Source organism: Ailuropoda melanoleuca, chromosome 6 (assembly GCF_002007445.2).
Source record: "Ailuropoda melanoleuca isolate Jingjing chromosome 6, ASM200744v2, whole genome shotgun sequence".
In the NCBI taxonomy this organism is placed as follows: domain Eukaryota; kingdom Metazoa; phylum Chordata; class Mammalia; order Carnivora; family Ursidae; genus Ailuropoda; species Ailuropoda melanoleuca.
The window spans coordinates 123,461,886-123,522,464 of record NC_048223.1 but is presented as its reverse complement, the minus strand read 5'-3'; the positions used below and the strand labels follow the sequence as shown (position 1 = coordinate 123,522,464).

The 60,579-nt window shown below is 47.2% G+C and overlaps 2 long non-coding RNA genes across 2 annotated transcripts in view; both read right to left on the bottom strand.

Moving 5' to 3' along the window:
• Positions 1–19,451: 19,451 nt before the first annotated feature.
• On the bottom strand, positions 19,452–44,952 carry LOC117802774. The gene is made up of 3 exons (XR_004626312.1): positions 44,904–44,952; positions 42,935–44,199; positions 19,452–20,352 (listed from the first exon to the last, which is right to left on the bottom strand). It is a non-coding gene; the product is annotated as an uncharacterized LOC117802774 (long non-coding RNA).
• Positions 44,953–53,232: 8,280 nt separating this feature from the next.
• LOC117802773 overlaps positions 53,233–60,579 on the bottom strand; it is a 173,030-nt gene continuing 165,683 nt past the window's right edge. The window contains exons 3-4 of the long non-coding RNA XR_004626311.1: positions 56,007–56,328; positions 53,233–54,745 (exon numbers count right to left, since the gene is read on the bottom strand). This is a non-coding gene — a long non-coding RNA (uncharacterized LOC117802773). The remainder of the gene's footprint in view (positions 54,746–56,006; positions 56,329–60,579) is intronic.

Below are 60,579 nucleotides of genomic sequence, written 5' to 3'. Positions count from 1 at the left end.
TGTCTCTCTGTCACATAAATAAATAAAATCTTTAAAAAAAAAAAAAAGAAAGACAAATATATTTGGTCTCTGCCCCTGGTTCCTGACACAGAGCTTCAAAATCGCTCTGTGGAGGCACACCTCAGCTCCACGGGAGCAGAAGCCCCTGTGTTCTCGATCTTTCTAGACCCCACCCTGTGCACCTCTTCATCTGACTGTTCCTAGGTATGGTTATTACAGCCTCTATAAGAAACCGGTCAGTAACTGTTTCCTGAGTTCTGTGAGCCATTCCAGCAAATCACTGAGACTGAGGACAGGGTGGTAGAAACCTCTAACATCTAGCCAAGTTGGACAACAGTTGTGGCAACCCCGGGGGGTCCACTGCTTGCAATTGGTATCTGAAGTGGGGGACAGTCTTATGGGGCTGAGCCTTAACCTGTGGGATCTGCACTAACTCTGGGCAGTTAGAAGCAGAATCTGGTTCACTCATAACACACCCAGTTGGCGAAAAATTGTTTGCAAAGCCATCCACAGAGTTAAATCTGCAGAGAGGCACGTGGTCCAGAGTTGAAGAGTATTGGGGAAACCCCAGGAGGGAACTTAGGAGATGATGAAAATGTAGTCCAGGGAACAAGAAATGAAACAGCCTGCCCAGTCATCATAGTCACAAAGTGTGTGGCCTCTGTCCCGGTGAACGAAGATAGCATCACTACACATATTGCTGAGATGTTCTGCAGACCTGGACCAGGAAAAGGAAAGACCACCTGACCACAATCTTGATGAAACCAGACAGCCCGGCGCCAGAAACAAGTCAGTCCTGAAGTTTAACCAGTCGGAAGAACCCACAACCCCAAACCCTCTACCTCTGAATTTTGCCCTTAAAAACTCTCACTCACAAGCCATCAGCGAATTCGGGACTTTGAGCATTAGCTCCCTGCTCTCCTGGGTGGCGCCACACCAGTAAAGAGCCTGTCCTTCTTCACCACCAAAGCCCAGGGTCAGCTTTTTCTTAGCTCAGTGTGTACACCAGGTGGACGAACTCGTGTTTGGTTGTTACACTTGGTTTGGAAAAACCTGCCATTTGTGAGTCAGAGTATTGAGGGTCAAGAATGGTAGAAAGCAGTCTACTTCGGTATTTAATGCAGGGAAATGGTTCTATTAGGGATGGGACAGCTGAGAATCCAGAGGGCAAGGAGGCCACCCAGACTAGCAGCAGCAGAAAGCCTACCTGTCCTCAGCCAGATGGAAAATGGGGAAAGGAGGTGATACTCAATACTAGAGCCCCGGTAGGGGCTGTGTGCTCAGATGTGGGGACACCAGGGTGAGGGGCCCTGAAATAGCCCACACGAGAGACGAGGCCACTGCTGAAGACTTGGCAGCAACACGAAGGTGCAAGAAACACCCACTCCTCCTTTTCTCCACCCCACCCCCCGGCCCCTGCCTTCTGCCGGTGTTTCGCCGAGGCGACTGGTACGGGAGGCCGAGAAGCGCAGTCCCCTGCATACTGAGCACAGGGAAGGGTCTGGGAGGAGACAGGCCCATGACCAGCTTAGAAAACTCAGCCATCCGCGCTCCTTCGAGTGACTACGGTCAGCCACTCTCAGGGCCTGACTGGTTCCCTTCAAGGTTCAAGTTCCCTAGCCAGGGCTGTGAGGGCCCTGGCTCAGTTCAGGTGACAGTCTGGATGCCCTGAGGCACAAGGTTGAGACCCCCACCCTGTACAGGGTCACTTGATGGCCTGGGAGGTGGTCTTTATTTTCAGCTTTACTTTGCAAACAAAGACACCATAAATCCTGGCTTTCTAGTTCACTCACTGAGGGACCTCAGGCTTACAAGGTGACCTCGGTGTTGGCATCTGGGTAAAGGGAGTGGCTATACTCACCTCATAGCGTTGTTGGGAAGATGCAGTGAGATACACACACACACACACACCTGACAAACCTGGTATTCAAAATCACCTACTCCCAGCAGGGCAGCTGCTTCCATTTGCATGTCATAACCCGGTTAATTCACGGAAGGTTTTGCCTAGGTCAATGAGAGCTTCCCCATCTCATCAAATAAGCCTGTTCTAATGTAAGAGGTCACCTGGACTGATCAGCATGACATGCAAAGACAGAATCCAAACCTTCCAGTCCATGCACGCTCAACACAGAGTAGAGGTGGAAGGGAAACAAGCTCTTGGGGAGAGAAGGTATCGTACTCGTCTTGTGAATAAGCACAGATCTACACATGGGATAGAAACAAGGATGGAGTGTATCTCTGGCACTAACATGTCATGGTGAGGAGGTGGGGATTGGGGGAAAATATTAAAAGGCTCTCTAGGTGGGCAATAAATGATGTGTTCTTGGGTCCCTCTGGACTTTCCAAAAAATTCTGGGGGAAAGGTGTCTTAGCCTCTGACCCGAGAGTAGCAGAGGGTACAGCCGACTTGGCACGGGCTTCCGCATTAGATCAAAGCAACTGAAAGTCCCAGCTGCAGGATTGCCAGTGCACACACCCTTGGGAGCGATGTCTTCTCCAAGAAGATCGGGAGATCAAGGCGGTAAAGCCTGCCAGCCACCGTAACTGGCCTGTCTCTGCCGCCCCATATCTGAGGCTCGGATCACCCCTATTTGGCTCAAGGCCAAGTCTTGGGAGATTTTTCTCATTCTTGAGCTTGACTTCATGCCCCCTCCCCTCTCCTGACTTTGGACCCCCCTCTCCCATCGTGTGCCTGACGACTTTTCCCTGGGTCTGATCTTCTTCTAATGAGTAAGGGGCACGTTGCCTCAACCAGCCTGGCCCCGTGCTGGGTCTGGTTTGTCTGTTCCCTTATGCATTTTGAGGACAAATAAGAGGGTCTATCTGTCCCTGAGTCCTGTTACTCAGGGGTAACAGCAAGGCCATCACCAATGCTCTGTGTGCCTCAGCCCCCAGCAGCGATCACCCTTGTCATGCTAACGGTGGTTTTGCCACGAGTTCCAAAGCGGGGCGCCTTCTCTCCCATGAGGCCTCAGAGCGCGGTGTCTGTGCTTGGCTGTGCTTCGGCCCTAACTCCACATCCTCTCCTTCTCTGCCTTGCAGCTGACCTTCCAGCACAATTATGAATCGCAAGGGGCCGGTGAGCTCCCGTCATTCTCTGCAAACACTCAGGATTTGCCTCCTTCACAGATGTCCGCCTCTCCTTTGTTTCAGTTCACCTGTGGCTTCGCCCATAAACCCGCCTCTGAACCTCTTTGGGTCTGGTGTTTGCATTCATTTGCTCATTTAATCCCTCAGCAAACATTTAGTGATCACCGATTGTATTTGTTTCCTGGGGCCGCCCTAACAAAATGACCACAAAACGAGTAACTTAGCAGCAGAAATATATTCTCACAGTTATGGAGGCTGGAAGTCCAAAATCAAGGGTGGCAGAGCCAGGCTCCCCCTGAAGGCCCCGGAGAAGGATTCTTCCTTGCTTCCCCCGTAGCTGCTGGTGGTTATTGGGAAGCCCTACAGTTCTTGATCTGCCGGTGCCCCACACCGATATTCGCCTCCTTCTTCACGTGGCTGTTACCCTGTGGGCTCCTCTGTCTCTTCACAAGGCCTATGTCCACATGTCCCTCGTTTTATTTTATTTTTTAAATTTAACTTTAATTAGCAACATATAGAACATCACGAGTTTCAGAGGTAGAGTTCAATTATTACCGGGTGCCTATAATACCCAGTGCTCATCATATCACGTGCCCTCCTTCATGCCCATCACCCGATTACCCCATCCCCCCACCCACCTCCCTTCCAGCAACCCTCAGTTTCTTTCCTAGAGTCAAGAGTCTCTCATGGGTTTTCTCTTTCTGATCACTTCCCATTCAGTTTTCCCTCCCTTCTACCATTCTCTGCCCTGTTTCTTATATTCCACATATGAGTAAAACCATATAATTGTCTTTCTCTGTTTGACTTATTTTGCTCAGCATAATACCATCCAATTCTATCCACGTCGATGTAAATGGTGGGTATTCATCCTTTCTGATGGCTGAGTACTATTCCATTGTATATATGAACCATATCTTCTTTATCCATTCATCTGTCGATGGACAGCTGGGCTCTTTCCACAGTTTAGCTATTGTGGACATTGTTGCTATGAACATTGGGGTGCAGGTGCCCCTTCAGATCATTACATTTGTATCTTTGGGGTAAATACCTAGTAGTGCAATTGCTGGGTCATAGGGTAGCTCTATTTTTAACTTCTTGAGGAATCGCCATACTGTTTTCCAAGAGAAAGAACAGCAAATAAAGCCTAAACCCAGCAGGAGGAGAGAAATAATAGAGATTAGAGCAGAAATCAATGAAATAGAAACCAAAAGAACAGTAGAACAGATCAACGAAACTAGGAGCTGGTTCTTGGAAATAATTAATAAGATCAATAACCCCCTGGCCAGGCTTATCAAAAAGAAAAGAAAAAAGACCCAAATTAATAAAATCATGAATGAAAGAGGAGAGATTATGACCAACACCAAGGAAATTCCAACAATTTTAAGAACATATTATGAGCAACTATATGTCAACAAATTAGGCAATCTGGGAGAAATGGATCCATTCCTAGAGACATATAAACTACTAAAATAGAAAACCCGAACAGACCCATAACCAGCAAGGAAATTGAAGCAGTCATCAAAAATCTCCCAACAAAGAACAGTCCAGGGCCGGATGGCTTCCCAGGGGAATTCTGCCAAACATTTAGAGAAGAACTAATACCCATCCTTCTGAAACTGTATCAAAAAATAGAAATGGAAGGGAAACTTCCAAACTCATTCTATCAGGCCAGCATTACCTTGATCCCAAAACCAAATGCCCCTCATTTTAGAAGAGCATAAGTCATTGGATTGAGGCCCACCTTAATTCACTATGACCTCATCTTCATTTGATGGTATCTACCGAGACCGTATTTCCAAATAGGGCCCATTCCATTACACAGGGGCGGGGGTTGGATATCAAGATAGTTTTATGAAAACACAACTCAATCCACAAAATCTAGTATTGCCAAGTCTTGTGTTAGGCCCCAGCACGGGCCTGATGAGTGTACACGTTCAAGGTACATTCAATCCATGAGGTTCTTCAAACCAACTCTTTGTTTCTGTCCACTTAGAATCCCCAGGCTTAGCTGCCCGGGTCTCGGGCTTTCTCTTTCCTCTAAAGCAAAACTTCCCAGGATTCTTTTTATTTTATATTTTTTGAATGACCACAATATCTGTGTCTAATCCCTAGGAAATAGGAAATTTCGTGCAGCGGGCGATCTGTGCAAACATTTGCCAGGATGAGGCCGAGCTGCTGGCTCAGGGTTTAATAAGAAAGACACAGGAAAGGAATTGAATTAAAGGCAAGAAGAATAGTCGTGTGTCTCAGGTTCTCTTAGGAGAAAAAAAAAAAAAGACCAATCATTTTCAGGGGAATCCTTACTTCCAACTCAACAGCTCTACTCGATTTCCCTCCAGAAACCGCCGGAGTCAACAGATGCCCAGAGAAGTGAGTTACAGTAAGGGCTGGCAACCTTTCTGGAAAGGGCTTTCTGGGCCATCGGGTCTTTGTCACAACCCTTAATGACGCCAGTCTGCCATGGTGGTGGGAAAACATCGCAGACTGTACGTAAAGGCAGGACATGGCTATGTTCCAATGAAGGTTTATTTATGAAAACAGGTGAGGGGCTAGATTTAAGAACGGGAAAGCGCTCTGAGTGGAGCCAGGAGCAGGAGGGTGAGCTGCGTGAGTGCAGCTGGCTGCAGCTGGCACACATCCTGCCATGGGAGGCTCCACTCCTCCGACTGCCCCTTCTGCAAATTCTGGAAGAAACTCCGCTTTCATACTGACCTGCGCTCCATCTCCCACTTGCCCTCCTTATGGGTCCTGGGCCAGAGAGCACAACCCCAACTTTCTCGCACCCGGGAACCCTTTGAATATTTATTATACCCTCCTAAGTCTTCTCTCCTCCAAGCAAAACACTCTGAAGTTCTTATGATTATTCCTTAGTCAGCACGGTTTTCATTTCTTTTCCCCTTTCAGGTCACCCTTTGCTTTGTGGATGTTGGCACAAACTGTGTTTGGGCTGTTACGTCACAAACTCACCTGCAGGACCAGGAGACTGGCTTCTGGGAGACGTAGGCTCCTCACTGGGGGACAGGAGAAGAACGCTGCTCTCAGGGGCTTCCTGCCAACCGGAAATGGAAGCTATTTATCCCAAGGGGGCCTGCCATTCTGATGGGCCTGGGTAAACGATTAGTATCTCATCTTGGGACGCCGGAGGGAATGGTCAGGGCAACTGAGGAGGGATGCAACTCCTAGGGCATGCTTAATCCCTGGCATGGTGTGGGAAGCGGGAGGGGTCCAGCCTGGCTGGTAGAAATGGCCTTCACAGTCATGATACAGACCCAGGGGAGTTGAAGCCAGGCAAGTGGGGGATCCCTGCTGAGTCCACCTGCCTGTGTCTATCAGGGCATGTTTGGAATGTGTCACTGAGCCATGCAGACGTGCAAGAAGCCAGCAAAGGCTGGAACAGAAAGTCGGGGCATCAGGGACTCCGTCAGCCAAGGAGACACTCTCCTGGCCATCCTTCCTTCAAAGGAATAAGGCAAACTCTCAACCTTGCCCTCCTCCTTGGGAAGTCTTCAACTGTCTTGTGTCTCCTCAACTCCGCTAATTCTTATTTTAATGAGTTCCATTTGCAAAGTGTGCTTGATTAGAAGGGTCTAGAAGGGTCCGGGCTAGGTTGGGACTGGAGAAGGCCTTGGGTATCTCTCTGTTCCTCTCTCTGTCTTTCTGTGTCTCTGCCTCTCTCTCTCTCTGTGCGTGTCTTCCCATCCCCCTTTTCCACACAGATCTGACAGGTGTGAAACCATTTATTTTATTTTTAAAGAAATCAAAATTCCTCGCCCCCCCTTTCCCCCTCTGTTAAAACAGAGGCTTAGCAAGCCACCTGTCCAGATTCTAGAGGAAGCACAGGGACTGAATTCCGCTTTGCATGGTTTTAACAGTTGGTGCCTTGTAATGCTAACACTCTCAGAACAGGGCTGGCTCTGGCTGATACAAACTGCCCTATTTATCCAAAAGAAATGAAGGAGTGATCACTCCCCCGCTTTGTCCCACCCTCCACCGAAGGAAAGAAAGCATTAACCACCCCAAGGTTAAGTCTAGTAAACACCAAACTCCATTTGCCTGGTGCTCCAGCTTTGAGTTTATCCTCTTCGTGTCCCTCTCTTGGTAGATGAAGTCGATGAAAGGATTCGAATTTCATGTATTTCTTTGGTCATTTAAAAATATGAGTTGAGTATCTACTGTGCGCCTACCCCCATGCCAAGAGCTAGAGATAAAAATATGAAAATATGAGCTTTGGCTCATACAATGTGATGGTTGAATTTAGGTGATAGATGCATAAACACAAATTGTAATATGACAAGGTATTAATTAAGGTCGGTGTTTGTGATATCGGCACCATAGGGGAACAAGCCCTTAGTATCGGCAGGGATGGGGAAACGGGCATGCATGGCTCCATGAAGGAAGCAGTGTTTGTGCGGAGTTTCCTGAGCAGAAATGCTTGTCAATATTTAAAACGAGCATCAAATCTGAACATCCCTGACCTGAGGATCTTTCACGATTCAACAGTGTTCTCAGGGGATGCCTTTCATGGAAAATGAAAACCATCCTGGCTCCTGGCTGGTCTCCTGATTAACACTCTGTGGACATGTTGTGGGGTCTGATGATTAATCGAGATTATCCTCGTGCATTCATGATACTTACTGAGAACCCACAACGCCAGGTGCTGTGGTAGGAAATGGAGATACCCTGATAGCAGTTTGGCTTCTCTAGAAGCAGATGCTGAGTCTGAGTGTGGGATCCAAGATGTTTATTTGGGACCAACACATCTGAAAGGAAGAGGGGAGGGAGAATTTGACTTAAGAGGCAGACAGAATGAAGCTTCTGTCTACCTCGGGACTGTTAACATCCGGGGTCAGATAATTCTTTGCTGGGGGGGGGCAGTCCTGTGCATTTAACAGCATCGCTGGCCTTCACTCACTCGATGCCGGTAGCACCTCCCTAAGTTATGACGACCAAAAATGGCTCCAGAAATTGCCGAATGTCCCAGCAGGGAGACTACACACATCCTTGGTTCAGAGCCATGGGATGTTGGTCTCTGGAGCAAGAATCGTCCATAAGATTTGCTCCAGGGTGGGCTGAAATATCCAGGGCTACACAGCCTGTCCCTCTCCATCACTGGCAAGGAGTGACCTGGAAAGGAGCTGACAAAGGTCTCAGCCACACTCCCCATGGCCAAGCAGCATACCCCACTTTCTGAAAAGGGAACATGTGTGGTCCCTCTCCTGTCCACCACAGTCCATGCTTCCATTCCCCAGCTCCTCTCAGCTCCTTCAGGGTCCTAGCCCACCTGTCGTCTCAAGAGACTATTTGGGGGGCGCCTGGGTGGCTCAGCAGTTAAAGCGTCTGCCTTCGGCTCAGGGCGTGATCCCGGCATTATGGGATCGAGCCCCACGTCAGGCTCCTCCGCTATGAGCCTGCTTCTTCCTCTCCCACTCCCCCTGCTTGTGTTCCCTCTCTCGCTGGCTGTCTCTATCTCTGTCGAATAAATAAAATCTTTAAAAAAAAAAAAAAGAGACTATTTGGAAGAAGGAGGTTAGTGGGATGGGCCACAGCCCCTGCCATGGCAGTTGGCCTGAGGGTCACGGTTGATACTCATTCCCCTCCCCCGCTCTCTATTCTGAGTATCCCTCATCCTCAAAGACCACCCCACCCCAGCTGGTCACGGGCGACCAAATGTGCTGCCCATAGCTCTGCTCATTGCGAAGGATGTCTCTTGTTAAGGTCCTTCCAGGCCACCGCTCGGTGGGGCCGTGGTCCATGTGTGTCTTGTACCCACATAACAACTGACTCATCCATTCCAAGCTCAGACTTTTTCCATCCCTACTGCTGACCATACAGCATCCCTCACACAGGCATGGGCGTGAGGGGCACGATGGGGAAGGCTCCCTGGTGTGACAGCGACAGTGCCATGACAGTCTACACCACCTGCTCGTCCTCTCTTGGGATGCATTACTACCATCTCCTGAGACACTGCTGCTCATTTCAACCAGCCTAATGACTCAGGGGTTGTGACTGAACCCAGCTCAAGACGGGCAGTTCCAGCCAGATGGTCACACGGTGTCTCCTGGTCATCATTCTGTCTCTACCAAGGACCAGTGACACGCAGGAGTTCTTAAAAGACACGGGATTCTCTACTGTAGACAACATGGCCTTTGGCTAAAATCCGATGTCCTGCTGGGGATCTGCCCCTGGAACGTGCCACGGGCTGCATGTGGCCTCTCTTCCCATCATGATACCCAGCAGCACTGGCTCTGGGAGTCATTTGGCTCATGAGCACAGCTCCTTGCACTGAAGCCCGGACCTGCCACAGACGCCCTTTGTGCTCTGTCTCCACTCAGGTCCCTCAGTCTGCACATCAAAGTAGCATCTACAGGCGGCCGGTTCCCCAACAAGAACCTGGAGTGCCCCCCCCCCCCGCAGATCCTGTACTTCCTTATTCGGGGAGGGAGGTGCAAGATAAAGTCATTTTTACTTGTAGATGGTGCCCAGGCATGCCCCTGCCACTATTTGACCTGCAGACATTATATGATTTGGGTATTTATCCTATTCATAGCTACACGATTATACAAAAGGATGTATGAGAATCTGAGTGCTGTCCTTGGTGCCCAGGTGTCAAGAGCACCCCGGGGGCTCATGAGAAGGTTCTGAGGTCACCAGGGCACTAAGCACTCACGAGATCGCCAAAACAGCCCACAGAGGGGCCACATCTCCCACGTGGCTGCTTCTGCTGGCTCCCCTACCTGCCCTGAGGATGTGCTCTCCTCGTGTCAGAGGATGTGGGTTGCTATGGTGACAATGAATGAACTTGAAGGGTCTGTGAAATTGGGGTAACTGGGAAGAAAGAATTTTAACCAATATACATTGTTTTCCATATTATTCCTTTCAATGTACCTGGAAAGTCACAACCCATCACCAACAAAGGCCCCAGGGCAGGCCATGAAGGCAGAAGATGGACACAGGACTCCGGGGCACACATCAGCCTTGTCTTCATTTGGTAATTCTGGTGAACCCTGGGGTTCTGGGCTGGGATTCTAGTAAAGCAAAGTCCCTTAAGAGTACACAGTCTTTTGAGAGGTACAAAGTAAGTTAGCAGCTGCTAACCCTGTTCTCCCCACAGGTCACCTGCTGTGAGGCTGGCTGGGGCGGCATCACCACCCTTCCCACCATCTCACACAGGAAGGAACAGAGGCTCAGAGAGGGACAGTGACATGCCCGAGACTATACGGTCGGTCAGTATGGTGCTGGGGCCATTCCCCGTGTCCCCAGGCTAGGCGATGCATGTCTGACCACCAGGCCATGTGGCAGGTAGCTTAGGCCCAGAGCAGGGACCAGAAGCCGGTCCACCTTGGCATTGTCCTTCTCCCTGCAACGCGGAAGCAGCGAGGACATGGCCCGATGTCTTCCTTAGCACGATCCTGAGGCAATCAGCTGCAAAAGAGGAGGGAGGAGCAGGCTGGCACAAGCCCCCTCCGGCTTCAGAGAGCGTGATTCTCCGTCATCCCAAGGAAAAGCAGTGGGGAAGGCAGACACGGTGTTATTAAAGGCCAGGCCGGAGAGCAGGGCTCAGGAGGGAGACTGCTCGAGGGCAGGAAGCTCGCGACAGCACTGAGATGCCCCCTGCCTGGGAACTGTGAGATGGGGACAGTCCAGCACTGGACCTGTAAGCCCTGTCCTAGACGCCAGCCTGGCAAGTCTGAAGGACAGAAGAGACGGAAGGTCCAGAGAGACGAGTGGCTGGGCCGCAGTCACACGCCTTGTGGGAACACGCACTAAGTGGAAGGACAGAGGGATCTCCAGGTTCCCAGGCTGCGCATCCTCCACCGCAACCCAGCACATCTCAAGGGGCCCTCAGCCCTTGGCCGCTCAGTTGTCCTCACGCTCCTGTCCTTCCTCCCAGTGCCATGCTTCCCTTTGCTGGCAGTGTGGCACTTACGGGCATTGTGCCGGCCTCCACTGGCCCCATCGCCACTGGCCCCCTCGGCTGGCTCTGGGCCCCGCACCCCTAACTCCGGTAGGTTCGGAACACCTGCTCTGCTCCGAGCCACGCAGGCTGGTACACGGGCTCATCTCTCGCTCCTCTCCTGCTCCCCTCACCTGTCCTGGCAGCTTGTAACTGTGACACTCTGTGTGACTGTAGCTTTCCTTCCCTGGCCCCTGTCGCCTTGGACCCTTGGCCTGCCTCACCCGGCCGGCCTCCTTCCCCACGCACACCCTCCTCTCAGCTCATAGGCTCCATTCTGTCCAGCGCGCACTCGCTCATTTAACCAGGATTGGCGGAGGGCCGACTCTGCGGCGGGCAATGGACAAAGCCTGTCTTCATGAAGCTGGCATCCCAAAGGTGTGGGCACAGACAACCAACAAGCAAACAAATCCAGTGTGTCAAAATGCTAAACGTTACGTGGGGGGAAACGGGCACACATGTGCACACTTCCTTGCACACGTCCTTGCACACACATGGGCATCTATGCACAGAAGAGGGGTGAGGAATGCCCGGAGTGAAAGGTTGACATTTTAAACATTTTGGTCATGACAAACCTTAGGAAAGGGGCATTTGAACAGACACTGAAGGAGGCCAGGCAGGGACCCATGCAGCACCTGGGGAGCGCATTCGAGGCCAAAGAGAGAGAAAGTGCAAAGGCCCTGTGGTAGGAATTGCTTGCTGTGACCAAGGCACACAGGAGGCCTTTTGGGATTAGTGTGAGAGGGACCCACATGGAGACTGCTGGGAAAGGAGGCCTGGAGGGACTGCGGGGAGGGGATTGAGACCCAGTTCCGGAGGCTGGTGCAGGGCAGGGGAAGGAATTTGGCTCTTCCCCCGAGTGAGGCAGCAATCATCAGAGGGATTGGAGGTCAGATCTGGCACGATCTGAGTCAGGCTCTGAAAGGATACCCTGGCTGCTGTTTGCTGACCTGTGGGAGGACAGAGATACCGGGCAGTAGCCCGGCAGCCCCCGGACATGGGAGGGAGGAGCCAGGCCACCACGGCGCAGGTGGTGAGACTCAGTCAGATTCAGACAGGCTAAGAAGGTGATGCTGGAACAATCTGCCACACTCTGGGTGTAAGTGGAGGAGAAGCAGCAAGGGTTTGGCCTAAAGCCTTCAGAGAACAGAGGCACCACTCCCGAAGATGGAGGGTACGCTAGAAGCAGGTTTCGTAGGGGGAAATACGGAATGGCTTTGACACCATCCAAACAGCACATAGTCACAAAGCATTCGCTGTTTCAGAGCATTTTTATCCCTCGGTCTTTCATGGGATTTTGTCCTTACCACAATCCTGTACAGCATGGGAGAGTACACACGTTTCTAAATATATCAGGGCACTTTTCGGAAAGGGGGCAGATACGTTTCAGAGGGCAGTTGCCAAGGCGATTGCTTTTATCTTGTCGCTCTCCTTATTGCAAAATTATAGAAGTTTATTTCTCTCTCCCAGAACAGTGCTGAACTAAATGTTCCCAGTCAATCTACTGTTCTCAAGAGCTGGTGCCTGTCTCTGTGTCGGAAATGGTGTCCCCACTTTTACCTGGAGGGAGAAAGGGATGGGCAGAGAGTGCCCCTTTCCTGGTCGGGGCACGAGGAGGCAGGGCACACAGCACCTCTGGGCCAGCGGTCAACACACAGCCTCTCCTCGCTGTGATGTTGGCAGCCACTGGCCCCAATCCTAGCTACACTTGGAACGGGTTACTTCTAGAAGATGGGATGGGCATGGGGAATCAGTTAGCAGCCTAAACCACTCTCCCCCACTCCCACTGAATTTAGAACATGACCTCGGCAAGGTGGCAAATCCCCCCATTACGGATCTGCCTGCCAATGTCTTGAAGGTAATACTTTACTGATTTTTTTTTTCTCCCCAGCAAAGGGTTGGTAAAGGGAAAATTACCTTGTATAATGTCCTGGAGAACCTTCTGAAAGTCTTCCTTACCCATCATCTCTTGCTCCAAAATTTCAGCCTCAGCACAGTTTATAAAGATCATTTTAGGCTCTGTTGATCTTTCCAGTTCCATCTAATCCAATTGCCAATTAGAAAGCCCAGTAAAAGACAATCACTGCAAACAGCATAGCAGGTGGAGAAGAGGGGAAATGGAGGAGTATTTGTAATGTAATGTTGTGGGGTGTGTGTGTGTGTGTGTGTGTGTGTGTGTGTGTGTGTGAGAACATCTTGCTGGCCTTCTAACCTCTTGATAAAATTTCCTCAAATCACCCAGGGCCCATGCAGTATGGGCAAATCTTCCCCCTCCCAGCCCCAACAGGCAGACTTACTTCTGTGAGCTTCTTTGTCAACTAGGAAAGGAAGAGCATCCTTCAAGTGACTTCTGCCATTCAACCTCCCTCCCTGCTTCCTCTCTTATCTAGCCCCTCCCCTGACCATCTCCGGAAAAATACCCGTGTCTGTCCCTTTTATTCTGCAGTGGAGTTCTATCCCCAAAAAGGAGAAAGCAAAGCTGAGGGTTTGAGGGCTAAGAATCCGCCGGACAGGAGAACAGAAGGCATTCCGGCCTCTCAGAGCAGAGGATGACGGGTCTCTGAGGTGCGCCCCACCTGAGCTTCCGTGATGCTTTAAATTCGATGCCCAATTGTTTGGGCCCATTGAACACTTTGTCCTTCTCCTTCCCTCTTTTTTTTTTTTTTTTTAAAGTGCACGCTGAGCAACACTTCTCCCCCCGCCGTACCAGCTGCAGGCATGAGCGCCACGCACCAGGAGCGTGTGAGTTGGGATGGAGTGGCGTTGGAGTCAGGGTTGGTGCAAAGGGGTATTGGGCAGGGACGGGGCCCCCGACCCACAGCGGTGGCGGAGGTGGCAGCATGGTGGCACAACTGGCAGAGGGTCTGAGCCTGCTTTCTGCCTCTGCCACCTCCACCCACCTGCCCCTCCCCTGCTCCTCTGTAAGCCTGCGCCCTCCTCCTCTGCGTCTGCCATTGGCTTATAGCCTCTGCTCTCGTCCCCTCACACAGATGGCCCCTTCTCCTTGCCAGGGCTAGTCAAGTGGGACTGGCTACTTATTTCACGGGGCCAGGGTAAAACGAGGACGCAGGGCCCCTGTTCAGATCGTGTGAAGTATCCCGAGACGGTTTCCTGAGGATAGTGAGTGCAGTGCTAGGTGCCCACGGTTAACAAAGCTCCCTGGGGCAGGAGGTCTTCATCGCTGTGCCCCAGCACCAAGTGCACAGCCTGGCCCAGGACAGGGGATTCGTAAATATGTATTGAACTGAACGGATCCTACAAATCTTCATCTGGGTCACTTCTCTCTTACCCGGTTTCTACCTGGATTCCTCTTCGTAACAGCAATGAAGGGAGGTGTGCGGCCCCTGGTGCAGAATCACTGTTCCGGAAATGCTAGCTGCCATGGGATAAAATAAAACTAGCAGTAGCTACCTCTTCCCTAGGGCCCGCAACATGCCAGGCATTTGTTGAGTGCTTTCCGTAGATACTAACTCACGTGGCAGGTCCACCATCATGTCCATGGTACAAAATTGAATTTGTGTATACGGCCAGTGAGTGACGGCACCAAGATTTAAATGCAAGCAGCTGGGGCCCGGGGTCTGTGCTCTCAACCAGTAAGCTACTGCCTTTCTGGCAACATGGTGGGAGCCAGGGCCTCCAGACCCGGCTTGCTGCCTGCAGAGCTCCAAGCCTCATGTCTTTATTTACTCATGATACATTTTAATTATTTAAAAAATTTTCTCAAATTAATTTTTCAAATTGTAGAAATAGGCACATAACATAAAATTTTATCATCTTAACCATTTTAGGGGTGTTAAGTATATTCACAAAGTTGTGTGGCCGATCTCCGGAAAGCATTTCATTTTGCAAAACCGAAACTCTGTACCCATTAAATACCTCTTAGTTTTTCCCTTCCCCCACCCAAGGGCAACCACTATTCTACTTTGTACCTCTGTGAATTTGACTACTCAAGGTGCCTCATGTACGTGGAATCTTACAGAATTTGTCTTGTTGTGATGGGCTGATTTCATTTAGTAAAATGTCCTCAAGGCTTATCCATGTTGTAGCAGGTGTCAGAATTACCTTCGTTTCTCAAGCTGAATGATATTCCGTTGTACAGATAACGCCACATTTCGTTTGTCCATTCACCTGTCGAATACTTGGGTTATGCCTGCCTCTTGGCTACTGTGCATAATGCTACTGTGAGCATGGATGTATGTACACGTGTTGGTTCAGTTTCCCAGACGTGGAAATGCTGGATCATATGGTGATTCTGATCGAGTTTCACATGTTGAAAATTCTTGCATGCCAGGAATAAATCATACTTGGTCTTCTAATGGCAACAGTATCTAATTTTTCTGACTGTGTATGGTGTGCTGCTTTTAACATTACTGGCAATTTATGAATGTTATTTCTACTACTAGCAGTAACGTTATTATTATTTATACCTTACGGGACATGCATGATACCTAATAGCAATTGATATTGTACTATTGCAAAGAAGGTTTGATCCTCTTGGTTACAAAGAAGAGAATTCAGTATTATCTTTATTTGATAGAGGAGGAACCTGTGAGACGAGAAAGGTGAAGTCACTTTCCCCAGGGTCAGCAGTGAGGGCTGCCATATAGATATGGATCATTGACCAAGCCCCTTCTGTGAGACCCTGACAAAGCCAAGCAGAAGCTGTTGAGTATATGGCATGTGAGGGGACAGACTTCAGCAAGTAAAATTATAGCTCTGTGATTGTCAAAACTGCCTAGCGACAGAACGGACCCCACTAGGCAGTGTGCCCTCCACTCTAGAAGGTTCATCTGCAAGGCTGAGATGCTCTCTGCCAAAGGAAAGGCTGTGAGGGAAGTGGTTCAAACATCAGACAGGTATTGGAAATAAACACACATTATTGAAAAGCCCCTTTAGCTTCTAAGATTTTATTATTCGTGGTTCTTTTCCACACTAAACGCTAAAAATAAGCAACATTTGGGAATGACCACGATGTTCTGAAGTTGTACCTGTGTTCCTAAAAAGTGTTACTTAAGAGAAAATTCTAGAATCTAAAGACAATTCGTCCACTCTGGATATTCTCTTTTTTTTTTTTTTAAAGATTTTATTTATTTATTCGACAGGGATAGAGACAGCCAGCGAGAGAAGGAACACAAGCAGGGGGAGTGGGAGAAGGAAGAAGCAGGCTCATAGCGGAGGAGCCTGATGTGGGGCTCGATCCCATAACGCCGGGATCACGCCCTGAGCCGAAGGCAGACGCTTAACTGCTGTGCCACCCAGGTGCCCCCACTCTGGATATTCTTAAGGACAGCGGCTTTGTCTTACACATTTATCTCTTAGGAGCATAGGATGTGGCCCATGAATAAATATTTGCTGGTTGAAAGGACAATGGAATGAATGCATGAAATATGAAATGGATTCCCCTTCTTCCAAAGTAATTTCAAAGGGGCATTTGTAGCTGGTTAGGGAAGGAGAGGGCCATAGAGATCCTTGAATCCAGGTCCTCCCTTTGATACAAGGGACTCAGTGGCCAGCACAGTGAAGAAGCTTGCCCGAGGTCACCTGGGAATGTCGTGTTCCTCACCTTCCTGACTATGGCTTATTACCAGTTAACACCAAAGTCGCCCCCATATTCCAAGATCTCCTGTACGCAACAACAACCAAACAGAGTTTCTGTAGGATTACCGAATATCGTTACGGAGAGCTTGCTCTAGGATACGTAACCACTTCAGTTTCATGGCAAAGATAGAATTCACAAATAGTATCACCTACTTTGGAAGGATCTTTTGGGGCTTCATCTGGCACAGAGGTCCCCCTGAGAGCTCGCCCAAGTCTCGCATGCTGTCATGTGCCAGTTTCTGAAATTATGTGGACACTTCTCTCTGGGTCCTTACAGGACTATGCCTCCCTATGCTATGACAGGCCTGACACTGCGTTTAAGACGCGAGGGGCCTTGTGCTGTCTCCCTCACTAAAGCACAGGACGTTTCAGGCTGAGGCTCTGGTGGTCCCCGTCCCGACCACAAGCCGGGTCCGTGAAACAGGCTCAGGAGATAGGCTGGACTCACACCCCAGACGCCACGGCGCTCCAGGCCTTCGCCCTACAATCAAGGACCCTGAGGACAAGGCAGTCTAAATGAGTTGTTCAGAGTTACTTTGCGGTGTCTTGGCAGGGCTGAACCTCCAGTGATTTCCCACACTTACGTGACAAAGACAGTGACTTCACCAGACAGGCCTCTGCCATTCACAGAGTTTCTGTGTTTCCGCATCAGGTGACCCCACGATGACTTCACGGTGATGATGAATCATGGCGCCCGGGTGCAGTTGAGGGGAAGCCCTGCTCAGACTTTGCTCCCTGGCCCTCTGTTCCCCTGAAACCCCTGCCCCTCCAACAAGAAAGCAGGAGCCCTTCTCCGAGGCATGCACCGAACCGCCTCCTCTGGGCAAAACTGCGTGCCCACGCCCCAATCTCTTTCCTCTTCCCCTTCTCTGCATTCAGTTACCCCGTGCTCTTGTTTAGAAACAAACCTCCAAAGAACATTCCCCCCACCATCCCCGTTAACTTTATTTTGTGTACAGAACTTTTGTGTTTTTGAAGATTGTCTTAAATTCCTCCATGAATTGTCTGTAAGTTTATTAAGAACCTATCCTCTACTTAGGCATAAAAATGAAATCTTATTAATTTTCTTGCAGAAAAGGTCAGAAAATGACCATCTCCTGGGATGGTCCATACCTTGACCGTCTTGCTGCTTCAATCCCTGTCTTACACTCTCTCTTCTGTAGCTGGAGATCCAGAGTGAGACCCTTGCTGTGTCCTGGACCCCGCATGGGGCAAGAAGGGACAAGCAGCCTGTCCTGTCCATATGCATCCACAACGACGGTCACATAGTTTTTGATGAGGAACAAAAACGCTCCCCAAGCTTTTCACATGCATACATATTGTGTACTGATAGGACTGGCCAGACACCCCGAAAAGAGAGACACTGAACTTGCAGCAGAAGGAAGAAAAGGAGACAGAGAAAGAATACATTTTACTTCACTGCTCCCCACACCTTTCCCCAGATGAGTCCCAGAAAGGAATCCCAGGAGGGAAAGCCAGGGCGAGGGAATCGGGGATAAAGGCAGGCACCTCAGATTTAAACCATTAAGCCACATTGGGCCACAAAGGAACAGAAACCATGATCTCTCCCTCCTCTGCTTTCCTCCCTCCGCATGTGCCCCCCGGGATGTTATCTGGGAAATCAACAGACTAGCAAAGGAGGGATTTTGCACGCTGACTTCAGAAATTCCTCTTAGGGGAATGGGACTCCTTTTATTATACAGGGAGATATAAAAATGCATACGAATAGGTAATTTTATTGCTTGATTTGAGCATTACATTTTATTAGCATAGCGGGTGGGTTTTGTCACACCCCGTTACCGGCTCTTAGCAGTGGGGATCAGAGAGCTGGTGCCCATGAGGAGCAGGGCCCTGGGGGAGCCTCTCGGAGCCACGCTGCTTCTCCGAGAGCTCGTCCAGCTCTGCAGGACCTACAGGACACAGTGAGCCTGGAGGGCAGTGTCTGCTTCTCACATACCCATCCTGATCTGTATTTTCTGCTTTTAATTCTGGTTGCAGTGTTCTCCCTTCTGCCCTGAGCTGCCCTTACAGGCTTCTGCCCACTGAGTTCCCTCTCGGCCTGATGGATTTCTGTGTGATCAGCCTAGGCAATGAATTGGCAGGCAGGTGGGGAAACGTTACAAAAGGAATGGTCACTGAGAACTCCATCAGGAGCTGGAGCCAGAGCTCGACAGAGTAATTTATCACCAGAATCAACAGCACTAGGACTTAGTGACAGGTGTCCCTGGATGCTGGCTCCTGTCCTGGGGGTGCCTATAAGTTATCCCAGCCCCTGCAGACAGATATCTACAGTCATAGAAGAAGTGGGGAGTGATTGCACGGTATGAGGGAGTACGAGCCATGAAGCCAGGCTAACCTGGCTTCAGTGTGAGCCCTCCACTTATGAGGTGAGCTTTGAGCGAGCTGCGAAAGGTCCCCAAGCCTCAGTTTCTCCACCTGTAAAATGGGTATCACAGCACTTTGTTTTGTGAGGTATACATGAGTTTGCAGAGATATGTACATAGCTGGTGATAAATAATCTGCTGAATGAGTCACTGAATATAAATCACCTTTTCCAATGACTGGTCCATCATTTATGCTTTTAATAAATGAATAAGTGAATGACTATAAATTTCCTACCATGGCGCATGGCATATAGTCTGCTGTTAAAAATAAAGTTAATTCTTGGGGCCCCTGGATGGCTCAGTCAGTTAAGCCAGCTCTTGATTGAGACTCAGGTCATGATCTCAGATGTTGTGGCCTCGAGCCCTGTGTCAGGCTCCACGCCCAGTGGGGGTCTGTTGGAAAATTCTCTTTCTGCCCCTCCCCCCATGTGCATGCTCTCTCTCAAATAAATAAATAAATTTAAAAAAAAATATAAAATTAGCTCTCTCGTCCACCAAGATTTCATCCCCTCCCACCTGTTGACTTTCATGATTTGTACCTGCTGGCCCAGAGGGGTGAGATGATCTTGTCAAAGTGACAGAGAGACGGTGAGCCAGATCTCCCATCTACTGCCCTCCTTCCCTCTGCCCCATAGGACTCCAGCGAGCTCACCCCCCACACTGCTTCCAGAGTCATGGAGATCAGTTGTCCAGTCTCTCCCACAGAGATCTTCCACACCCACTGGGGTAACACTGAGCCAGGTCCTCCAACCCTGTGTCTGTTCAGCATTTCCTCCCCTCTTCCCAACAGCAATGGTTAATTTTGTGTATCAACTTGGCAAGGCCATGATACCCAAATATTTGGTCAAACAGTATTCGAGATGTTTCTTTAAAGGTAGTTTTTAGAAAACATTAAACCTTAAATGAGTAAACTTTGAGTAAAGCAGACTGTCCTCCACAATGTGGGTGGGCCTTCTTTAATCTGCTGAAGGGCTGGATTAAAAAACAAAACAAAACACGTGAACCCTCTCTCCAGGGAGGGAAGAATTCTATTGGGAGATAACCTCAGCCGGGTGGTTGGTCGAGTTTAAACACCAACAGTCATAAAACATGTTGATTGTATGTACTCTTGATATATGATGAAAATGGCACCTATCTCTTCTTCCCGAGAACTCATAACCCCAGTCTAAGCATGAGCAAAACATCAGAAAATCCCAAGAGTGGGGCAACTCGCAAACATCCTCAAAATGGCCAAGGACATGAAAAATAAGTGAAGTCTGAGGAATGGTCAAGAGGAGCGTAGGGAGCCATGATGACTGAATATCATGTGGCGTCCTAGAGAGAACCCTGGAAGAGAAAAAAGGACATTAGGCCAAACCTAAGAGAACCTGAATAAACTCTGGACTTCACTGACAATAAGATATCGAGATCAATTCTTTGATGGTAAGCCATGAGCCCTACTAGTTGGAGACGTTCGTGCCGCAGCTCCCTTACCTGAGCTTTTGCCTTTAGCTGTTTCGGTTATCCATGGTCAACCCAGGTCTGGAAGCAGAAGGTCTTCCTTGTGACCCCTTATCAGAAGGTCCATGGTAGCTTACCCCTACGTCACACACCCGCGTCGTCCCCCTCGCTCCATCTGTCACACGGGCCTTTCATTATCTCACATCATCATAAGAAAGGTGAGCACAAATCAACAGATATTGGGAGAGAGACCACATCCACGTGACTTTGATTATAGCATATTGTAATTGTTCTATTTTATTATTAATTATTGTTAACCACTTACTGTGCTAATCTATAAACTTTAGGTGTGTGTGTATGGACAGGAAAAATCATAGTCTATGTAGGGTTTGGTCTTATCTGAGGTTTTGTTACAGATTTTCTTTTCCTTTGGTGCCCACGGTTCTTGGTGGCGCCACGTTGAAGAATGAAGAGTTCCAACAGATGAAGAGCGGTGACAGCAAAGCAAAGTTTACTGAGCAATAGTACAAAGTTCCCAAAGAGGGAGGGGATCCTAGAGGACTGCCACCAGAGTTTGTGTGTCTAGGGCTTTTTATGGGCTTGTTGGAAGGGCTGTTTTCATCCGATCAACCCTCCCTGCGCCTGTCCTCCAATCAGATTTTTGTCATCTATCATGTAGGAAAGGGTGGAGGGTTCCTTCCAGGGTGGTGTAAAATCCTTTGTAGAGTGGTTTCCTCTTGGGGCGGGGGCCCCTTGTCCCTGCCTGCCTACCTTCTAACTCTCCTTCATCAGTTTCAGGCATCCACCTGGGTCTTGCATCGTACCCCTCGCGGGTAAGAGGGGACCACCGAGATAGGGGATGCTGGGTGTGGAGTACATGCGCGGGCTCCACAGTATCTCCTCAATGTTTCTGTAAATCTAAAAGTGTTCTAAAAAATAAAGCCGATTTTTTAGAAATGGGGAGGTTATTAAACATCAACAAATCTCAATATCTCGACCTTACTCGGATACTGATTCACAAAAAAACAAAGAGAAAACTGAGACTCAAACCCAGGGCTGAGCCTTTAAGGGAGGTTTTGCTGATTACCTGTGACACTGTGGATGGATTTTTGTTTCTTTTACCGATTTACCCTTTTTTTCCACAGAACAACATTCACAGAACTTAGTTTAAGTGGGCAATTCCCTCCAGCCTTCATCTTTCGGGACTGGGAGAGTTAATTCTCAGGAGTTCATCTCCCTCCATCCCAAGCCCAGATCCTATTAGTGATCTGCATTCTGAAGAAGGAAGTCAACTAACGGGATTGCTCTGATGAGGACAGTCAATACCCAGGTATTGTGTTCTCAGAACCACCTACGCCTCCCCACCACGGGCAGCCCGTGCCTGCTCTCTAGCTCCACCTACTGGACCTTGTCTAAACCACCTTGATAAATGCACGTGCCCTTCAACACCCAATGCTAGGCACTAAGGAGAAAGAATAAGAATCCATTACATCAGAGAATACTGGGATTGCAGAAAACCTCTAAGAGGAATCTCTTCTTTTGTTGAAAGGAAAACCAAGTGTTAGATGCACTGGGCATTACCAGGTGTGGAGCCAAATGACCACGGTTTGAACCCTGGTCCTATCACTTCTTTGTAAGGATGCCCCAGAAAGTCACTGACTCACTGTGGTATTCACTTTCCTCGTGTAAGATGGGGTTGATGAAACTATCCTCCGTGGTGTTGTTCACTTAGTTCTGTTTGCTTTTTAGTTTTACATTTTGAATATGAGGGCACAGAAATTTTGATAGCTATTTCTTGGTTGATACTTTAGGTCCTACTACACACATGTGCACACACATGCTGACATGTATACATCCTTCCCCTGAGAGCCTGGGAGAATGCACGATCAGAGGGAAAGAACCGGGACCATTTCAGTCTGGGCCAGGTGAAGAGACAAAACAAGGGAGGAGAAAAGCAGCTGGAAGCAGCAAGGTGAGCAAAACGAGAACATCTGCTCCAACCAGTATCGTATTCCATGAAATCCATTCCTCTGTTCATCTGCTCACCCATTCAAAAACTAGTTACTTCATGCCTACTATGTGCCAGGTGCTGGAGAAGCAGCAGCAATCCCTGCCCTCATTTCTCATCATGGCCAGCTCTTGGCTCTGACTTTCTGTACTTGCACTAAAAAGAAATTCCCAAAAGAATGTTTTTGGTTTCTCTAGTAAAATACAAAGGAGACCGGTACCCAAACCCACCCACACATAAATCTGGTCAACTGAGAAAGTCAATATCAATGGCAAAAATGGAATCATTTGGTCTACCATTGTTCCAAGTCCGGAGTCATTAAAATTACCCAACTAACTCCGCTCACTCCAAATCCACGTTGGCAGCGACATTCAGACTAGTAATATGGACAGAACTTGGTGGAGTTTGGTTTGGTTTTGTTCCTTCGGAGAGGAGCTGTCATTCCCAATGGATGCACACATTCTGGTCTTCCTCAGAGAAGCTGGCCCCTGTCACATGATAGGTGGATATTCTGATTTCTACATTGTAGGAGGTCAGTCGATATCTCTTGAATAAAAAATGAATGAATAACTACCAGCCTCTAGGGGATTGGCTAAATGTAATTAACAAGAGACAGGTCACCTACCCATGCGCTAGTCAAATGGAGTTTCTGACTTACAGATCGCACCTTGAATTTTGCTAACAATACCAAGACTTCACCCTTTTGTTTGTAAATAAAGCACCAGACAGCCTCATTTTCTATGCCCTAATAAAATGCACACAATTTACTGTACACCTTTTAAAAGTCGTAATGTGATTGTTATCTGTACACTCACATTCCTAGCTAGATTGTGGACATGTTTTGAGAACAGAATCCTTGAGACATTTTCTCAAGGTAAGTCACCAAAGTTCCCGCCCTCCCCTCTGGCTTTTCGCTCTATTTCCATTTACTCACCACTTACCTACTGAAAGCCTGCTGTGTGCCAGGCCCGGTGCTAGGCTGTATGAAGTAAAGATCAATGCTGTCTATTGCAATACTCTCTTCTCAGACTCTCTTTAAGTCACTGCAATTAATTTGGTGGGTTTGATTTCCAAGCATATAAATGTAATTGACAGAGGAAAACACTGGCCTCTTTGTTGCGAACTCTAAAAAACACATCCCTTTATTACTGTCTTGGATTTTCTATCGCATTCGATTCCATTTACCTTCCTTTCTTCCAGAAATCCCTCACTTTTCTCTACCTTCCAAGATGTGATTATCTTCCAGTCTTCTTCACTTTCTTTCCGGAGCTTTGAACCAACACATCCAATTGTATCTCCTTTTGAATAGCCCCCCCCCAAGCATTATAAATTCAATGTGTCCAAAATTAAACACGTCATTAGGGTTCATCAAAGAGGAGTACTGAGAATCACGGAGGGTTTTCTGAGTTGGGTGCTCAGACTGGGGAGAGATGCACATGGCTGTACTTTAAAGAAGGTTTTAAGGGTGAAGGTGGTATCACAACTCCAGAACTAAGTGGCCAATGCAAGGCTCTAGATGTAAAACTGAGACCCCAAACTGGAGGAGATGGCAACACAAGGAGGAGCAGCTGTGTAGGTGACGGAAGGCAGTGTGAGAAAAATATGATGTTGATTGACATATAGTTGCTAATGGAATGATCTTTTTTTATTATTATTATATTATGTTAGTCACCATACAGTACATCTCCGGATTCTGATGCAAAGTTTGATGCTTCATTAGTTGCGTATAACACCCAGTGCACCATGCAATACGTGCCCTCCTGACTACCCATCACCAGTCTATCCCCTTCCCTCACCCCCTCCCCTCTGAAGTCTTCAGTTTGTTTCTCATAGTCCATAGTCTCTCATGTTTCATTCCCCTTCTGATTACCCCCCTTTTCTTTATCCCTTTCTTCCCCTACCGATCATCCTAGTTCTTATGTTCCATAGATGAGAGAAATCATATGATAATTGTCTTTCTCTGCTTATTTCACTTAGCATTATCTCCTCCAGTGCCGTCCATGTTGCAGCAAATGTTGAGAATTCATTCTTTCTGATAGCTGAGTAATATTCGCTAATGGAATGATCTTTAAGCTGGTTTTCTTGGATGCATGAAGTTCATTTAAATGAGTAGTCTGGGGGTGCCTGGATGTTTCAGTCAGCTAAGCATCTGACTCTTGATTTCAGCTCAGGTCGTGATCTCAGGGTTGTGAGCTCGAGCCCCGCGTCGGGCTCTGCACTAAGCATGGACTCTGCTTGAGATTCTCTCTCCCTCTCCCTCTGCCTCCCCTCCCTGGCCCGCTCATGCTCTCCCTCTCTCTCTCTCTCTCTCAAATAAAATAAAAATAAGAAATGAGTCATCTGTCTGTCTTCAAAGCCCATGACTAGAGATCTCAGAGAGGAGAAGATAAAACAGTCAATGGGAATGATATCTATGGGAACCCCTGAGTCATCCTTGGAAAGGACCATGTGAACCCCTGGCAAAGGGAGCTTAGAATTCTTGATGCAGAGAGAAAAGCACATTAGTGATCACATCGATGGTCCTTTTCTCTTTCAAAAAGAGTTTACTTAAGTACAGAGGTCTGTATAGCCATATGCTTCAGACCTCCGAGTGGTGGGGTCAGGAAAGAAATTGTGACAAGAACTGTCCTACATGTCCAGTGTTTTTGCTTTAGGGGAGGAAGGGAGAGAGAGAGAGAGAAAGACACAGAGAGGGAGTGAAAGAGAAAGGGAGAATCATACAACTGTGAAAGGTTAATTAGTATTTAAACACACAATTGTGTTTTCTATTTGGTCTGACTGAGAAAATAAATTATGTTTTTCAAAGCACAGGCTTACAGGCTATAATTGAAAATGGGCATGGGGAGTGCAGCTCAGCCAATGTGGCAGAAAACAAGAGAAATCTAACGGAGACAAGCAGAGGTGTTCCCTCCCCCTGCCTGGGGCTGAATGAGAAAGAGGGGGCGGGGCTAGAAGGGCAGAGAGCTGGCTTCTCACTCTGCCTATTTCACCCTGGTCACCTCGGGCAGCTTACTTTGCTTTTCTGAACTCCTGGGTTCTTGTTTGTAAAATGAAGCTAATAATACCTTCTCTCAGTGTGTTTTTAAGGATAATGAGATACTGTTTGGGAGAAGGGCTGGTTTAGCGTCTGGCACAAAACAGCTGTTCAATAAATGCATGTCTTCGATAAATGCTTATTCAGTCCACTTTAATCTCTCTCTTCTCTGAACATCTATAATATTTCTACAAAAGCAAAGAAAACAGCCCTTAATGAATTGGTGTCTTCCGTGGTGTTCTAACTGTATCATGTTGAGATTGTCAATTCAATCCACTTCCATTTCATTTACTTCAATTAAGGAACATTTGTTAAGAGTGTTCCTAGTGCAATACTAGGGAATACAAAGATAAATACGATCTACTGCATGTCCTCCAAAAGCTAAACCACATTGAACGAAATAAGAAACAGCAACAGCCTCCAATCAGTATTTGGACACCTATCGTTGATTAGCAGAGAGCTCCTACAAGGGGGCGATCATGTCCATTATCACATCTGATTTTTCTGGTAACCTCATGGATTGGTGATTTTTACAGATGAGTAAGTCGAGGCTCAGAGAAGGTAACTGACTTGTCCAAGCTGCTCAGCACAGACAGACAAGAGGATGGAGCTTGGATCCGCATCAGCTCAGGCAAGCCGGCTCTGAGCTTTGATCTCCCCAGAGTCCCCTGCCCCACACCTGCCCGGCCCCGCCCACGGCTTCCCTTCCAGTGTTCAGTTGTGTCTGTGTATTAACGCTCAGCTATTTGCCACCTTCACGTGAAACCCACATGAAGAAGACTTTCTGGATGGAGCGTCTGGGTGGCTCAGTTGTTAAGCGTCTACCTTAGGCTCAGGTCATAATCCCAGCGTTCTGGGATCGAGCCCCTCATCGGGCTCCCTGCTTGGCGGGAAGCCTGCTTCTCTCTCTCCCACTCCCCCTGCTTGTGTTCCCTCTCTCAGTGCCTCTCTCTCTGTCAAATAAATAAATAAAATCTTAAAAAAAAAAGACGACTTTCTGGATGACCAGCAAGACCCTATTTATGGTTTATATGCACCACCTATCCCTGGAAAGAAAATCTGAAGGGGGTCTCAGCATTGGCACAAATAACCAAGGTTATTGTGGGAATGCATTTCAATTTAAATGACTAAATCCATGTGGAAGAAGACTTTTCTGTCTTATTCTTCTCTGTATCATCAGTGCTTAGAAGAGGGCTCCCCCACCCAGAGCAAGTGCACAATTGTTGTTTTATGTATTTACTATGTGGCGATGAATATTTCTATTCTTTGGGCTGTTAATCTTTATTTCCAATAATCATGCTCAACTCATCATTTTTCCAAGTTCTAAATATATTCTTTATGTCAGCCGTTCTCGTGAGGCACAAATTATCTCAGACACTTACTACATATCCTTGTATTTTCCTTCTTATCATTTTCAACTGTCCCATGGGGTCTTGATTTGATGCAGGAATGAAAGTCAGATTGTAGCTAAACACAAAGTAGACATTATTATTAATTTCTTACAATTAACTGTTAAGTAGATTCGGCAATCTGGTTTTCTCCAACACTACCCATCCTCTTGCAGATTTTATTTTCCCATGAGAACCAATGGTTAATAAATTCTTTGTATGTCTGAAAGTCTTTATTTTACTCTCATTCAATGATTGTTCTGTTGAGTACAGATCTCTGGAGTGCTCAGAAGTTGATTGCTATCATTTATTATTATTTGTATTAGTGTCCGTAATTTTTCCTCAGCACCTTCGAGATGACATTCCCTCCTCCCTGGCACCTGTTGTTAGGATGACAAGTGTGTTGTAAGTCTAACTGCCATCATTTTGTGGATACCCTGTCTTTTCTCCGCTGAGTTTTAATACCACCTAGTTTTAACGGTGATGCTTTGAGGTGTCTCTCCTGGAAGTCTAGGCAGCAGGAGGGTGGGGGTTGCTTGAATTCACCTTTCAGTGTTTTGTTTCCATAGGTGCATGCTCCCAGCACTCCTGTCTGGGGGCTGCAGTCATTGAAGTCTGGTCTTAGCTGCCAAAATCCCCTGCCTGCCCCCATACCATGCACCCCTTCCCTCAGCTGCACTGAGGGACCACTGTCCCCAGCTGGGAGACCTTTTCACCAATCCTCACCAGGGCCTGGCTTCAGTGAGGTGAGTGAGGAATCCAGGTGTGCAGTTTGAGGAAGGCCTCCCCCTCAGGTACCACCCCTGCACTTGGACAACCCTGGGAGTGAGGTCCATCTCGAGTTGTATACCCTGGGCACCTACCTTGCCTCATCCTTGTCCAGGACCATTCCTCACAGTTTCAGAGTCTAATCCCTAAGATGGGGGCCTTATTGCATGGTTGGTTTCACGTGTCACCTTGAGGGGTTACAAGGTGCCCAGACATTTGGTCAAACATTATTCTGGCTGTGTCTGTGAGGGTATTTGGGGATGGGATTAACATTTGAATTGGTAGACTGAGTAAACAGATTGCTCTCCCTAACGTGGGTGGGCCTTGTCCAATCAGTTGAAGACCCGAACAGGATAAAAAAGGCTGAGCCTCCTACAGGTAAAAAGGAAAATGCTTTACTGCATTTTGCTGGGACATGGATCTTTTCCTGCCATTGGATTGGAATCTGAAACATGGGCTTCTTCTGAGTCTTAAGCCTACTGGCTCTCGGATGAATTTACACTGGTGGCTCTCTGCGTTCTCAGGCCTTTGGACTCAGACTAGAACTTACACTGTTGGCTTTTCTGGCTCTTTCGCTTGCCACCTTTAGGTCTTGGGACTTTTCATCTTCCATAATCACATGAGCCAGTTCGTTATAGTAAATCTGTCCTTATCTCTCTCTCTCCCTCCCACCTCTTTTCCATTGTATTGGTCCTATTTCTATGGAGAATTCTGACTAATACTCTTTTTGCTTCTCTGTTGGGAAGACTTTAGATGGCCTCCTGCCCTCCTCTCCTGGTACGCGTGCCCTTGAATTATTGCTCCTTTCCCTTGTGTGTGGGCAGGCCTTGTTCTTCTAACTCATAGATATGGCAAAGGCATTGATATGACATTTCTGCGATAACATTACATTATATAACCATGTAACCCTCTTGATTTTATTTATTCACCCAAAATCTATTAGCACAAATGACCTTAGGACAAATGACATAGTAACTACTCAATAAAAAGTTATTTTCTGAGAGAATCGATGTATTTCATGTCTCTATCTTAGCAGTCTATGATAGTGTGTTGTTCAATGCATATTCCTCTTTGCGTGTATGCCTGTGTATGATCAAGGGCTATAATCTAGCCCACAGCTCTATCTACGCCTCTTTCCTATCAACAGACGCAGGCTTCCTTCGTGATTCTGGAAGAAGTATCAGAGGCTCCGACCTACAAAAACATTACACAGTCTAAGCCTGTGGAGTATGGGTCTCTTTCAGGGGTGACGCTCCGCCCTACCTAGTTGATGAAAAGTCTACAGCTCCAGCAACTGTCCCATGGGGTCTTGATTTGATGCAGGAATGAAAGTCAGATTGTAGCTAAACAAAGAGCAGCAGCGTGCGATGCATTCATGCTTGTTAACCCTCTATATGCTGTAGAAGAGAAGGGGAGACCAGGAGTCCACTTGCCCGGGGCCCATTCTGCCTGTGTGACGTGTGATCCATCACTGACCACAGCCACGGCAGCTATGCCAGCCCCCTCGCAGTAAGCAGGAGCTGGGTAACCACTTGTACACGAGCATGTTAGAAAGAATAAGGAATCTGGATGCAGATTGATTGGGCTTTAAATCCTAGTTTTGCCTCTGACAAGCTGTGAACTCATGGGCAATGCATTTAATTCCCCTCTGCTTTGGTTTCTTTATCCATTAACTTGGGATGACAGCAGCTCCCTTCCTGGCTTAGTATGAGGATTAGAACACGTTGTCAAGCTCTGTAAAGGCTGTTTATTTATCTTATGACCGTTGTACAGCTGCTGCAAGCCTTACTGACCGGTGACCATCTGTCTTTGTCCCCTCATTCCAGGCTCTCCTCCCTCCTACTTGGTGCCCCCAGATTCATCATCTTCTTCTTTTCTTTTTAAGATTTATTTATTTTAGAGAGGGAGGTGGGGGGCAGAGGGAAAGAGAAAGAGAAACTTTAAGCAGACTCCAAGCTGAGCGTGAAGCCTGATACAGGGTTTGATCTCACGACCCTGAGATCATGACCTGAGCCAAAACCAAGAGTTGGACGCTTAACCAACTGAGCCACCCAGGCGCCCCAGATTCATTTTCTTAAGGTTCAATTTCAATAATGTGGTTCCTCAGCTCAGAAATATTCCCTGACTCCCTATTGACTACTTGATCATATTCAGAGGCTCTGGCATAACTCACAAACCCATCTGTCTGGGAGCTCTGTCCTTTAGGAGGCTCTTCCTAAGCCCCCAGCTAAGGAGAAGCTGGATGGTACTGACTCAGAGGTCAGGAGTGCTGTTGGCTGAGTGCCCACACGGGGGACTTTCTCTTTGCTTTGGGAGAAATACATGAAATCACTGGTCGAGGTGGGGGAAACAAAAACCCTGCCTTTTTGCCTAAATATGTGATGTCCTCAGTGGGCTCTCCCAGCTTCTGAGCTGCTTAGGAAACCAGCTGAGACCTGGTTTTAACTGTGCTGCAGGCCAACCTCACCCTCTGCCCAAGTCTGTGGATTTAAGGACGCAGAGGCAGAGAAGACTACATTTTGCAACAGGAATTACCAAGTAGCCTTGCCTCCACTTAACCCCCCTGCCCCAAAATTTCCAGAGCCGTACGGAGCGCCTTAAGATGCAGGAGATGGACTATGTCTGGAAGGCTTTGAACTCTGGCATTGGCTAAGGCGATATTGCACCTTGAAGGAGTCAGAGCTGCGTCCCCACGCAGTTGCCCCTGCTTGCCCGACTGGCACCTCTCCCATTCCCTGAGTGCTCCTCTGACGACATCTGTCCATACTTGGCCTCGTCCTACCCGCCTGCTGCACTTGGGCTCCTGCCCTGATGACTGTGTCCACCTCGTGCCATCCTGCAAGACTTCCGGTTTCTCACCTGACCTCCTGAATAGACCTTTGCTCTGGACGTCGGCCAGCCTGGCTCCTCTCCCTATCTGCCTACCAGCCCCAGCACATGGCTGTGAAGGCCTGGAAGACTCACAAAGCTGCCTTGTTCTATGACACCTTCCCAGTCTGAGTTTCCAGCTTCAGACCCAGAAGTCCAGCTGACTATAGGGTATTTCCTCCTCGTCGTCCTCCATGGGACACCCCCAATTCACTCCGTTCTAGCATTTCATTATCCCCATTCACCACACTTTTCCCTTCAACTGTGCTTTCCATGTCACTTGGGATGATTTTTCCAGTAAATTAAATGCCTGAAAGATGTTATAAAAGTTTGTATTTAGAAGCATGATGCCTATTCTTTCACCTACTAGATGCCAAGCGTCCACCACGTGTCAGACTCTGCTGAGGAAAGGTGCGGACCTGCCCCTTGGAGAGGTCAGGGTCTGATGGGGAGGACCATGTGACCAGCTGTACCTGTGGTCACCTAAGACCGAATCTGTGTGTTTTCCTAATTTCCTCTTGCTTCTGCCCCATCTACACCCCACTTGCGACTGTCATGTCCTACAGTACAGACCACCTCTCTAAGCTCTCATATGCATTCCCTGTCTCCAAGCCCTTCCCCGCTGCCCTGACCAGATCCTAGAAGCATAGGGCAAATTCTAAGCTTGTCAGCCTCGCTTGGAAGGTCCTTTCCTCATGTCTTCCCTTCCTGCCTCCTTTGCATGTAAAACCCAACAGTATGGAGCTATTTAGCCTCACAAAACATGCTAGATTCATTTATACTTGTGCCCCTCCTGGAATATCATCCCCTCTGCATGGAATATTCTCCCTGACATGACCACTAGGCAAAGTCCTCTCTTTCTCTTAAGCTTGAGGTTAAACATCCTCTCATCTGTGAAGTTTTCTGGAACTTTCTAGGAATGGTTGCATTGCTCTTTTATTCTTTGCTGGATCTTGCACATCTCTCTATTGCCCGGATATTGTCAGACCCTTGTGCACACTTATGACTCTAAACAGACTCCCAAGTTCCCTGTGGGGTGGGCATCCGTGGCACCCCACTGAAAGACTGACTATACAAACAAAGATATAAACATAGAACTCTGATCTAAAACTCACAGCGACACATTACCTACTGTACAGCCCAGGAAGCCAGCCTGCCATAAGTCAGACTTGTAGGAAATCAAACCACTGTCTTTAGGAACTACCCGGGAAGCTAAACAGTAATCCCTTTGACAACTGGCCCCAAACAACCAGCGCTTGATTAATAACAGCTTCCTTAATTTTTTGTCTTTGATTCCAATTAGAATCAACCGGAAAAATCCAAATATGTATCCCTAACCCATCACAAAGGATGGCCACTTCTAGCAGCCCCCATGTAGCTCCCCCAGGCCAGCAGCCTCCTACCAGGGCTCACCTGAAGCCTCCCTTTCTTTATGCTCCATAGCTTTCCCATTTGTCTGCCTGCCTTTGAGTCTCTGCGAAATGCAGCCTTTGCTTCTTCCTACTTATTCCCACACCTTGAGGATGCTCGATGGAGTGACCCCTGAAATTGTCCCTGTTACATCAAAGAAGTGACATGGAAGTGAGCGTCTGCCTCTCTTTCTGAGGCAAAAGTTGCATGAAGCCAACGCACCAGCTTTGTGCACGTCCTGGGGCACCGGCCAAGCTACCACGGTGCACTTCAGAGCCCCAGCCTCCAACCTGCTGCTGGATGGCTACAGGACCCCAAGAAGTTCAGGATTGTTTTACCCGTCGGTTGGGCCAAAGTCTCCTGCCCACAAGGCAGCTTTTGTTTTTCCAAATGACTTGGGACTGGTTCAGTTTTCACAGTTCAGTGAATATGAACCCTCTGAAATTCATAACATAAATAGGATGAAAGTGTAGCCGTCAGATTCGGCAGCTTCACCGACCTGACCTAAACCTTCTCGTGACTCTGGGATTCCAGTTTCCAGCTTCAGGCGGGGAATGGGAGACATGCTGATGTATTTAATACTCATGAGAACTGCTGGAAGGTGGGGGGAAGGTAGCCCAAAGCAAAAGGTTCTGGGAAGAAAGAGGAGGTGAGAAGGGGAATCTTTCTGTCCTCTGGAACTTAACATGCAGAGAGAGACTGAGCTTTTGTTTGGAGCTATTCTGCATTTCTTCATGGGACAAACCAAAGAAAGAGGGTTTGGTTGCAGGGTTCAGGATTCCCTGGAAGATAAGAGTGAAACACCCTCTCTGATACGTGCTCCCTTCTGTCTACATGGCTGCCACTGCCTCAGGCAGCTGTCATCGGATCTCTCTGGGGTCCAGCAGAGCTCCTCACCTGGCCTGTCTCTCTCACTCTCCTTGGATCAAGTAACTTGTTTCTTTCTTGCATCTGGGTTGTGGACCCAATAAAATGGAGACTTCCTGACCTGATACCCAGGCTTTCTGAACTGTGGCCCCCACTTGACACCCTGTCAGAGCTCCAGCTTCTGCGCGCTGGAAACTTCAGCAAGTCAGTGGTTCTCTCTGCACCTGGGTCCCCCTTTTAAAATGGAGACAAAGGAATGTTTCGAGAATCAATGGAAATAATGGACAGGAGCATTTGTAGATTGCCAAGTCTTAAAAACATTGCTATGGTTATTATTATTATTATAAGAACTCAATGATACATGTTAAAATGAGTTTCTTGGTTGGATAGTTAAACATTGTAAAAATTACTTAAGAGACATGTAGAGCCTCTTTCGTGGATCATAAAATCAAACAACTAGAAAGACCTGCCACGGTGATTAAAACTCCACCATGAACCGCGGCTTTACGGGCCCATCAGCACCTTGGTGTTAAGAACAGTGTCCAGGGGCGCCTGGGTGGCACAGCGGTTGAGCGTCTGCCTTCGGCTCAGGGCGTGATCCCGAGGCCTGGGATCGAGTCCCACATCAGGCTCCTCCGCTATGAGCCTGCTTCTTCCTCTCCCACTCCCCCTGCTTGTGTTCCCTCTCTCACTGGCTGTCTCTATCTCTGTCAAATAAATAAATAAAATCTTAAAAAAAAAAAAAAAAGAACAGTGTCCAAATCAGCTCTACGGATATACGGAGCCTAAAGGAGTTTGAGCATCCTCCAGTGTGATCCTGGTGATTCAAAGGGGAAATAGAGCCCCAGGAAGCTAGACGCCCACGGCTGTTTAGCTAGAGAAAGCCAAAGGGCAACTTGTAATAACAGCGCAGAAACACTGCTTGTATACCTGCAACACTGCATCATTGTGCGTCAACTGTACTCAAAAATTTTTTTAAAGTAAACAATACTCTTGAAAAACACTCAAAATCTTAAAATACAAAGACCATAAACCGTTAGCAATTGAAAAAGACTAAGGAAACATGTCAACTAAATGCAATGCAGGATTCGGGATTGACTCCTAGAGCAGAACAAAGGACCCTCATGGAAACACTGGTGAAATCTGAATCAGGTGTGTCGTTTAGGTAACAGATGTACCCACGTCAATTTCCTATTTTGATGATTATACTATAGCGATGCAGGATGTCAACATGAGGGAAGCTGGGTCCAGGATGCACACGACCTCTGCTTTTTCACGACTTTTCTATAAGTTTAAAACTACTTCAAAATAAAAATGTTTTGACCTGTTTTCTTTTGAAATAATAATAGAACAGGGCTGTACGGCTTACAGTGAAGACACAGGTCACGTCCTCTCCCACTCAGGCTTCAGCACCACTCAGCGATGGACAGGACCATCTGATGAATGAACCTACCTTTCTTCTGCCTCCGTCCTGACACACCCCCACCTCCACACATCCACACAAACCCACCCATGGGCAACTTTGCCCCTGCTCCTTCAGCATTTGATTTTTTCTTTTAGGCACCCTGGTTTTCAAGCATGTTCAGCAGCTGAACCCTCGGCTTCAAAGGAAATCTTTAACAACACCCCAACATGTAAAACAGATAAAAACAATGAATGGGTTCCTACGGCCTTAAATCACCGTTGTTTGATGGGAGAAACAATAACTATAATAGCTTTGTGTTCCTTAGTTTTTAAGAACCTCTACAACCTATCTTTACAGCCTGGGTTGAAAAATCAGTGCTTGAGACGCTATGGCTCCAAAATATTTTGTATGAGGAGGACTTAAGAAAATGCTTTTTAAACTGCCCCATCCCATGACCTAGAGTAAAAATACATTTGACATCATGCTCCATTACATGCACGCACACACACACAAATGCATATAAAGATACATAAAATTGAACCAAATATATCACACAATACTTACCCTAATTACATGCCATGCACTCATTTTGTATTCCATTCTATTCTCTTCTATTCTATTCCATTTTATCCATTCTATACTCTTTTATTTGAAAAAATTGGAAAGTTGCTATTAACTTGACTTTAACACCCACTAATATATTTGTAGTTTTAAAATATTGATGTAGGGACAACAATCAGGAAGGTGGGGGCTAGAGGACTTACCTTAAAGCTGGCCTTGCATTGCATGTGACAGTAAGTTATGAAAATGTCAACTGACCATATCAATGAAGGGGACAGGTGACAATGACAATGGAGCTTTTCACCCCTCTCCCATATACACACACCAGCTCTAAGTCTCCCCTTGGGATAGCCAATGGTGCCGGTGAAGTTTTAGCACCAATTGATTTAATAAACATCAGCTCCCTGGTGTGTCCCCAGAGCAGTGGGACTAGACAGCATGGGATAGCACAGCCTGTCTCAGGCAGAACTGGGCAACGAGGACAGCAGGTGGTTTAGAGAAGTTGAGCAGGCTTTGCCTGTGGGCTCCTGAGGACTGGTCAAGGGCAGAGTGTGGGCACCCAGAGAGCCAGACTTGAGGGCATGTGAGGCTGCACAGTCTTGCTGTCTGTCGCAGCCCTCCGGGGCCCTGTGCCCAGAGAGCAAGTCAGCAAGGAGGAGGAGAGCAAAAGCCAGGAAGGGGCACTGCTGGGAAAGCTTTGTTGCTTTTAGATGCACGTTCCCTGACTTTATGACGGTTGTCTATCGGTGGTTGATAATATCATCTGAGTGTTTGTAGAAGTTATTAGGCCTAAGTGATTTACATATGAGGACTTACTTAATCCCCATAATCACCCTAGGAGACTTGATTTATTATTACCACCCCCACTTGGCAAATGAGGAAATCAAAGACTGGAGAGATTAAGTGAATTGTCCCAGATCTCCATCCAGATTGAGCCTCATGCGTCTGGCTCAAGAGCCTGCCACTGATCTCAGGTCTGCATTGCCTCCTGCAGAGCGGCCAGGCTCTGGGGCATGCTGGCTGACATGGGTCAGGGAAACAACTGGGGAGCCGCGGAGAGGAAGACTCAGCATTCCCGGTGATGGTTCTCTCAGAGCATAAGCGAGAAGCAGGGATTGATAACGAGCAAAGTGGCAGAGACAGAGGGCAGGAATTACCCCAGCAGGCCATCTAAATCCCACTAAAAACCTTGCGGTTGATTCTACAGGATGGAGGTTTCTGGAACACTAGTTCTGAAGGACAGGACCAAATAAGTTTTGGGGAAATTAGAGTTAGGAGAATCGAATAAGTTCCTCCTCCATGGGATTAGTCACTCCTTGGGGAGGAGGAGCAGAGCCTGGAACACCCCCTATGATTGGTTGACCGCTGAGTGCGTTTTGCCCTGAGCATGTCCACTAGGGTTGGGCCATACCTGGTGGCAGAAATAGTGCTGTTATTACGAGGTTTAAAGCAGGGATAAGGACATGGTCACATTTTAGAAAGATCATTCTGGTTTCAGAGTGGAAAGTGAATAGGAGGAAGTGGGAGGCTGCTGGGAGTGTAAGGATGGCTCCAGGAAGACTGGTTAGGGGGCAGAGAGAGAAATCCAGGTCACTTGCAGTGGACATCATGAGGTCAGATAAGTGAGAGCAATAGTTAGGGGGCAAGCTTGATGGGACTTTCTGACTGCTTGGATACAGCAGGTGAAGGAGAAGAATGGGTACAGGTGACTCCCCAATTTTTTTTTTCCTGGGACAGCTTCATGTGGCTTCTGCCACCTGAGTTAGACAGCGATGGGAGAAGTGTTGAGGGTGAGGAATGAAAAGTCTAGGGGATACCTGGGGTGTGAGGTGCTAACGGAAGATTTAGTCAGAGAAGGCCAGCAGGTATGTTGACCTATAAGGAGCTGAAGTTAAGCACCAGAGACAGGCAGGAGAAGCAGACTTGACCTTGATTGGCATACTCGTGGTAATTAGACTCACAAAACAAATCTTATCATCTAGAGAAAGGGTACAGATAAGAAGAAGGCCAAGAACAGGATCCTGCGAATCACTCAACTTGATGGATGACCAGAGAAACATGAGCCTGGGGGAAGGAGGACAAAGAAGGCTGAGATGCGGATCCAGCTAGGAGAGGAATGGCGATTCAAATATAGGATCTGGGAAACCAGATCCACTGTCCCCACCCTAATAGATTGGGCTCTTGAGACTCTCAAAGCAGGAGAATTTGTAGTTAAGAAAACACGTAAAATTGAGCTGGAGAGGCAAGGTCACGAGTGACTTTCTGACATCAGCAGAGATCCTCTTTTAGCATTTACCAATGAAACAGCACGTTACCGCAAATAATTTGCATCCTGTGTTAGTGACAATAGTTACCGTGTCAACCGCGTCTTTGTGTCCCGTGAACAATACCTGGTACTTTCAAATATTCAGTGAAATCAGTGATATCATTCAATACTTAAAATAACCTTATAGGGCAAATACTATTCTATGTCCATTTTCCAAATGAAACACACACACACACACACACACACACACACACACACCCCACAGGCTTGGCATTGATATGTGCCACTCCAGTAGTAAGAAGCAGAGCCAGAATTCTCACATGGACTTGTCTACCCCCAGAAGCTGGGCCGCGGGCCACCGCACTGTGTGATATCAAATACAGTAGATTGTAGCTATCTAGTGAGAAATTCCTCTATCCCCAGCAATTCTTCAGGGCGTCTCTCTCTGAGTCTTTTGGCAAGATGCTTATGCATTCTGCTCACTCAGAACACACGCACTAAGAACTAAGCTCTAGCTTCTGACTGACTGTTAAACACCTTTTGAGCTTCACTTAGGATTCTCCATCTTTCCTCCTAAGATACCTTGAAGAATGCCTTGACATTTGCATAAACTCCATCAGAAATGCTTAGGTAAATAGAAGGCGATCTGTATACCCTACAATTAGGCAGTGGTATTTGAGGATGGGGAGGGTCTGCAATATACCCTAATTTTCAAATGTAATCATTTGTACGTGTTGGGAGAAGGAAGCAGACCGAGTTGTCGCATCCTAAGGTGAGGATAAACATACTTTGCAGCCGACCTTTTCCTAGAAACAGAGCATACGGATTGTGGCCTTTTTCTTTCCGTGAACATTGTCAGAAAGCAGAAAAGACAAACCTCTTCCTTGTGCTTGCCTTCCAGGCATCCTCTCTGATCCCTGTTCAGGTGGATGAGAAACTAAGGAGCAGACCCCTTGACTTCTTTCTTCTACAGAGAGAGAGAAAAGACTATCTCCTTACGACGTCTGTCAGCTTGGAAGAGCAATGAATTACAGCAAAGTGGCATTTTATATTTAGTAATTCATTTCCGTTCAGATCAAGGTGACAAAGCATATGAAAATAGCTCCTCATGACTCACATCGGCTTTTTAAGATTTTGGTAACAAAGTTTGACGACTTACTATCAATCCGGCACCGAGAGCGTACACAATTTATCTTGGCTTTTAATAAGGTATGCCGCTTCATCTGGTTCAGAATGTGACTGTTACTTCTCTCCCTCAGCAGACCACCCACAGAAGGGGACAAGCCATGTTCCAGACTTGACAGACCACTCGGGAGCCACACTGAAAGCTAGCTTCTTAATTTTGCCAAACCTAAAAAACTTAGGTGTTCGAGGTATGAGACAAAGGCTCAATGTGGATGGAGAGTTTATTAATACCAAAATCTGTAAAATGAAAGGTGTGAAAGGCTGAAAAGCTAATTATTTAGAAGGTTCAGAATGACTTCATTCTTCTTTTCTGTGTCTAGAACTTGGAATTTATCTGTCACCATCCTGCTCAGAAAAGCACCTTCTGGTTGGTTGTGCCAAAATTAACCTCCGTTTAATTAGTTAACTCATTTTATTTTTTCAACCAGAATCCATTCAGTCAGCATCCTAGGCACTGGGGTATGAGGCTGGATAGTCTGGTCCCTTGCTAGGAAGGTGCCCATAGCCCTGGAGAAATCTATGAAGTAAACGTTGTATTTCGATTCCTTGTCGATAGAGGTAGGCATGCGGGGCCACAAAAAGAGCTTGAACAGTTTTGTGTGTAGGGGGATCCAATCTGATCTCAGAGAGGAGCAGACATTTGATTTGGGATATGGCACAGGAGTTAAAGCTCCCTGGGAGTCAGTAAGACCTGGGCTTGGGTCTTAGGTCAGCCATTTTGGACATGGTGTGTACCATTTTGTGTCTTGGTCTTCTCACCTGTAAATGCGGACAGGATGGCCCAGCACTCATCCCTCAGCAGTATTTGGAGGATTCAGTGAGGCCATGCATAGGGAGGGAGCACTTATCAGTGTGTTTGGAAGACAGTCATGCTCGAGACCTGTCTTCTGAATAAGTGAGTGACTGCCCACTCTGGGCCAGGCACCATCTTTGGAATCCCTTGCTAATAACCAGAAGCTGGAGGAACAGTGGGACTGGAACAGAGCATAGGACTCCGTCCTGGCAGAGCAACCCCCCTTCTGGTGCCCACTCATTCATGCATCCTGGCTCAGCTAGAGATGGCGTCCTTAGCTTCTTCCTCTCCTGCATCCCTGTCCCCTCCTCTGTCATTCATTCTACCACCTATGTGATTCTCACCTGTGTCAGGAATGTTTTTAGTGGCAAAAAAAAGACAATTCAAGTAATAAGAATTTAACCACCTAAGATTTCTTTGCCTCACACAAAACTCTGTTATGGTGGCAGCCATTAAGAATGAGCCCCTACCAGCTCCCCGTTTATATCCTCAGGGTCACATAAATGTTGCTGCACCTCCAGGCCTGGCGTCTACATCTCAGGCAGAAAGAAGACGGAAATGTGCGGGAGCAATGCTGGTGAGTCTCTTTTAAAGAGTGCCATCTTGGGACNCAAGTAATAAGAATTTAACCACCTAAGATTTCTTTGCCTCACACGAAACTCTGTTATGGTGGCAGCCATTAAGAATGAGCCCCTACCAGCTCCCTGTTTATATCCTCAGGGTCACATAAATGTTGCTGCACCTCCAGGCCTGGCGTCTACATCTCAGGCAGAAAGAAGACGGAAATGTGTGGGAGCAAATGCTGGTGAGTCTCTTTTAAAGAGTGCCATCTTGGGACTTCTTACATCCCATGAAGCAGACAGGGCCTTGTGGCCACTGCCATCTACAAGGGAGTCTGGAAAGAAAGGCCAAAGGGAAGGAGTTAGGGGTGACTTTAGGGTTGTCCTAACATGGTGTATGCAACACTGGCCATCGTTGACCTTTAACTTAACTACCACTGGTCCCATGAAAACTGTCTTGACAATTCACTGCCACCCTTGTCCCATGAAAGGCCACCACACGCTATTCCCCACTAAGCCTTTAACACTAGCACTGAGGATGCCATTCCTGAACACATGACTTCACAGGTTACAATGTACTTTCTACCATGACTTCCTTTTTGACTCTATCAACCATCCAGGGGGCATGCATACTTTCCAAAGAGGGAACTGACCCAACTTAACACAGCAAGAGGGTGATTTGGAGGCAGAAGTAGGACTTTTTAGTCCTAATTCAGGAATATTTTGGAGTCACTTGGAATAGTATTTCAATGTTCATTTGGCCACTTATTAGCTATGTGAACCTGGCAACTTCCTGAAATTCTCTGAGCCTCAGTTTTATTACCTGTAAAATGGAGATAAAAACACAAGCCACTGTGGATTGCTATAGGGATTAAGTGATAAAATAAAAGCAAAGTGCAATCCTTGACCTTAGAGCAGGCCATCAAAATCTAGTAATATAATTCATCTTACTGGTTGTGTGACCTTAGGCAAGGTGAGTAAACTCTTCGGGACTCAGTGTGTAACCTCTGAAATAGAGACAGTTAAGGCTTACATAACGTCCTATGTAGGGCCACCTGAGTGCACACATTTGTTAATCGATAAATTCCAGTTAACGGTGAGCTGGATGAATAACCACATTGATTCGTGATGAATCTAAATTCCACGTTACCTCAAGGGCATGAAATCTGGAACAGTCTCACCAGTAAAATACGGACTATGATGGTAACTTGTGGACGAGGCACCTGGGCCCAGATGCCACCTCCGTGGGGACCTGTCGCCAGTTTGCAGATGGTGGACCTGAGGATGTGTGTGTTTAGAAACCTTACCCAGCTCCGTCAGCTTGGGCTGGAGTCTGGCTTTGTCTAAGGGCTTAGTGCCTACCCTCCCTAGGCAACCACACTGCTTTCCAATGACTGGGGGAGGGCAGACGAGATTTCAGCCTGGACACTTTGAGCAAGTGAGCGGACACAGGAACTGGGCATGGAACAGAAGGAAATGAAGCAGAGCTCAAAAGCACAGATACTAAGTACTGGCTAATCCAGCTTCACCTGGCTGACCGTGAGAACCTCAAATCCCACAATGTAAGCACTTTGTTCAGCTCACCTTACAATGAACACGGTAGGACTGGAACTCAGGCCCCCGGAACACCCAGGACAGGTGTCCTTCTAACAAACCCTTCAGAAATAAAGACACACCAGCAGCTGGTTCCCGAGTGTATCTCTCCAGCTTTGTTCAAGTAGAGATGAATAGCAATTTGTTCAGATTTGGCAGGGGGGACCCCAGAATTTGATGAGTAGTTATGAATAGGATAGATAGAGCCCCTCATTTATCTGCATTTATTAAGTACCTACTATGGGTCAACCATGCCGGAAGGCACGGGGATGCCTTAGTGAAAGAAAGGGACCTAATTCTTGTCATGGACCTTGGAGTCCAGCACAGAAGGAGACTAACGACAGAGAAGGAGGCACAAATAAACACGTCATTACAGCTGGGAAAAGATATTAAGAAGGAAGCTCACGATACAGTGTGAGAGAGGGGCCATCCACATGGTGAAGGTCTGGGAAGGGCCCCCTAAGGAGGCAACTTTCAATAGCGAACCAGAAAGGAGAAGAAATAAGCTTGGCCTCCTGCCTTTGTCTCCCCTCGACACCCACATAGTGTGGGCAGACTCCCTGTGGGGCCAGGGCTGTGACTGGGTGGGTAAACCAGAAGCTTCCTGAGTGACAAGAGCCTGGAATGACACATTTTCTTTCATTTTCAAACACAAAGCCACTCTGTAACAGACAGACACATGCCATTCAGCAGCTGATCGACAGGGTAGAGGCTGGCTGTCAAGGAGGCAGGCAGATGGGATGGCTCTCTCCCAGGAAACCCTCCTTTCTGGGGGGCTTCTGGGGAGACCAGGCAGAGATATCCTGGTACACACAGCACCTGGTCCCAACCCTTCTCCCTAGCCTTGACCCTAAGATACTGTGCAATTTACTTCCCCATCTGGGTCCCTGGATGGAGGGAGCTTCTCATGTGTGAGGCCATTTTTAACTCATTCAACAAGTGTCCACTGTGTAGTATCCAAAATGGCCGTCGCCATCTCTCCCATCTTTCCAATACACACACCATCCCAGTAAATCCCCATCGCAATAGCAACTGAGGGATAAACTTCTACAACCATTATTTCCTTTGAGTCTCACAGGAGGGCAGTGAGGTAGGCATTTGCCAACTAGTCCTGCTTTAGGGAGAAGCAAAGGACGTTCAGACCTTGCTATATGGTGAGTCATGGCAGGGTCGACATTTGATCTCAGGCCTGACTCCAAATCAGGGGCTCTAAGGCCTGTAGAAGGCCACCTGCTCCTCAGGGGAATGCATGTCTTTGTAGCTACGGGGGAACGCCATGTCTGGGAGCACTTACTAGGAGTAACAGTTGCAGCCACAGCAGGGGTAGAGGTGGACTCCCCAGGCTCCGGGGAGACAGAGGAGACTTTATATATAACAGGAACAACCATTGTTAACCAATAATTAGGATCCCCCCAACCCCCCCAACCCCGCTCAGGGATCAGGACCCCTGTTTCCTTCTTCCAAGTGGAGTAATGCAAGGAGTGTGACCCTCAGTCACACAGACTTGATTTGCCCTCTGGCCGCCTCACTCATCAGTTGTAACCTTGGACAAGACTCTTGACCCCTCTGAACATTCCTCCCTTCAACTTTGTGCAGGGAGTATTTGGAATATTGTGGGGACTTAATAACTCCAAGCCACCATCCTTTCTCTTCGTCTCCATGAATTCATTCAGCAGAGACTGGCCGAGTGCCCACCTGATGACAGACCTTGCACCAAACATTATTAATTAGACAAAGTTACATGTTACTTCCTGGGACTTACCCTCCTGTGGAAAAGAGAGACAGTGTCCACATTATGCTGCAACCCAGGTATGATTGGTGTCACAGAGGGTCCAGCCCTGGTATAAAGTCACAGCCAGAGAAGCCCACTCCAGACACAGAACGCCGTCTTCCTAAGTGATTCCAAAAGATTTCTTGTGTCTTCTGAGGAATTTTGGCAGGAATCCAGGTTGTCATCCACACCAGCCATGCACAAATCTTCCTTGAACCTGTCCATTCAGATCCTACACCCGCCCTAGAATCTCTCCCATGGCCCCTCACCCCAGCATCTTCTATAAGCTTCCAGGCCATCATTTGCCTTCTCCCTCTTGTTCTCTTTATCCCACACTCTTCGGTATAGAAATCGGCTTAGCCTCTTGGGCTGAGATCTCTCTCCCGGCCTCTCAGCTCTCATGTTGGGATTTGCTTTATCTGCTCTTCTTACTTGACATTAACAATTCCTTGTAAGTAACCTGGCAAGTACTTGCCTTTAATTAAGAAAAACATTGAGTCCTGGGGTGAGGAGGAGGAACACAGGCATGAGTGGCTCCCGGCGCAGGGATGGTGTAAATACAATGTATGAGCCGATAATTGCTTCTAATAGTTAATAACTCCCCAGAATATGTCCGCTTTGCCCTTGTTGTCCTTCAAAACTCAGAAAACTCCTGCAAAGTAAATGCCGTACCGAGCTGCATCCGTTTACCTCCCCTTTCTTACCAGAACCTAATTAACCCACCCAAAGCCCCAGAAGACTGTTATGCTCTGCCTATGGGCGGGTTTCCTCTCTCTCTGCCCCCGGAGAGGAACCAGGAAGCACGTGGCTTCAATTGCAAAGGAAAGCTGCCCTGGAGGCAAAGTTTTGAAAGGCAGGCAGAAAATCATAAGTGGAAACCAATCACCTCATGCCTGGACTCAAATTTCGTCTTAACTTCCTGCCCAGAAATGTGCGTATTTTCCAAGTCACAGCAGTTACTGGTACTAACAGTTCACTGAAAGGTTTTAGGGGATCTAAATTTCTTCTTGGTAAATGTGTATTTTCCATTTTTTTGGCACGAAGCACGAGAGTTTAAAAAAAAATAAAAGCGGAAAAAATATTTGTAAAAAAGAAGCAATTTCTATTCGCAGCTTTCACGTTGGAAGCACATCTGAAGGGCAGGGCTGGCTGCTGCTGACATCATCATGGCTGGTTACAGGGAGATGACATCACTGTTGACTTTGGAGCATAATCTGCGATCCAGAAAGGAAAGAGAGTCTCCACCAAGTAATTCCCTGGAATTACAAATGACCGCAAGCAACGGTTTCTTTCGAGCTAAAGTCTGGACAGAATTAATTCATCTTACAATCAAATTAGATCAGAGGGTGAAAGGCAGGCCCAGCAGGGGGTCCTCACAGGCTCTATTTGCCCATGAGTGTGAGGGGTAACTAAGCAAACACTTGTCCTAAAAGAAAAACTATAAATACACACATTTGGTTCTAGGACAAACGTCCTGTGTTGGAGGGGAACAGTGACTGGAGCTCGGTTGGGGTCTTTCATTGAGAGGGTCAGCGGACCCCCAGCCCCATGTCTTCTGGCCTTGGTTAAGGGGCAGGGGGCTATTGCCCCAAGACTCTGAAATGCTGGAAGGACAAAGAAGCTTTGCTTTAGGGTCAGGGGTGGGGGACACACAGTGGGTGGGGGGTTCCCTGAACTCCAGCAGAGGGCATCTAGCAGCTTTGTTGAGAGCTTGGGAGGTGTCTAAGCTGCCAGCTAGAGAGTGGGCAGCGATTGGCCGGTTTCAGCCATGGGGTCCCAGGCATAGGGAAGCCAAAACCACAGCAGGAAAGGCACCGAGAGGCCCATGCTCATGAGCACACAGCTAATCCCGCCCCTCACTGAACCCCCAGAGATAAGTGGGAATGCTCCTTCCCAGGGGCGCGTGGGGGGCGCAGTCGTTAAGCGTCTGCCTTGGGCTCAGGGCGTGATTCCGGCGTACCAGGATCGAGCCCCACGTCCGTCTCCTCCGCTGGGAGCCTGCTTCTTCCTCTCCCGCGCCCCCTGCTTGTGTTCCCTCTCTCGCTGGCTGTCTTTCTCTGTCTAATAAATAAATAAATAAATAAATAAATAAATAAATAAATAAATAAAAATGCTCCTTCCCAAAGAGGCCAAAAGTAGTTACTGACACCCTCTTTCCACTCTCCAGCTGGAGAAACCTCAGGTCAAACTCCGGTTAAAAATATAACGCACTTTCTCTACTTAGAAAGATTAGGCATCATCTATCATATTTATCTATTTTCTCCATTCAGACCCCCGTTTCCCCAGAAAATTGCCTCCCCCCGCCCCCCGTTTCTGGCTGTCAGTCCCTAGCTCCTGCCTTTCTGGGCAGAGGGAAAGAACAAGATCAGGATGCTGGGCAAAACCATGGCCCTAGAACCAGCGAGAGACCCAGCAGGGCTAATCAGAACTTTTCTATGAAAAACTGTATAGATGTTGGGAAATAAAGGGTCTTCATATTTTCAGGGATCAGGGGCTATACAAATAGAGGTGTGGAATGTGCCACCTCTGCAGAGAGGCCCACAGGAGAATGAAGCTGACACGCTAACACATAGGCAAATGGCAAAACGCTGTTAGAAACATGGTGCCCAATGGCGTCACTGGAGTCCAAGATCTGGATATGTCTCTCGCCGGTTGCTAGCTTGGCTTTTCTTTTACTTTAAGCGTCTGTTTCCTCCCTTCTTTCCTTCCTTCCTGACTTAATTTGCTTTTAGCTGACTTCTTTTGAAAGAGCTCTGTGAACTAGGAAATGCTTGCTTGGAAGCAAGGGGCCCTACGCTAAAGGGGTCACTGGGTCAGGCAGGGTGTAAGGCTTGAGGAGTCGTTTGCTGCACCCAGAAAGCTGGTAGCCTCACTTAGGCAGTCAGTTAAATTGATAAAGTGGGCATCTTAAACCTCAGCCCCCCAAATTTCAGAGCCTGGCATTTAGGGGATCTCATAGAAAATGTCAGAATGTTGGCACTATGGTCAAGGGACACTTTCCCATCCAAACAAGTCCTTTAAAAGGAAGAGAGTGGTAGGAGGCTGTTCGGAGGCTCTAAAGGGCAGGGTGCACAGAGGGTATTTCTGAAGGAGTACAAGGGTCAAGGGCAGATGGTCTCTGCCTGTCTTCCCATGCCAGCCACCCAGCGGCAGCCATCTAGCTGAGGCCTGCTGGGAAGCGCAGGGCTTTGAGACCCATTAATAACCAGTGAAAATGCCAAGGGTGTCTCCAGATGCATGGACTCTGACTCAAGAAGCCCTGGTCTTTGGTTACCAGCCAGCGTTGTTTCCAGAAATCGAACCAACCAGCAGATGACTGAGATCCTAGGGGAATTGTACACGGAAGTTCAGCCCAGCAAATGAAGGTCTGGTGGCACAACTCCCGGGCCTGAGGCAACAGGAAGTGGGTTGCTCAGTCACTCTGGGCCGGAAGGGGAATCCTCCCAAAGGCCTGACTCAGTGGGTTGAGGAGAACTGTGGACAAAAGAAAGCCTTTCTAAGATCAGAACCGGACAGGCCATGTTGGCCAATCAGGAAACTCTCTGAACGGTCAAATTCGATTCTCACGACACTGCCCACCAGGATGGCTGTGTGAACATGGGTCACTGCTCATCTCCTTTTATACCAAAGTAGAAAGAACCCTGTCCTTATTTTCCTGTTCCCCTCCACTATTTTGTACTGGATGTGTTGGGAGTAGTTAAATTATTCCAATTCCATGCATCCATAGACCATGAAAAATACACCTGAATAGAATGAGGAGGCAGTGAATCAGGACAGGTGGATTTGGACGCGGCTGTGGTGACTGGAAGTATTTGGGGGTGGTCTGTCTTTGGGAGGAAGTAGGTATATTTCTGTTTGTATGTAGGTTGTTGCTCTTTTTTAAGAAGGGAATGTTTCTCGGCCAAATAAAGAGAAGGGTATGGGTGCATGGAGGGCAGCCAAGAGGTGGAATGTATTAGCCACGACGCCTCTGTTTTCTAGAAATGCATGACTCCCTCCATGGTCTGAGCGGTGAAGGTGACCCTGTGGGCCTTTCAGGATTAGGTTTTAATGGGCCTTGCAGCTTTTATTTGTTCGCTCTCAGAGCTGTCTCACACAGGCCAGCCCCTGATGGGTCCCCGGGGCTGGGGGCAGGGGGGCGCAGTACAGCCACAGGACCCACATAAAGCAGCAGCAGGGCCAAGCTGAGTTCGGCCAACCTACACATTGTGAGAGGTGTTAGTTGTTTGAAGCCACTAAGTTTTGGGGTCATCCGTTACCCAGGGTCAGTTTCAGTGCATTCTATGGGTCAGAATGAATCAGGAGGCCGGCTCAGATTCAAGGGGAAGGCACATGGGGTCCCCTCTTGCAGGAAAAATTTTGGTAGACCTCTTTGCTGTTCATTTGCTACATTTCACCCCCCAGCTGCAAGTGTTCACGTCTCTCAGGTGTGCAAAATACCTTCGAGCTCTCCCCCGCCCCCCAGGTCTCACCCAGTCACGGCATAGACTGAGGCTCCAAGTCGCAAACCTCACCACTGAATGATCTCAATGCAGGCTAGGCTTAGGTGTGATTCCTGAGTGCAATTCCACAGCTGAAATTTCTATCGGTCTACAAGATCTGGCCCTAAGAGTGACTCCTTTGCCCTCCCGGCCATGCAGTTAGAGAGCCCATGATCACGCCCATTGTTCTGTAGCTGGCCATTGACACACAGCTGGGAAATGGCAAGGCCAGGACTGAATCAGTTCCGCCTGATTCTAAAGGCCACGCTCTTCCAGCTGAGGAATGGCACACGAGGCAAGGTGCTAGGAAGGCTGATATTAATTACAATATCGAAGCAGAATCGTAGTGCTTTACAAGTACAGAAAAATGTCAAATTTTCTCCTGCTCTCCTTCCATAGTAAGCACCTGGCATTTTCTCTTCAAAGCAGAATGAGACTTTATAGCTTGGATGATCAGATTTTTTTTTTTTTCCATATGGCTGAAAATCTTTCCTCTGTGGTATTTCGGTGGCCCCACTCCTTTCATTGTTGTGCCACTGTTATTTCCATCCTTCTCCCAGAATGAATTCCCTTCATGTTTACAATGTATTTAACTTGGAATTTTAGTTAGGTAACTTGAAAAGCTGAACTCCATTGAATTGTAAATTTTGGAATCTCAATGATAAGTCCTCTGAATGAGTTAGCATTCTGGACTCTGATCCTGCCCCAGGTTAGCAGACCACCCTGGGAAGGGGGAAGCAGTCATTGGAGTCATGCTAGGACACTTGTTTATAAAAGCTTCATAAAATTTGGTCCTCTCAGTTGAGCTAGGACTGGCATGTTACCTGAATGCCACACATACCCATCTAACCCTACCCAGATTAAGAAATAGAACATCCCTGGAATCCCATAAACTCCTCTTAGACCATCTGCTACGATATCCTCACTTCTCCCCGGAGGTAAGCACGATCCTTACTTTTAATGCTGCAAATTAGAGATGCTGGCTTATGTTTAAAAACTGTTGCATAGAAATAAGTCAAATAGAGAAAGACAATTATGATATGGTTTCACTCATGTGTGGAACATAGGAAACAGGGCAGAGGATCATAGCGGAGGGGAGGGAAAACAGAATGGGAAGTCATCAGAAGGGAGAAAAACCATGAGATACTTTAAACTCTAGGAAACACACTGAGGGTTGCTGGAGGGGAGGTGGGGGGGATGGGGTAACGGGGTGACAGGCCTTAAGGAGGGCACGGGATGTGATGAGCACTGNAAAATAAAAAAAAAAGAAATAAGTCAAATAGAGAAAGACAATTATGATATGGTTTCACTCATGTGTGGAACATAGGAAACAGGGCAGAGGATCATAGCGGAGGGGAGGGAAAACAGAATGGGAAGTCATCAGAAGGGAGAAAAACCATGAGATACTTTAAACTCTAGGAAACACACTGAGGGTTGCTGGAGGGGAGGTGGGGGGGATGGGGTAACGGGGTGACAGGCCTTAAGGAGGGCACGGGATGTGATGAGCACTGGGTGTTATATGCACCTGGTGAATAACTGAACTCTACCTCTGAAACTAATGATGTACTTGGCTAATTGGATTTAAATGAAAAAAATTTTAAAACACACACACAAAAATTTAAAAAGTAAAAATAATTGCATAAAAGTAATCATATGGTATCTATTTAATGTGCCTCATTTCTTATCTAAATAACATGATTGTGAGCTTCATCTGTGTGGTTTCCTATAGCAATGGTTCACTTGTTTGCATCAATGTTTTGTTTCTCACTGTGTGGACATATCATGAGTTTCTGATCCATTTTTCTATGATAGACATTTGAGGGGCGTATTAGTCAGGGCTCTCCAGGAAAACAGAACCAACAGATAATGATAGATAGATGATAGAGATAGATAGATGATAGACAGATAGAAGATAGATAGATAGATAGATAGATAGATAGATAGATAGATAGATAGAAAGAAGAGGAGGTTTATTACAGGAATTGGCTCACCAGCTTATCAGAGGCCAAGAAGTCCCACCATCCACCATCTATCTGCAAGCTGGAGCACTGAAAAGTACTGGAGACCCATCAATACTGCAAGTCTGAAGGCCCGAGAATCAGGGAAAACAATGGCATAAGTCCCCATCTGAGTCCAAAAGCTGAGAATTGGAGCGGGGATTTCTCCACTAGAATTACTTCCTCTCTCCTTTTTTTCATACTGTACCTTTTGGAAATAAGTCACTAAGTGTAGCCAACAATTAAGATATGGGGAGTTATGCTACACCTCTTTGAGGGTAGGGTAGCTACAAAATCTGTTTGGAATTCTTCTCTGTGGGAGATTTGTCTGTTCTTTCCCATTTATTTATTCCATCACTTATTTATGTTGGTATGGGTTCACGGATATTTAATTTAAACTTTGGGCTATCTATTTGGTTCTTGCTTTGGTCAGTGGTTCTTCTTGGCTCCTGTGTCCCTTTGACATGGCCATGGCCCATTCCCTTTTTTTTTTTTTAAAGCACAGCCTTACTTTCTGGCACCATAAGATGCCTCAAAGATACTCTACAAGACACTCTTTTAGTATATTCCATTCCCCAGCCCTAGAATCAACTATTTCTCCAAGAAGCCCTGATTTCTTTTATTGGGTATTGGGGGTATTAGAGACCAAAGTCTGAATTCCAAGTGTATTGATTACTATGGGGCCTTGTCAGAGGGCAGAACTAGGAAACGTGTGTGTGTGTGTGTGTGTGTGTGTGTGTGTGTGTGTGTTAAAACCAAGTATACATGGATACACACATATCTACAATCACATCTATGTCTACCCAAAGTATCCACATTTGTGCCTTCTGATGGTGTCTCAGACCCTCATCCGATACTACGTGGTTCATCCTAGTCTTCCTGCTTATCTGTAACCTCCCACTCCAAAGTGAGAAACCCGGTTTCCATCATTGGTCATCCAGTGAATTCCAGCACGTGTTTGCGGTGGGTTTCAGAAGTGTTAAGTCTGTGCCCCATGGGAAACAACCATATCAGCTAAAGTGCAATGCTCATGAGCAGTTCCTTCTGCAGTGGGTCTGACAGTTTCTATTCCCGCCTAAAGTTTCATAGGTCAGCACCTCTCTTCCCCCACCCTCCTCAAAGACGTTATGTCACCCACTAGTAACAGAGTTAGATTCTCTGGCCACAGTCTGCATTCCACCTTGAGATCTCCCACCCTCATCCTTTTTGAACATTTGCCTACATTAAGATTTACACTTTGCGCTATAAAGTTCCATGGATTTTGACAAATGGGTGATGTCATGTATCTACTACCACATAGCCACACAAAATCATCCCATAGCCATAAAAGATCTCCTGGGCTTCACTTAGTCAAACTAACCCATCCCTACAGCCCAGCCACCCCTGAGCCGTTGTCTCTCTGTACAGTTTTGCCTTTTCAAAAGGTTATATAAATGAAAGCATTTCCCAGACTGGCTTCTTTCATTTATCGATATGCATTTAAGCTTCATGCATGTTGTTGATTCTGATGATATGATTGAACAAGTTTAGTACTGTGGATGCCATGGCTTGTTTGTCCATTCACCTATTAAAGGGTTTCTTGGCTGTTTCCAATTTTTGCCAATTATGAATAAAACTACTGTAAATTTTATGGACAGGCTTCGTGTGGACTTAAGTTTCCAGATTAGTTGTGGCCATACCTAGAAGCACAATTGCTGGATGGGATGTTAAGAGTATGGTCAGCATTATAGGAAACCACCAAACTGTCCCCCACACGGTACCATTCTGCATTCCCACCAGCAATGAATGAGAGTCCTTGTTGCTCGACATCCTCATCAGAACTCGATTTTATTGCTGTTGTTTTTCTTTTCTTTACTTTAAGCCATTCTCATAGGGGGATAGTGGTATCTCCTTGTTCTAATTCGCATTTCTAGAATGACAAATGATGCGGAGTGTCTTTTTATACGATTGTTTGCCATCTTTACACTTTCTTTAGTGAGATATCTCCTCGTATCTTTCCCCCATTTTTAAATGGGGGTTGTTTGCTTCCTTTCTGAGTTTTAAGACTTGTCGCGTGTTCTATGTAAGTGATGGTCAACATGGCTCCCGGTATGTGTCTTCTCCTTTTGTTCTCTTAACATTGTCTTTCAGAGAGCAAAACTTTTCAATTTTAATGAAGTCCGACTTATTAATTTTTCTTTCTTAATAAAGTTAAATTTTAATTTTACCATACTTTTTGCTGTTGTGTCTACAAACTCTTCGCTAAACCCAAGGCTACGTACATTCTCTCTGGGTTCTTTTACAAGTTTTATAATTTTGCGTTTCACATTTAGGTCTGTGATCCATTTTGAGTTCATTAGAAGCTTTCTTTTTTTAAGCTTTTACATTTAGACCTCAAAACCTCACAGAACTGATTTTTATTTAGGGGACAGAAGAGGGGTCAAAATTCATTTTTTTGGCATAAGAATTTCAGTTGACATAGTACTATTTATTGAAAAGACCATCCATTACTCACTCTGCAGTGTCACTTACGTCATAAATGAAGTGTCCTTATTTGACTGGGTCTATTTCTGGACTCTATTCTGGCCCATTGATATATCTGTCTGCCATCGCACCAATGCCACACTGTCTTAATTGATGTGGTTTTATAAGAAACATTTACACTGGCTGGTGTAAATCATCCAAATTGGTTTTTCTTCTTTAAGATCTTGGCTATTGTTTGGCTCTTTGAATTTCCACATATATTGGAGAATCAGCCTGGAGTTTCCATAAAGGAATTTGGGATTCTCGGGTGCCTGGGTGGCTCAGTTGGTAAAGTGTCTGCCTTTGGCTCAGGTCATGATCCCAAGGTCCTGGGATTGAGACCCTGTTGGGGTCCCTGCTCAGTGGGGAGTCTTTCTCCTTCTCCCTCCCCCTGCTCGTGCTCTCTCTCTTTCTCACTCTCTCTTTCAATTAAATAAATAAAATCTTTTAAAAAAAGGAATTTTGGATTCTGATCGGAATCCATGAAATCTATGGATCAACTCTGGATAACATAATATTGGCTTACCAATAATAATTCCTTCAAGCCATAGACATGATATAACCCCCATTCATGTGGGTCTTCCTTAGTTCACCTCAATAGTGTCCTCTGGTTTTATGTGCAGGCATCTTGTCCATTTTTAGATTTATTTCCATCTATTTGAAGTTTTTTAGTTATATATGTATATATGTATATATTTAGTTTTGGATTGCTCATGTGGTATGTAGAAATGCAACCAGCTTTTTAAAAAATAGGCCAGTGATGGTATTAAGGAGGGCATGTATTGCATGGTGCACTGGGTGTTATATGCAAGTAATGAATCATGGAACATTGCATCAAAAACTAGGGATGTACTGTATGGTGACACATAATAAAAAATTATTATAAAAAATACTGATTTGTAGCTAGTGATTAATTATAATAATTTTGTGTGTTCTTTATTTGGATACTGGGCTGAATATCTCCTGTGTCTCTCTACATACAAGCTACCGTTCTCCACACTGATCTCTGCCCTAATGGATTACACATCAAGGGATCTAATGCCCTTTGGCCTTCTGCTGAGCTTAGCCAATGAATCCCATGGGACTGGGCTCTGAGGGAGGGAAGAGAGTGCAGCTGGGTTTTTTATTCCTCTAGTTCCATCCCTGTGAGATTGCCTCTTGCCATCTCTCAACAGAAGGTCATGGCTCTTTTCAAGCCAGCTGATTCTATAGGGACCGTTCTCCTACTTTTCTTTCTTTCTTTTTCTTTTTTTTAAGATTTTATTTATTATTTTGAAAGAGAGAGCATGAGCAAGGGGAGGGGCAGAGAGAGAAGCAGGCTCCTTGCTGAGCAGGGAGCCCAATTCAGGGCTCAATCCGGGGACCCTGAGATCATGAGCTGAGCTGAAGTTAGATGCTTAGATGACTGAGCCACCCAGGCGCCCCTATTCTAGTTTTCTAAGACCCTTCTGTCCCCTTGCTCCATGGAGCTTGGAGGTGATGAAAACCCTAGTGCTGTTGGCCCTGAGTCCTTCACCGCCCCTTGTGGTTCCACTACGTCTTGCCTACAATTTTATAAGAGTCTTCTTATAAATAAGCTGTACTTTATTACCCAACTTTGCCTGTGCTGTTTCTGTGGGATCCCGACTGAAACAGGTGCAGAGACTCCTAACACAACAAAGTCCAAAATTGCAGGGATGGGAAGCCAAAACTCTGTAAGCAGGCCGTTAGGGCAGTCAGAAGTGCATCATTTCCATGTTTGCCTATCGGTTCCCACTCCCTCTATTCTGGCAATGAGAGAAATAGCACCAAACATTGGTTTCTGGTTCTGAGCATATTCCCCATAAGCAAGATGCCCCCCCTACAAGATGTAATCCCCAGGCTGACTCCAAGGGTGAGCCATCAGTAAGCCCCCTCTCCTCTTTATTAGATCGTGTGCTTTGCTTTCCGGCAATTAGGTTCCTTATAAAGCAATGAATCCCATAGGCATCTCTCCCCCGTCCTACCTCATTGCAGTGGCAACTGTTTCTTGGTATGAGATACCAGAGCAACAAATAAGGCATTCCGTAAGTCCACAGACTGAGTAAGCATCTGAGATTGGGGAGCAAATTCAAATCTAGAATAGGCAACAATTCCAGTGAGAACTAATTCCTTTCTCGCCAAAATGAATGAAATGCATTTTAATCAGTCAGCCTTCCGCTAGGCTGGCAGATCCTTTCAAGGAATGGTTCCCTAAGCAGCCTCAGACTTGGTTGTTGCCTCTGTACTGAGCAGCAGCGGGAACTGAGTCAGCCCAGGTGAGGGGCAGTCATGCTTTCTAGAATGACTTCTATCCGTGTTACTGTGGACATCTGTCCATAAGTCCTTTGAGCAAGCATAGGTATTGTTGAGAGAGGAGGCTGAATATTATCAGTCAAAAATGCCAGCCACCTGATTCCTGAGGGCCATTTCTGAAATGAAGTCATTTCAAGGGACACAACTCAAGTTTTTGTTATTGTTGCAAACAAGACACAGATCTGATTCACTTACGCCAAAAAATAATTTCCTGGAGAGGTCTGAGGCAGATTACATAATGGAAGGGGATATTGACCATCCAGACATCAGAAGGCATTCAGATTATGGGGATCTATGAGAACTGGGGTGGTAGTTAGGGTGACTATATAATTTATCATCACAACCAGGACACTTTGGGGAGTGAAAAAGACTGTTACCAATAACTATGTTGGACAACAGGGACGCACTACTGTGTGCTGTCTCACAGGGCTGGTCTCCTTAGATGTTTTCGTTAGAAGTTTCCCTCCAGCTGGTTTTCTCCGTTAGCCTCTCCACTTAAATTGCAAACTCTAGGGAGAAAGTGACAAATTGCAGAACTTGGGTCACATATCCACACCTTGGACAGGGGAAGATAGGAAGTCATGATTGATGGTCACTGAGATTAAATTCAAAAGTGGAGAAGTACCCAATGCCTATCCCAAGGGAAGTAAAATCAGACAACCAAACCAGAGTGGACAAAGAAGATGTGATATATATATCATATACTGCATATATATATATGATATATATATATATAAAATTTCTCAGCCATCAAAAAGAATGAAATCTTGCCACTTGCAATGATGTGGATGGAGCTAGGGTGTATTATGCTAAGCAAAATAAGTTAGTCAGAGAAAGACAAATGCCATATGATTTCACTCATATGTAGAATTTAGGAATCAAAACAGATGAACATATGGGAAGGGAAAAGAGAGAGAGAGAGAGAAGCAAACCATAAGAGACTTTTAACTATAGAAACTGAGGGTTGATGGAGAGAGGCGGGTGAAAGGTGGTTTAAATGGGTGATGGGGATTAAGGGGGGCACTTGTTCTGGGGTACCTGGGTGGCTCAGTAAGTTAAGTGTCTGATTCTTGATTTCGGCTCAGATCATGATCTCAGGGTCATGAAATTGAGCCCTGTGTCAGGCTCCATGCTCAGCATGGAGCCTGCTTAAGATTCTCTCTCCCTCTCCCTCTGCCCCCACCCACCATGCTTGTTCACACGCATTTTCTCTCTAAAAAGAAAAAAAAAAAAGGAATGTACTTGTGATGAGCTCTGGGTGTTGTATGCATGTGATGAATCATTAAATTCTACCACTGAAAATAATACTACACTATATGTTAATTAACTTGAATGTAAATAAAAATTTGGAAGAAAAACAAACAAACAACCCAACCTCTTACCAGATTAAAAAGAAAAATTAGTAGGCAGGCAAAACCGTGCATGTATACTCCCCAGAAGGAAGCACATTAAAAATAGCTGACGTCTTTTCCTATAGACAAATTGCATGCTGGAAAGTTCTGCCACATGGCTCGTGGAGTGAAAAGAGCATAGTAGTTTGGGGTTAGAAGGCCTAGGATGAGGCCCTGACTCCATCACTTTTCAGCTGGTACGACTTCGTGGGAGATGCTGGGCCACTCTTAGACTCTGTTGCTTCAGCTCTAACACGGAGACCAAGAAGCCTGGCCAGAGGAGGGCTGTTCCCAATCTTCGGGGACACAAACAACGCTGGAAAATGCCTGGAGCACTGCAGATCCTCAGTGACTCACACCTCCACCACGCGTAACTTACCTCTCTTCTCAAGGTGTTGACTTTCTTGCAGTGCAAATGGAATTCTTCCAGTTTGGGAGATGGATGAATTGATTCCTGATGCTGTCATTTGTAACTACATGGCCTCGGGCAGGTTTCGGAACGTCTCCAAGCTTCCACGTCCTCAAAAGGGAAAAGTAACCTCCACTCTGGGGTGTTTTCAGAGGCTTAAATGAGACAAGAGTTTTTCAAGGTCCTGGTGCTCTCTTCAGCACCAGTACGTGCTCAAAGAACACAGGAGAACCGGCACGTTCATTTCTGGCTCTTCAGAGCTGCTCAGGGCTTCTGAGATGAATAAGAACCCCTGCAGCAAAAGAAAATGTTCTCAAACCACAGAGCAAATAAGCAATTTGTCAGTCAGTCCAGGGGGTAAGAAGGCATGAATAATTTCCAGGGTATCCTCCAAGGTAGAACGGCAGTCTCTGGTGGTTCTGGAAGAGTCTGTTAAAATTGACTACCAGAAGGAGCCCACATTTGCACAGAGAAATTCCTCCTCTCCTTGGATGAAACTCTGGACCCCACCAGACTTGGTTGGCTGCTCCTGTTTCCCCCCAGTTGCCACCATTGGTCAGGGAGCTCAGGGGAGCAAAGCACACTTAGAAAGCTGGAGTGGAAAGGGTCACTTGCAACCCTGTGGCCCTGTGTTTGCCTCCAGGAAATCACAGCCCACCTCTAACCTCAGTGCTCTCATCTGTAGGAGAAAACAGGGCTCTGGAGCACTGGGGAGCACCACACAGGCCCCACGCCCTCCTCCAGCCGGCTGGTGGTGCTTCACGAACGCGTCCACTGCGAATCAGTGTGAGATCAGGGAAGAAGCCGTGTTTCCAGCAGCAAAGTGACAGCTCATGCCATTCACGTGCCTGCGGTGTGTTTTCCACACTTGCTCTCATTTGCGCCTCACCCCGATGGGACTCTGAGGTGCTATTAGCATCTCGGTTTTATAGACGGGGACACACCAAGGCCGAGTGACTCCCGAGACAGAAACTGATATGAGAGCCCTTCTCCATGTTTAGTCTCCACTGGGGGAAAAGACGAGGGAATTCCTGTCAATGCTTCTACTCTAACAGGGAAGTTCTAGAAAGATGCTGCTGTCCCCTCCCTCTTCTCTAGTGCCAAGTACAATTGTCTACTGGGAAGGAGTGTTGAGATCCATTAGCTAGAGTGATACCAGTCAGTGAGGAGTTGGTTTGGAAAGTCGGGCACAGAGATACCCAGCAGATGCATGTGCCCCGTGTCCCTCTGCCAACTTGTAGTCAGGCTATGGGCACAGTCTGGCAGCACCAGCACCCTTGCCCGACCCTCCCCCACCCCCCATGTTCCCACCCTGGCAGTCTGCTAGAAGGGAGTGGGGGGGGAGACAGGAGGCCCATCTGACATATATTCAAGCCTCTAAACTGGATTATCCAATCCAGGTTTTCCTGGTGAACGCTGCTTAAGGGGGAAAACCAGGCACCTGCCTGACCATTAATAAAACTGACAGCTCTTCTGCATTTGACCAGGGACATTGGGCATATGCTCACTTTCCGCCCAGAGAGAGGGCTGGGTATTCAACCCGGAACCCCTTAAACTCTGAGACCCCTTAGAGCGCCTACATTCTCTGATGCCACCACCTGAATTTCTCCCAGGGAACTGTGATCTCGGGTGATTCCCTGATTCTCACCCTGATTCAGGTGATTCTCTCTGCATTTCTTGCTCTTGGCCCAACTTCTCCGTCTCTTCATGTCTTGCCTGGTCGCTGTCTCTTCAGTACCCGCTCTACTAGCTCATAACCAAGCCGTGCTGTGCGGGCCGACACTCAGTTCCCTTTCTGGTGCAGAACGTGCCAAAATGCTTCCTGTCAACCTATGGTCTGCAAGGCTGCCTGGCATAGGACGACTGGTAATGACAAAAGGACAGAGTTGGGGAGCCCTGCTCCAATAATATCATCAGATTTCATGTGTTCTCAGAGCTTTTTGACACACATTAATCTGTCTTATTTGCACAGCCCTCTGGGACAGACAGTTTTTGTCACTTTCCATTTTATAGATGGAGAGACTGAGGCTCAATGAGGTAGGTAAGCCCCACTCAGATTCTAAGTCACAGAGCTGGGTTTCTAAGCAAGGCTTTCAACTCTAAAATACAGGAAGGGAAGAAAGAGAAACTTTCCAGACCGTCAGAGGGGATCCAAGGCCTCGGCAGTCAGCACTGTCTAGGCTTCAGGAGAGGAGGGACCTCATCCTGACTCAGCGGCCAACAGCGCGGCCTTGAGCAGATCCCTGGGCTCTCCCAGCCTCAGGTTCGGCCAGTGTCTGTTAATTTAAAATGCACTTATGGGACTTTATCAGGATAAAGAGCTTCTGCACAGCCAAGGAAACAGTCAAAAAAACTAAGAGACAGCCCAACGGAATGGGAGAATATATTTGCAAAGGACACTACAGATAAAGGACTGGTATCCAAGATCTACAAAGAACTTCTCAAACTCAATACACGAGAAACAAATAAACAAATCATAAAATGGGCAGAAGATATGAACAGACACTTTTCCAATGAAGACATACAAATGGCTAACAGACACATGAAAAAATGTTCAAAATCATTAGCCATCAGGGAAATTCAAATCAAAACCACACTGAGATACCACCTTACGCCAGTTAGAATGGCAAAGATAGACAAGGCAAGAAACAACAATTGTTGGAGAGGATGTGGAGAAAGGGGATCCCTCCTACATTGTTGGTGGGAATGCAAGTTGGTACAGCCACTCTGGAAAACAGTGTGGAGGTCCCTTAAAAAGTTAAAAATTGAACTACCCTATGACCCAGCCATTGCACTACTGGGTGTTTACCCCAAAGATACAGACGTAGTAAAGAGAAGGGCCATATGCACCCCAATGTTCATAGCTGCATTGTCCACAATAGCCAAATCATGGAAGGAGCCGAGATGCCCTTCAACAGATGACTGGATTAAGAAGCTGTGGTCCATATATACAATGGAATATTACTCAGCTATCAGAAAGAACGAATTCTCAACATTTGCTGCAACATGGACGGCACTGGAGGAGATAATGCTAAGTGAAATAAGTCAAGCAGAGAAAGACAATTATCATATGATTTCTCTCATCTATNTGGGGGAATGGGATAGCCTGGTGATGGGTAGTAGGGAGGGCACGTATTGCATGGTGCACTGGGTGTTATACACAACTAATGAAGCATCAAACTTTACATCGGAATCCGGGGATGTACTGTATGGTGATTAACATAATATAATAAAAAATAAATAAATTAAAAAAATGCAAACACAGGACACTCCCAGCAGGAAACTGCTCCCTGTGCTGATAGAGATAGCTCTGGTGTCATTGGTGTTTACTGTTACCGTGCCCATTCTATTCCTGCGCTCTTTGAGCAACGACCCATCTTGACCTCAGCCTCTCTGCCCTCACTCCCTCCACCAGGCCTGGTGTCACCTTCTAAGGGGTCTGAGGCAGAGCAGGATGGGAACAGGGGAGGGAGCAAGATGCACAAGTCCCTGGGCCTCCCTGGGGGGTGTGGCCAATGGCCTCCTTCCTGGCTGGTACAGGGTTTGGGGTGCAGGTGGGTGCGCACGGGGGTCTTGTAGCAGGGAGCACGTGGGCTAGAGATCAGGGCACTGGCCCAGCAGACGGCTGCTTCCTGGGTGGGGTGCCTGTGGGCAGGGGGAGCACCTGGCAGAGCTCACTGAGGCAGACTTGTGACAGAGACAGGAGGATCCCCAGCCATTAGGGCCTAGATACCAGGAGCACCTGGCCTGGTCCCCAAGGGCTCTGAGCTGGGGAGGCTGAGCCCAGAGGGCAGAGGGTCAGGGCATAGGATTGGGGCAGGCACAGACCGCCACAGCGGACCAAGAGGGCTGCCCCCTCAGCCCCTCAGCCATCCTGTCTGGCCACAGTCCGAAAACACGCAGAGCTAAGGAAGGCCACTGAAGGGCTTCCTCCCCTCACAGACCAACATCATGGTCCTGGACTGGGCCCATCTGTCTGGATAACTGTGGGCCCTGAGTGACTTTCAAGCCAGACTTTTCATTTTGGGTCAGATTACATGGGGATGTAAGCCGAAGGTAGACGCTTAACCCACTGAGCAGCCCCGGCGCCCCTTCCGCAGGCACTGTCTGTGGAATTTTTTCTCCACACTTTATTTGCACTATCTGCGCACGGCCGCACTTCCCAGGCTCATGCACCCCGGAGTCCTCTCTATCCAGGGGACTTGCTGGATCCTGTCTCCCACACGTCTTTGCTGAGTGTCTCGGGTGTACCATGCTGTGCTCCAGGCTCAGAGGACAGAGAACAGTCCAATTTCTTACATTCTACAGGAGAAACAGACGACCAAGTAACAAGTGAGTACATAAACAATGTCAGCGATAAACTCTCCTCGGACAGTTAATGCCAGATACAGAAACGGAGAGATCGAGGCCACCGTTTTAAAGCGTGCAGATAAGGGATATATCTCTGAAGACAGGGTGCTCGGGCAGAGACCTGAACTAAAGAAGAGAACAAGCCATAAAAGTATCTGGGGAAAGAGAGGGGACCTCAAGCTGGGGGGGGGGG